This window comes from Grus americana, chromosome 11, assembly GCF_028858705.1.
Source record: "Grus americana isolate bGruAme1 chromosome 11, bGruAme1.mat, whole genome shotgun sequence".
NCBI lineage: Eukaryota > Metazoa > Chordata > Aves > Gruiformes > Gruidae > Grus > Grus americana.
The window spans coordinates 16,394,413-16,463,946 of NC_072862.1; the positions used below are offsets into that span (position 1 = coordinate 16,394,413).

General features: G+C 54.4%; 3 protein-coding genes across 3 annotated transcripts; all 3 read left to right on the forward strand.

Annotated features, from left to right (window-relative positions):
* The first annotated feature begins 10,685 nt into the window (after positions 1–10,685).
* On the forward strand, positions 10,686–35,778 carry LOC129211499 (uncharacterized). Its single transcript, XM_054838695.1, has 9 exons — positions 10,686–10,927; positions 17,549–17,614; positions 29,060–29,131; positions 29,330–29,407; positions 29,500–29,601; positions 30,123–30,230; positions 30,365–30,427; positions 35,011–35,029; positions 35,478–35,778. Exons 1-9 carry the CDS (start codon positions 10,831–10,833, stop codon positions 35,776–35,778), a joined length of 906 nt encoding a protein of 301 aa, XP_054694670.1. The 5' UTR covers positions 10,686–10,830.
* Positions 35,404–46,256, forward strand: LOC129211146 (uncharacterized). The gene is made up of 12 exons (XM_054837680.1): positions 35,404–36,067; positions 36,449–36,514; positions 36,678–36,749; positions 36,948–37,025; positions 37,118–37,219; positions 43,238–43,303; positions 43,467–43,538; positions 43,737–43,814; positions 43,907–44,008; positions 44,530–44,637; positions 44,772–45,140; positions 45,401–46,256. The coding sequence occupies exons 1-11, from the start codon at positions 35,971–35,973 to the stop codon at positions 44,861–44,863; spliced, it is 933 nt and encodes a 310-aa protein (XP_054693655.1). The 5' UTR covers positions 35,404–35,970; the 3' UTR covers positions 44,864–45,140; positions 45,401–46,256.
* LOC129211148 (uncharacterized) lies at positions 38,131–39,460 on the forward strand. Its single transcript, XM_054837683.1, has 2 exons — positions 38,131–38,351; positions 38,613–39,460. Exons 1-2 carry the CDS (start codon positions 38,260–38,262, stop codon positions 39,034–39,036), a joined length of 516 nt encoding a protein of 171 aa, XP_054693658.1. The 5' UTR covers positions 38,131–38,259; the 3' UTR covers positions 39,037–39,460.
* Positions 46,257–69,534: the final 23,278 nt, after the last annotated feature.

Consider the following 69,534-nt stretch of genomic DNA (forward strand, 5'->3'; position numbering starts at 1 on the left):
AGGCCCCCCCCGGCCCTCCAGACAGCGCTGAAGGTGGCCCCGCCAGGGTCGGCATTGCGGCACGCTCACAGACCCCTGACCGACAGCTTCTGGGACCAGTCGGCCGTTTGTCTGTGGATAAAGATGTTGCACAAGTGTCCGAGTGGTACCAACAGCAAACCCCGCGAGGCACCAGCCCGGTGCAGCCGTGGTGCAGGCAGGGGCCGGGCACACTGGCTCCTCCAACCAGTGGCGGGGCCACGATGCGCTGGGGGAGCCCACGGCCACGGCCAGCGACACCAACCTGAGCGCCGCACGGTACGGGAGCCCCACCTGGCCAGTGGCACGGACTGGTTTATTGCAGCAGGGTCATCTGGCCATGGACCTGCTCAAATGGCATAGCCAGGAAAAGAGGGAAGGCATCTAGAACAGCTCCAGGGACACAAGCCTGGCAAACAAGCCTGCTGGGGGCAAAGCAAAGGTCCTTGCTTAGTAATGGGCCCTAATTGATGGGCCATCACCAAGTGGGGGTGCTGTCAAGTATCTCCGCATCTGGGTGCTGAGCCTCCTGGTCAGAGCCTCCCTGAGCAAGGCTTTTGCTGCCTTGGGAGTAACAAAGTGGTGGCCCCCACACCCCCGCTTGAACAGCCTGTGGAAAGGCTGGCTGAAGCATTGGCACCAGCTCAGCTGTGCTGATAAGGCTGTGGCCTCCGGACACGGAAGCAAAACACACATTAACAATCAAGGCTGTTCAAGTGTTGAGGAGGACAGGGTTTTAAGGCTTCTGCCTGGGAAGTGTGGATGATGTTTTTTTCTCTCCATTGCTTTAGCGAGGGTTTCAACACAAAGTTGGTCAGAGGGCTGGAGCACCTCTCCTATGAGAACAGGCTGAGAGAGTTGGGGTTGTTCAGCCTGGAGAAGAGAAGGCTCCGGGGAGACCTAATTGCGGCCTGCCAGTACCTGAAGGGGCCTACAGGAAAGCTGGAGAGGGACTGTTAATCAGGGAGTGTAGTGACAGGACAAGGGGGAATGGGTTTAAACTGACAGAGGGTAGATTTAGATTCGATGTTAGAAAGAAATTCTTCCCTGTGAGGGTGGTGAGGCACTGGCACAGGTTGCCCAGAGAAGTTGTGGAGGCCCCATCCCTGGAAGCGTTCAAGGCCAGGTTGGATGAGGCTTTGGGCAACCTGGGCTAGTGGAGGGTTGGAACTAGATGGTCTTTGAGGTCCCTTCCAACCAACCCAAACCATTCTACGATGATTCTATGATCCCTCTGTGTGCGTGAGAGCTCTCTCTCCCGGTAAGAAAGGCCCGAGGGGCTGTATGTTGGTCCATGCTGGCAGCCTTCGTTGCTTCATTAGGCACGTGGAACTGCACTTCTCTCGTGACGGCATGTCCCTGAGGCTACAGCTGCCAAATCAGACCGCTGAAGCGTTTCCCCACTTGACAAGTAGGAGAGTGTTATCAAAACGAGTGGCTTGGCAGCGGCAAGCCTCCAGATCCAGGCTCATCCGAACGCATGGCAAGGCAGCTGGCTGGTGCTGGTGCTGAGCTGAGCTTTGGCTCAGCTACAAGAGCTACTCCGATAAAAATGAAAAGATTGATTTAGGTGCCGTGTTAGTGGTGCTGTTCTCCCCACTGCACAGTTAAGGTAGTAGGAGAAGACAATGTGCTCTGCGTCCTCAGCAAGCTGTTTTGAAGGTGCCAGGATGGAGCAGTTTCACGAGAGCCTGAGCCACATCTGTAGCTCGAGAAAGGCTTGCACTCCCAGATGGTAACGGGCGGGCTTTTAGCGCTCGCTGCCTGCTGGACAGGCAGCCAGGCCCCACGGCGTGATGGGAGCAATCCTGCCGGCCTCATTGGAGTGAAGAGTTGCGAGCTTTGGGAATGAGAGGTAGTACTGAATTTTGACCTCGGGCGGGAGCGAAGGCGATACTGTGTTGGCTCACCGTTCTTCAGGTGTCAACAGAAGAGGGAGATAGAGCTTGCACTCATGGGCTTTGCTTACCCCATGGAGGTTGTAGCGTCTGATCCAAAGCACGTGTTTTCAGGTGAATGGATTGGAGCAGCCTTCTCCAATAATTCCAGCTTGTAGTAAATCACCTTTGGGCTCTCTAGGTGGCTACTGCTAGCAGAGCCTTGATTTTCAGAAACAGCTTTCAAGTCAAATGTCCCTTCATCCCCTCCACGTTGCAGGTGATCGAGCCTGGTAAATAATTCAGTGACCGGAGATGATCTCAAGAGATGAATGTGTTAGGACACAGCTGAGGTGTTGAGGGAGAGCTGTGCTTTGTCCCCAGTAGCTTTGCAAAGCTGGGCTTTATTCTTTAAAGACCCCAGAAGATGGTGTCCGCTTGCATTCTGGGGCCAAGGCCCTGCCAGCAGCAGAAGTCAGCTCCGGTAGTTGTCTCTCAAAGAGAAGACCGGCCCTGCCACAAAAGTCCTCCCCAAAAGGTGAGGATTGAATAGTGACATCCTTTGCGATGCCTGTGTGCTCAGGAAAGGGGCCCTATCGAGGGAGGATCAGCTGGAGCAGGGAATGGTCTCTCGGGCTCTCCCTGTGCTTCCTGGGGAGCGTTGCGCTCTGCTTTGCCTCCGCAGGCGCTTCCAGCCCCACTGCGAGGCCAGAAGAATGGAGGCGGGAAGAGACCCCAGGGAAGGGGGAGGATGAGGAAGAAAAGCGCTCATTTTGAGCGGGTTTGGTTGCAGGTTGCTCCTGGAAGACTGGTCAGGGCAGTAGATGGGGAGCGTGCCCCCAGACCCCGCATTGATCCCACGTGCTTGCTGCAGGATTCGTGGGCTCGGCCAGGTGAGCGGCTGGGCGTAGCTCACTGCTCTCCATTTCTCAGGCAGCCAGCAGCCCCTTGCTCGCATCCCTGGCCCCGCAAGCCTTCCCCTTCCTCCTTCACAGCCATCTGGGAGCAGGGCAAATGTTTTTGGATTAATAACAAGGGAATTGCACAAAGGAGCTGAAAAGGGATGTGATGGAATGGACAATCTTCAAAATGACTCGCCCTTTAGCCTCATGAGCTGCTGGTAACAGCACCCAAGGAGGTCAGTAATTCTCCCGAGAGCAATACGTCCCGGCGTACACCTTGGATTTATTCAGCCTGCTCAAACAGAAGAATCATGCGGAACCAAGGGAATGCGCCAGGCCTCTGTCCCTCCCAGCCCCGGCCAGTCCCTTGTTTTTTCATTAACTGCCAAGGAAAGTGACTCTCAGGTCGCTGACTGCGCGCTAACTCGTGCACGGACAGGCTGAGGCCGGACGCGTCACGCCAAGGCAGCTGCAATAAGGGAGAGTTCCTTCGGTCTCGAGTGGCCGGGCTGCTGCTTCTCGCTGGGCCCGAAATCCCTCGTCTGCGGTTCCCTGTTGTTCTGGGGCCTGCGAGCTCCTCGTACCCCGGTGACAGCGCCCGGAAAACGGCAGAGCTGTGGGCTCAGCCCGGTGGGACTGTGTCCCAGCCCTTGGACGGAGCTGCCCAGCGGGACGTGCTCCCCTCCCCACAAGGACAGCTCCCCCAGCTGTGCTCCAGCAGCTCTCCGCCAGCACCCTGAGAGCCCTCCCCACGCAGCCTTGGCCCAGCCATGAGGTCACTGGGGCTGTGAGGTCACAGAGCCCAGCAGCGCCGCTTCAGCCATATAAACTGAGTGCTCAGCCTCTGGCCCCGACTACTGCAGCAGCAGCAGCAGCAGCAGCAGCAGCAGCAGCAGCAGCATTACTGTGCGAGTGCGGGGGAGCATGGCCCCCACCCACCGCCTTCTCCTCGTCTTCCTCCTCCTGGTGGCCCTGCATGCCAGGGCTGCCTGGGCTGCTCCGTGGCGAGCACAGGGAGCAGGTAAGCAGGCGGCGCTGGTGCAGCCTTTCACAGGCCGGCGGGCTCCTCTCCCCGAGACGTGTGGTGCTGGTTTGTTTCCTCCAGTGCTTTAGCGAGGGTTTCCGCTGTGTGCGAGAGAGCTCTCCCAGAAAGCAAGCCCCCCAGGGGCCGCATGTTGGTCCATCCGCTCCTCAAGGGTGTTGCAGATGGCCTGGCAAGAGTGTTGGGAGAGCTGCCAGGAGCCAGCCAAGAGGCCACCAGGCCCCTCTGCAGCTTTGCCAAGCTGGACCTTCTTCTGGCTCCCACCCACGCCCTGCATGCGCGTGCCCTCTCCTCGCGTGATCCCCTCACCGCTTCCGCCGTTCGGGTCTGCCGATGCAGCTGGCAATCCATGACGGAAGCTCCTCTGCCTGTTCAGTTACAGATGTGCCCGTGGGAAGGGCTTTTCCGGCTCCTCAGCTGGATGCTGTGCCACAGGCCGGTTGGCACCGCAGGGGTGAGTCAGTCTGTCTCTGCTGACCTCACAGGCTAAGCACTGGTTTTCCATAATTTAGTCCTGTGAAATTGAACCAAATACTTTCTGTGAAGGTCCTCCAAGAGCGCAGTACCACCAACCTGAAGGAGGAAAAAAGCGCCCAGAGCCATCTCCACTCCTGAGGGAGATGCTGGACGAACTGGAGAGACGACACAGTGAGTATTTTTCACTGTGCCTTAGCTGTGAGACTCGGCAGCCGGAGGTTTTAGATACACGTCTGGAGATGCTGTGGCCTGCGCTCGATTTCCCGTCTGCAGATCGAGAGCTGGGATGGGACGAATGTGACTGTTGCTGGTGCTCACAGGGAAGGGCGTGAGGGCCTTTCTCAGAAGGGCTGTTTCCCCGGCTGGCCTGGCTGCAGCTTCTTCCCGTCCTCTTTGAAGGAGGAAGGCGTTTAGCATCATCCCCTTGCCGTTCGCCCAAAGCGCACTATGTGCAAGGCAAGCCAGAAGATCACACGCCATTTCCTGGTCTGCCGGCAGGTCAGGTGTGACTGTGGTTTGGAGTAGTGACCAGGTGCAGCCCCAAAAGCCCAGGCCTTGTTGCTAAACCTTACTGGTGTCTTTGAGAAGTCTTGCCTCCTGATGCTGCCATCTCCCTGATGGGGAACAGTTCCATCTAATCCAGCTGTCCTGCTTGCTTTCTCAAGAGACGGACCGAGAGGCTGTGAAGAAGCTCTTGTTTCCAGACGGAAGCAGCGGCTCCCTGCCAGTCCCTCCCGACGAAGCGCAGGCAACGCAAGGCGCCGGCACGCCAGGTACTTGCTGTCCCGCGGTCAGCCGGTGTCAGCCCTCAGGATGGCTGTGTCTCAGCAGGCTCTTCCCCCAGCACCCGCTCTTGCACGTCACGTCAGCACCTCAGGCTTTACCTGTCGTCTCTGCTTTTTGGCAGTGCTGTCAGAGTCCGGAGAAGACCACCAGGCCAGCAGATATGATTTTTTCCAAGCGGACTCAGGTACTGAGCAGTCTTGCTGGGGTCCCTAAGTGGGAGACATGTCCCGAAAGCTGGCCATATCAAAGAGAAGTGCTGCAAGCTCACCAGTGGTGCACAGGACGGACTAACATCCTGAATTGCTCCTCCAGATGCGGTCGGAAAGAGAATCGCAAGTGCTGACCGTCCCCAGAGGACCGCAGGTGTTTTATGCCCCCAAGATGTGCGAAGGCGCTGTATGATAGGCACAGCAGCAGGCGTGATTTCCGTGCCAGTTATCATAGTGGTCTGCTGCATCGTGATCCATTGGCGGCGGCAGAAGAAAAAAGAGTGAGTCGTTGATTTAGTTCTCCACACACGCGCGCGCGCACACACACACACACACACGCTGCTTGCTTAGGTGGCTGCTCATAGCCACGAAGCTTTTCTCGCCAGGCTGCTGCGGAGCGGCGAATTAGTGGTTGGCGAAAAAACTCTGCCGAGGCTTCTGCTGCTGCTGTCGGATGCTTCAACTTAATTCCTGGGCGGCCTTCTCAGGATCTTGCTCTGACTGGAGTTCAGGGCCGCAGCAGCCTCCTCTCTCCACAGGCGCGCCATGGCAGGTTCCGGAGACTGGCTGGAAGCCGGTGGCCGCCCCTCGCGCCCAGACAGCCGCACCAGCCGGAGCAGCATTGCCAGCCGCCCCGGCAGCCCTGAGAGCTGGACCGAAAACCAGCAGCCAGGGCTCCTGCCTGGCAAACCGGCGCGCTCAGCACCCCCACGGCCCCCGCGCCCAGCCTCCACACAGCCATCAATCCCGGACAGCACCATCAGCCAGAGCAGCATCGCCAGCTGGACCAGCTGCCCCAGCAGCCCTGAGAGCGGGACCGAAAGCCAGCAGCCAGCGCTCCTGCCTGGCAAACCGGCGCGCTCGGCCTCCCCACGGTTCCCACAGTCCTCGCACCCGGCGTCCACACGGCCCTCGCACCTGGCCTCCACACAGCCCTCATAGCAGGCAGCCACACGGCCCTCACACCCGGCCTCTACACGGCCATCGCACCAGGCGTCCGCACGGCCCTCGCACCAGGCGGCCACACGGCCCTCACAGCAGGCGGCCACACGGCCCTCGCATGCGGCGTCCACACGGTCCTCGCACCCGGCATCCACACGGCCCTCGCACCAGGCATCCACACGGCCCTCGCACCAGGTGGCCACACGGCCCTCGCACCCGGCCTCTGCACGGCCCTCACACCAGGCGGCCGCACGGCCCTCACACCTGGCCTCCACACAGCCCTCCCAGCAGGCAGCCACACGGCCCTCATACCCGGCCTCTACATGGCCATCGCACCAGGCGGCCTCTGCACGGCCCTCGCACCCGGCATCCACACGGCCCTCGCACCAGGCGGCCACACGGCCCTCGCACCCGGCCTCCACACAGCCCTCGCACCAGGCCTCCACACAGCCCTCACAGCAGGCAGCCACACGGCCCTCGCACCCGGCCTCTACACGGCAATCGCGCCAGGCGGCCGCACGGCCCTCGCACCCGGCATCCACACGGCCCTCGCACCAGGCGGCCACACGGCCCTCGCACCCGGCGTCCACACGGCCCTCGCACCAGGCGGCCACACGGCCCTCGCACCCGGCGGCCACACTGCCCTCGCACCAGGCGGCCACACGGCCCCTCACACCCAGCCTCCACACGGTGCCCACGGCACCCGCAACCCCACAGCCTGACCCCAACCACTCTGCAGCTGCAGGATCAGCCTGGCGCTCTCCAGCCTCAACCCAAAAGGCCCCCCCCGGCCCTCCGGACAGCGCTGAAGGTGGCCCCGCCAGGGTCGGCATTGCGGCACGCTCACAGACCCCTGACCGACAGCTTCTGGGACCAGTCGGCCGTTTGTCTGTGGATAAAGATGTTGCACAAGTGTCCGAGTGGTACCAACAGCAAACCCCGCGAGGCACCAGCCCGGTGCAGCCGTGGTGCAGGCAGGGGCCGGGCACACTGGCTCCTCCAACCAGTGGCGGGGCCACGATGCGCTGGGGGAGCCCACGGCCACGGCCAGCGACACCAACCTGAGCGCCGCACGGTACGGGAGCCCCACCTGGCCAGTGGCACGGACTGGTTTATTGCAGCAGGGTCATCTGGCCATGGACCTGCTCAAATGGCATAGCCAGGAAAAGAGGGAAGGCATCTAGAACAGCTCCAGGGACACAAGCCTGGCAAACAAGCCTGCTGGGGGCAAAGCAAAGGTCCTTGCTTAGTAATGGGCCCTAATTGATGGGCCATCACCAAGTGGGGGTGCTGTCAAGTATCTCCGCATCTGGGTGCTGAGCCTCCTGGTCAGAGCCTCCCTGAGCAAGGCTTTTGCTGCCTTGGGAGTAACAAAGTGGTGGCCCCCACACCCCCGCTTGAACAGCCTGTGGAAAGGCTGGCTGAAGCATTGGCACCAGCTCAGCTGTGCTGATAAGGCTGTGGCCTCCGGACACGGAAGCAAAACACACATTAACAATCAAGGCTGTTCAAGTGTTGAGGAGGACAGGGTTTTAAGGCTTCTGCCTGGGAAGTGTGGATGATGTTTTTTTCTCTCCATTGCTTTAGCGAGGGTTTCAACACAAAGTTGGTCAGAGGGCTGGAGCACCTCTCCTATGAGAACAGGCTGAGAGAGTTGGGGTTGTTCAGCCTGGAGAAGAGAAGGCTCCGGGGAGACCTAATTGCGGCCTGCCAGTACCTGAAGGGGCCTACAGGAAAGCTGGAGAGGGACTGTTAATCAGGGAGTGTAGTGACAGGACAAGGGGGAATGGGTTTAAACTGACAGAGGGTAGATTTAGATTCGATGTTAGAAAGAAATTCTTCCCTGTGAGGGTGGTGAGGCACTGGCACAGGTTGCCCAGAGAAGTTGTGGAGGCCCCATCCCTGGAAGCGTTCAAGGCCAGGTTGGATGAGGCTTTGGGCAACCTGGGCTAGTGGAGGGTTGGAACTAGATGGTCTTTGAGGTCCCTTCCAACCAACCCAAACCATTCTACGATGATTCTATGATCCCTCTGTGTGCGTGAGAGCTCTCTCTCCCGGTAAGAAAGGCCCGAGGGGCTGTATGTTGGTCCATGCTGGCAGCCTTCGTTGCTTCATTAGGCACGTGGAACTGCACTTCTCTCGTGACGGCATGTCCCTGAGGCTACAGCTGCCAAATCAGACCTCTGAAGCGTTTCCCCACTTGACAAGTAGGAGAGTGTTATCAAAACGAGTGGCTTGGCAGCGGCAAGCCTCCAGATCCAGGCTCATCTGAACGCATGGCAAGGCAGCTGGCTGGTGCTGGTGCCCCGCTGCCTGGTCGTGCAGTGGAGCATGGCTCGGGTTTCCTGAGCTCCCCTCTTTTCTTTGAGCTGAGCTTTGGCTCAGCTACAAGAGCTACTCCGATAAAAATGAAAAGATTGATCTAGGTGCCGTGTTAGTGGTGCTGTTCTCCCCACTGCACAGTTAAGGTAGTAGGAGAAGACAATGTGCTCTGCGTCCTCAGCAAGCTGTTTTGAAGGTGCCAGGATGGAGCAGTTTCACGAGAGCCTGAGCCACATCTGTAGCTCGAGAAAGGCTTGCACTCCCAGATGGTAACGGGCGGGCTTTTAGCGCTCGCTGCCTGCTGGACAGGCAGCCAGGCCCCACGGCGTGATGGGAGCAATCCTGCCGGCCTCATTGGAGTGAAGAGTTGCGAGCTTTGGGAATGAGAGGTAGTACTGAATTTTGACCTCGGGCGGGAGCGAAGGCGATACTGTGTTGGCTCACCGTTCTTCAGGTGTCAACAGAAGAGGGAGATAGAGCTTGCACTCATGGGCTTTGCTTACCCCATGGAGGTTGTAGCGTCTGATCCAAAGCACGTGTTTTCAGGTGAATGGATTGGAGCAGCCTTCTCCAATAATTCCAGCTTGTAGTAAATCACCTTTGGGCTCTCTAGGTGGCTACTGCTAGCAGAGCCTTGATTTTCAGAAACAGCTTTCAAGTCAAATGTCCCTTCATCCCCTCCACGTTGCAGGTGATCGAGCCTGGTAAATAATTCAGTGACCGGAGATGATCTCAAGAGATGAATGTGTTAGGACACAGCTGAGGTGTTGAGGGAGAGCTGTGCTTTGTCCCCAGTAGCTTTGCAAAGCTGGGCTTTATTCTTTAAAGACCCCAGAAGATGGTGTCCGCTTGCATTCTGGGGCCAAGGCCCTGCCAGCAGCAGAAGTCAGCTCCGGTAGTTGTCTCTCAAAGAGAAGACCGGCCCTGCCACAAAAGTCCTCCCCAAAAGGTGAGGATTGAATACTGACATCCTTTGCGATGCCTGTGTGTTCAGGAAAGGGGCCCTATCGAGGGAGGATCAGCTGGAGCAGGGAATGGTCTCTCGGGCTCTCCCTGTGCTTCCTGGGCAGCGTTGCGCTCTGCTTTGCCTCCGCAGGCGCTTCCAGCCCCACTGCGAGGCCAGAAGAATGGAGGCGGGAAGAGACCCCAGGGAAGGGGGAGGATGAGGAAGAAAAGCGCTCATTTTGAGCGGGTTTGGTTGCAGGTTGCTCCTGGAAGACTGGTCAGGGCAGTAGATGGGGAGCGTGCCCCCAGACCCCGCATTGATCCCACGTGCTTGCTGCAGGATTCGTGGGCTCGGCCAGGTGAGCGGCTGGGCGTAGCTCACTGCTCTCCATTTCTCAGGCAGCCAGCAGCCCCTTGCTCGCATCCCTGGCCCCGCAAGCCTTCCCCTTCCTCCTTCACAGCCATCTGGGAGCAGGGCAAATGTTTTTGGATTAATAACAAGGGAATTGCACAAAGGAGCTGAAAAGGGATGTGATGGAATGGACAATCTTCAAAATGACTCGCCCTTTAGCCTCATGAGCTGCTGGTAACAGCACCCAAGGAGGTCAGTAATTCTCCCGAGAGCAATACGTCCCGGCGTACACCTTGGATTTATTCAGCCTGCTCAAACAGAAGAATCATGCGGAACCAAGGGAATGCGCCAGGCCTCTGTCCCTCCCAGCCCCGGCCAGTCCCTTGTTTTTTCATTAACTGCCAAGGAAAGTGACTCTCAGGTCGCTGACTGCGCGCTAACTCGTGCACGGACAGGCTGAGGCCGGACGCGTCACGCCAAGGCAGCTGCAATAAGGGAGAGCTCCTTCGGTCTCGAGTGGCCGGGCTGCTGCTTCTCGCTGGGCCCGAAATCCCTCGTCTGCGGTTCCCTGTTGTTCTGGGGCCTGCGAGCTCCTCGTACCCCGGTGACAGCGCCCGGAAAACGGCAGAGCTGTGGGCTCAGCCCGGTGGGACTGTGTCCCAGCCCTTGGACGGAGCTGCCCAGCGGGACGTGCTCCCCTCCCCACAAGGACAGCTCCCCCAGCTGTGCTCCAGCAGCTCTCCGCCAGCACCCTGAGAGCCCTCCCCACGCAGCCTTGGCCCAGCCATGAGGTCACTGGGGCTGTGAGGTCACAGAGCCCAGCAGCGCCGCTTCAGCCATATAAACTGAGTGCTCAGCCTCTGGCCCCGACTACTGCAGCAGCAGCAGCAGCAGCAGCAGCAGCAGCAGCAGCAGCAGCAGCAGCAGCAGCAGCGTTACTGTGCGAGTGTGGGGGAGCATGGCCCCCACCCACCGCCTTCTCCTCGTCTTCCTCCTCCTGGTGGCCCTGCATGCCAGGGCTGCCTGGGCTGCTCCGTGGCGAGCACAGGGAGCAGGTAAGCAGGCGGCGCTGGTGCAGCCTTTCACAGGCCGGCGGGCTCCTCTCCCCGAGACGTGTGGTGCTGGTTTGTTTCCTCCAGTGCTTTAACGAGGGTTTCCGCTGTGTGCGAGAGAGCTCTCCCAGAAAGCAAGCCCCCAGGGGCCGCATGTTGGTCCATCCGCTCCTCAAGGGTGTTGCAGATGGCCTGGCAAGAGTGTTGGGAGAGCTGCCAGGAGCCAGCCAAGAGGCCACCAGGCCCCTCTGCAGCTTTGCCAAGCTGGACCTTCTTCTGGCTCCCACCCACGCCCTGCATGCGTGTGCCCTCTCCTCGCGTGATCCCCTCACCGCTTCCGCCGTTCGGGTCTGCCGATGCAGCTGGCAATCCATGACGGAAGCTTCTCTGCCTGTTCAGTTACAGATGTGCCCGTGGGAAGGGCTTTTCCGGCTCCTCAGCTGGATGCTGTGCCACAGGCCGGTTGGCACCGCAGGGGTGAGTCAGTCTGTCTCTGCTGACCTCACAGGCTAAGCACTGGTTTTCCATAATTTAGTCCTGTGAAATTGAACCAAATACTTTCTGTGAAGGTCCTCCAAGAGCGCAGTACCACCAACCTGAAGGAGGAAAAAAGCGCCCAGAGCCATCTCCACTCCTGAGGGAGATGCTGGACGAACTGGAGAGACGACACAGTGGGTATTTTTCACTGTGCCTTAGCTGTGAGACTCGGCAGCCGGAGGTTTTAGATACACGTCTGGAGACGCTGTGGCCTGCGCTCGATTTCCCGTCTGCAGATCGAGAGCTGGGATGGGACGAATGTGACTGTTGCTGGTGCTCACAGGGAAGGGCGTGAGGGCCCTTCTCAGAAGGGCTGTTTCCCCGGCTGGCCTGGCTGCAGCTTCTTCCCGTCCTCTTTGAAGGAGGAAGGCGTTTAGCATCATCCCCTTGCCGTTCGCCCAAAGCGCACTATGTGCCAGGCAAGCCAGAAGATCACACGCCATTTCCTGGTCTGCCGGCAGGTCAGGTGTGACTGTGGTTTGGAGTAGTGACCAGGTGCAGCCCCAAAAGCCCAGGCCTTGTTGCTAAACCTTACTGGTGTCTTTGAGAAGTCTTGCCTCCTGATGCTGCCATCTCCCTGATGGGGAACAGTTCCATCTAATCCAGCTGTCCTGCTTGCTTTCTCAAGAGACGGACCGAGAGGCTGTGAAGAAGCTCTTGTTTCCAGACGGAAGCAGCGGCTCCCTGCCAGTCCCTCCCGACGAAGCGCAGGCAACGCAAGGCGCCGGCACGCCAGGTACTTGCTGTCCCGCGGTCAGCCGGTGTCAGCCCTCAGGATGGCTGTGTCTCAGCAGGCTCTTCCCCCAGCACCCGCTCTTGCACGTCACGTCAGCACCTCAGGCTTTACCTGTCGTCTCTGCTTTTTGGCAGTGCTGTCAGAGTCCGGAGAAGACCACCAGGCCAGCAGATATGATTTTTTCCAAGCGGACTCAGGTACTGAGCAGTCTTGCTGGGGTCCCTAAGTGGGAGACATGTCCCGAAAGCTGGCCATATCAAAGAGAAGTGCTGCAAGCTCACCAGTGGTGCGCAGGACGGACTAACATCCTGAATTGCTCCTCCAGATGCGGTCGGAAAGAGAATCGCAAGTGCTGACCGTCCCCAGAGGACCGCAGGTGTTTTATGCCCCCAAGATGTGCGAAGGCGCTGTATGATAGGCACAGCAGCAGGCGTGATTTCCGTGCCAGTTATCATAGTGGTCTGCTGCATCGTGATCCATTGGCGGCGGCAGAAGAAAAAAGAGTGAGTCGTTGATTTAGTTCTCCACACACGCGCGCGCGCACACACACACACACACGCTGCTTGCTTAGGTGGCTGCTCATAGCCACGAAGCTTTTCTCGCCAGGCTGCTGCGGAGCGGCGAATTAGTGGTTGGCGAAAAAACTCTGCCGAGGCTTCTGCTGCTGCTGTCGGATGCTTCAACTTAATTCCTGGGCGGCCTTCTCAGGATCTTGCTCTGACTGGAGTTCAGGGCCGCAGCAGCCTCCTCTCTCCACAGGCGCGCCATGGCAGGTTCCGGAGACTGGCTGGAAGCCGGTGGCCGCCCCTCGCGCCCAGACAGCCGCACCAGCCGGAGCAGCATTGCCAGCCGCCCCGGCAGCCCTGAGAGCTGGACCGAAAACCAGCAGCCAGGGCTCCTGCCTGGCAAACCGGCGCGCTCAGCGCCCCCACGGCCCCCGCGCCCGGCCTCCACACAGCCATCAATCCCGGACAGCACCATCAGCCAGAGCAGCATCGCCAGCTGGACCAGCTGCCCCAGCAGCCCTGAGAGCGGGACCGAAAGCCAGCAGCCAGCGCTCCTGCCTGGCAAACCGGCGTGCTCGGCCTCCCCACGACCCCCACAGTCCTCGCACCCAGCGTCCCCACGGCCCTCACACCCGGCGTCCACACGGCCCTCGCACTCAGCGTCCGCACGGCCCTCGCACCCGGCGGCCACACGGCCCTCGCACCAGGTGGCCACACGGCCCTCGCACCCGGCCTCCACACGGCCCTCGCACCCGGCCTCCACACGGCCCTCGCACCAGGCGGACACACGGCCCTCGCACCAGGCGGCTACACGGCCCTCGCACCCGGCGTCCACACAGCCCTCGCACCAGGCCTCCACACGGCCCTCACACCCGGCCTCCACACGGTCCCCACGGCGCCCGCACCCCCACAGGCTGACCCCAACCACTCTGCAGCTGCAGGATCAGCCTGGCGCTCTCCAGCCTCAACCCAAAAGGCCCCCCCGGCCCTCCGGACAGCGCTGAAGGTGGCCCCGCCAGGGTCGGCATTGCGGCACGCTCACAGACCCCTGACCGACAGCTTCTGGGACCAGTCGGCCGTTTGTGAATAAAGATGGACGGAGCTGTTGCACAAGTGTCCGAGTGGTACCAACAGCAAACCCCGCGAGGCACCAGCCCGGTGCAGCCGTGGATGCCCACGGTGGCGGCAGGCAGGGGCCGGGCACAAGGCTCCTCCAACCAGTGGCGGGGCCACGATGCACTGGGGGAGCCCACGGCCACGGCCAGCGACACCAACCTGAGCGCCGCACGGTACGGGAGCCCCACCTGGCCAGTGGCACGGACTGGTTTATTGCAGCAGGGTCATCTGGCCATGGACCTGCTCAAATGGCATAGCCAGGAAAAGAGGGAAGGCATCTAGAACAGCTCCAGGGACACAAGCCTGGCAAACAAGCCTGCTGGGGGCAAAGCAAAGGTCCTTGCTTAGTAATGGGCCCTAATTGATGGGCCATCACCAAGTGGGGGTGCTGTCAAGTATCTCCGCATCTGGGTGCTGAGCCTCCTGGTCAGAGCCTCCCTGAGCAAGGCTTTTGCTGCCTTGGGAGTAACAAAGTGGTGGCCCCCACACCCCCGCTTGAACAGCCTGTGGAAAGGCTGGCTGAAGCATTGGCACCAGCTCAGCTGTGCTGATAAGGCTGTGGCCTCCGGACACGGAAGCAAAACACACATTTAGAAGCAAAACACACATTAACAATCAAGGCTGTTCAAGTGTTGAGGACGAGAGGGTTTTAAGGCTTCTGCCCGGGAAGTGTGGATGATGTTTTTTTCTCTCCATTGCTTTAGCGAGGGTTTCAACACAAAGTTGGTCAGAGGGCTGGAGCACCTCTCCTATGAGAACAGGCTGAGAGAGTTGGGGTTGTTCAGCCTGGAGAAGAGAAGGCTCCGGGGAGACCTAATTGCGGCCTGCCAGTACCTGAAGGGGCCTACAGGAAAGCTGGAGAGGGACTGTTAATCAGGGAGTGTAGTGACAGGACAAGGGGGAATGGGTTTAAACTGACAGAGGGTAGATTTAGATTCGATGTTAGAAAGAAATTCTTCCCTGTGAGGGTGGTGAGGCACTGGCACAGGTTGCCCAGAGAAGTTGTGGAGGCCCCATCCCTGGAAGCATTCAAGGCCAGGTTGGATGAGGCTTTGGGCAACCTGGGCTAGTGGAGGGTACCCCTGCCCATGGCAGGGGGGTTGGAACTAGATGGTCTTTGAGGTCCCTTCCAACCAACCCAAACCATTCTACGATGATTCTATGATCCCTCTGTGTGCGTGAGAGCTCTCTCTCCCGGTAAGAAAGGCCCGAGGGGCTGTATGTTGGTCCATGCTGGCAGCCTTCATTGCTTCATTAGGCACGTGGAACTGCACTTCTCTCGTGACGGCATGTCCCTGAGGCTACAGCTGCCAAATCAGACCGCTGAAGCGTTTCCCCACTTGACAAGTAGGAGAGTGTTATCAAAACGAGTGGCTTGGCAGTGGCAAGCCTCCAGATCCAGGCTCATCCAAATGCATGGCAAGGCAGCTGGCTGGTGCTGGTGCCCCGCTGCCTGGTCGTGCACTGGAGCATGGCTCGGGTTTCCTGAGCTCCCCTCTTTTCTTTGAGCTGAGCTTTGGCTCAGCTACAAGAGCTACTCCGATAAAAATGAAAAGATTGATCTAGGTGCCGTGTTAGTGGTGCTGTTCTCCCCACTGCACAGTTAAGGTAGTAGGAGAAGACAATGTGCTCTGCGTCCTCAGCAAGCTGTTTTGAAGGTGCCAGGATGGAGCAGTTTCACGAGAGCCTGAGCCACATCTGTAGCTCGAGAAAAGTTTGCACTCCCAGATGGTAACAGGCGGGCTTTTAGCGCTCGCTGCCTGCTGGACAGGCAGCCAGGCCCCACGGCGTGATGGGAGCAATCCTGCCGGCCTCATTGGAGTGAAGAGTTGCGAGCTTTGGGAATGAGAGGTAGTACTGAATTTTGACCTTGGGCGGGAGCGAAGGCGATACTGTGTTGGCTCACCGTTCTTCAGGTGTCAACAGAAGAGGGAGATAGAGCTTGCACTCATGGGCTTTGCTTACCCCATGGAGGTTGTAGTATCTGATCCAAAGCACGTGTTTTCAGGTGAATGGATTGGAGCAGCCTTCTCCAATAATTCCAGCTTGTAGTAAATCACCTTTGGGCTCTCTAGGTGGCTACTGCTAGCAGAGCCTTGATTTTCAGAAACAGCTTTCAAGTCAAATGTCCCTTCATCCCCTCCACGTTGCAGGTGATTGAGCCTGGTAAATAATTCAGTGACCGGAGATGATCTCAAGAGATGAATGTGTTAGGACACAGCTGAGGTGTTGAGGGAGAGCTGTGCTTTGTCCCCAGTAGCTTTGCAAAGCTGGGCTTTATTCTTTAAAGACCCCAGAAGATGGTGTCCGCTTGCATTCTGGGGCCAAGGCCCTGCCAGCAGCAGAAGTCAGCTCCGGTAGTTGTCTCTCAAAGAGAAGACTGGCCATGCCTGCCTGCAATTGCCCGCTGATCACGCCAGGTCAGTGAGCTGGGAAAGTCACAGTGTATGGAAGGTCTCCAGATTCCCTGAGGCTCTCGTGTCCAGTGTCGAAAAACTGCTAGCGGCATTGCTCTGAAGTCTGCGAAGCCCTGAGGGCCTGGGACTTTGTCCTACTGCACCTAAAAGCTCTAGGGTGGAGACACCACCGTCAGCTTACCTTTCCCCTCACTGTCCCTCTCTCCCTTGCAGCCTGACACGTACCTGTGTGTTTTCCCTTGATAGCACAGAAACGTGAGGCCACCAGTTGGCAGAGTCTCCTTTTTGGGGACAGGAGGATTCTCCTCATCGGGTGCATCTGATACCTGTGAATATTGAAATATTAAGATCAATTCAAGCAATTAGAGCCATTGCTCAACAGATGTAACCAAACAAAAGGGAAACCGTCGTAACTTAGAAAATAATTAGTTGTAAGATAAGAAGCTCTGGAACAATCTCATTTTAAACAGCTCGGCCTTGGAAAAACAGATGCGCAAAGATAAGAAAGTTACAAGGTGATCACAAAACCAGCCTTGAGGGATAAGGTATATGTGATACCAGGACTGAGTGCGAAGACCCCCGAGGACCACCTGGAGGTGCCAACAAGCATGCACGAAAGACATTAGCATATGCTAAGGAGTTCCCGGAAGATCCTTGAATGTGATAAGCACTACTCGGAAAGATACTGAATATGTATATTAGCACAGTATAAATACTTGCTAGTTTTGTCTTTTGGGTGTGCACGTTAGGTGGAGTTATCCCCCGTGCACCCAGCGCTGCAATAAAGAATGCCTGCTTTCTAAAACTTCAAAATAAGTCCTAGAGAGTGAATTCACGAAGGACGTGAAAATGGATGTGATGGAATGGACAATCTTCAAAATCAATCACGCTTTAGCCTCATGAGCTGCTGGTAACAGCACCGGAGGAGGTCAGTAATTCTCCTGAGAGGAATACGTCCCAGAGCTCAGCTGGCTCTTCTCCCCAAGACGTGTGGTGCTGGTTTGTTTCCTCCAGTGCTTTAGCGAGGGTTTCCGCTGTGTACGAGAGAGCTCTCCCAGAAAGCAAGCCCCCCAGGGGCCGCATGTTGGTCCATCCGCTCCTCAAGGGTGTTGCAGATGGCCTGGCAAGAGTGTTGGGAGAGCTGCCAGGAGCCAGCCAAGAGGCCACCAGGCCCCTCTGCAGCTTTGCCAAGCTGGACCTTCTTCTGGCTCCCACCTTGTTACCTGAGCCCCTTCCAGAGCCTGGAATTCACTGAGGCAGCAGTGGATCCCAAAGTGCAATGGAAACCTTTCTCATCTGTGCTTGCTTCTAGACGAGGATGCCGACAATGGTGCTTCTTGGCTGGATGTTGATTTGGAGCCCCTGGAGCACCCTGGAGGTAAGTTCTCAGTGTCCCTTTCCTTGAGCCTGAGAGCAATCCCCCAGAGACAAGTGCCGTGGAGTGACCCCCTCTTTGCATTGCACTCCCCTGCACAACTCTGATGGGAAGTATCTGAAGCTGTGTTATGGTGTGGCAGATGCACCCGCCCCGACAAAGCCTGCGGGCAAACATTCCTGCCGCAGTTTGAATCATGCCCGCAGGGCACCGGCAGTTTCAGTTGATGGGAGACAAAGCTGAGGTCTTTGGCCAATAGGGACCTACGTGATCATATATGACCACAGGTCAGAGTCGAATTGGGTATAAACGGAGTCCTGCGAGGGGGCCATCTTGAGTCAGTCTCCCTCAGAGTAGCGGGTTTGCGGTCAGGGGCTCTCCCCGTGTGTTGGAACGCCACCTGCGGTTCATCTTCTGTACAGATTGAGAGACCTCATCTTACACGGGTGAGTGATCTTGCACATTTTGGGTCATCACCCATAAACCTTAGGAGCTCTTCAGTCAGCGCTGTAGTGTTAATATCCCAACCGACATCATGAACCTGTGGATTGTTAATGTGTGTTGGACCCAGAGTGGTTTCGCCTAGAACAAAACTTAGTTTTTCCCCTTCCATCTTGTAAAATAAGTAGTTTTGATTGTTTGTTAACTGGACTTGTAACCGTGGGACAGGGGCCATGAAACAGAAACTATAGCATCAGGTTGAGATAATTAGTTTGTAACCAAGGGAATAGGTAATGAAGCTAACTGACCATGGCAAGGTATAATGCTGCTATGTTCCATGTACAGTCCCTACCAAAGTGAACAACAGGTTTGGAGATATTAATCTTATGAAGTAAGTTGTTATGGACAGGTGCATCCACAGCAAGGATACTGCGCATGCCTGCAAGAAGAGGGTCACGCAGCGGACACGGGTGCGAGACCGCTGACGACCACCAGAGACCCTTGAGGACCACCGACTCAAATCACTGAGCATGCGTGACGGGGAGGAGAATATGGAAATGGATTCTAAGAAATGATTATCATAGGACTGCCCTTTCTGAGACAAACGATGAATATGTATGTTTTGCTCCTACATAACCTGTGTGTTGGTGATCACCTGGCATGCACGTTGGGTGGAGCTATCCCCCGTGCATCCAGCGCTGCAATAAAGAATGCCTGCCTTTTAACACTACATCGGTGTTACGAGGTTTATTCCCGGATTTCGGTGACAGGTTTTGGCGACCCAAATGGGACACTGCTTTTGAACCTCAACGGATCCGTGGGATCGCAGGACCTCCAGCCGGCACCGGGTAATTCTCGGGGAGAGCCTCCGATCCCCGGACCAAAGAGCTCTGAGCAAGACCCCTGGGAGAGGTAAAGGCATTCTTTTTTGATTTGAATATTTGCTCTTTTGAATATTTGCTCTTACCACCGTGGCGGGACAGGCCCGCACCGAGAGAAATCCCTGAGGGAGCTCTAACACGGGTTGGGGTCCCTCTGACTAGTGCTTGTGATAGTGTACAATCACAACCACTAAGTCCCTGGGAGATGGGTACTTTTCCGAGTAAGAAACCAATCCCACAAAAAACACCACTGGGATGTATTTTGGAACGTTGGAAAGATCTGGGAAGAATTGATCCTTTGACTCGGAAACAATTGATTGAATATTGTAATCATTGGTGGCCACTGTATGCTTTAGAGAGTGGGGAAAAGTGGCCGGAAAATGGGACATTGCAATATAACACAATTTTGCAATTGATGCTATTTTGTAAGAGGGAAGGTAAATGGAATGAAACGGCATGTGTAGATTTGTTTGTCCACACTGCGAAACCATCCGGAATGGCAAAAGCAATGTGAATTGGTTTCACCTAGTTCTGTGGTAATGGCATTAAAGGGGCAGGAACCTGATAAAAATTTGGAAAAGGTTGCTCAGCTTATGATACTGGTAAGCGGTGGTTTAAATGTGAATTTGAAGAAGATGACGTGGAATTATTGGTTGCACCTCGCAGAAGGCTAGGAAATGATCAGGGGGATCAAAATCTGGAGGCTAACAACGCTTCCGCCCCTCCTGTGGAAGGAGAGGCAGAAGGATTCAGCCCGGTTGCTGGGAGGACAAGGGGAAGAGGGGGAGGAGACGGATTAACTCCCCTCCAGGCCCCTCTTCGACAGGCAGTTGGTAATGAGGGTCCGGTAATGGTAGAAGTTCCCTTCTCAACTGATTTAAGAGCATGGAAAGAAACTGCAGGCACTTATTGGGATGATCCCGAAAGAGTTGCCAAAGTAGTTGAAACAATAATCAGAACCCAAAACCCCAATTGGGAGGATTTGCAAGTAATATTGGATACTTTGTTGGAAGATACTGAAAAGAAAATGGTATTGAATATGGCCAGAAAACAAGTAGAAGGAGCTCATGCCAATGGGATTATACAAGGGACAGTGGACCAGAATTTTCCATCCACAAACCCTGAGTGGGACCCTAATCATCCGGGACCCAGAGGGATGCTGACTAGATCTCAGAAGTGGATTTTGTTTGGTGATAGACATGCAATGCCAAAAGCAATTCATTGGTCTAAACTTTATGAAGTGAGACAAGAATTACATGAGTCCCCTTCAGCCTTTATGGAAAGACTGAAGGTGACTGCTAGAAAATACACTAATTTGGACCCAGAGTAAACCAAAACCAAAACCAAAACCAAACCAAAAAACACCACGGAAGAAGCTATACAATTGGCCTCTATATTTATGGGATAATCAGCCCTAGAAAAAAACTCCAGAAAGTGGGAGGGGCTGAGTCCAGAGACTTAGGTAAAACGCTTGAAGTAGCCTGGACTGCGTATAACAACAGAGAAAAAGCAAAAGAAGTCAGACAAATGCAAAGGGATGGAAAAATTCTGGCAATCTTGACTGAGAATAATAAACGTGTAAAGCGACACTCAGCCATAAATCAGCAGAGGGTGTTGGTGCGACGGGGCAAAAAGAGAACTAGCCTTTCTTGAAACTGTTAAAATTTAAGCTGGGAAAACAGCGGGTAACACATCAATTTTTGTACATGCCCAAATGTCCGTTGCCCTTATTGGGACAAGATTTATTAAGCAAATTAGATGCACAAATAATTTTTAAAGATGGAGAAATCAGATTACTAATACCAGAATCAAAAGCCATAGAGGCGAGAGTGTTTATGTTACAGGATTCCTCCAAGGAGGAACAGATTCCAGAAGTGGTGGACAATGCAGTAACCCCTTTGGTATGGGCAAGTGAAGTTCCAGGATGATCCAAACTGGCAGAACCAGTAAAGGTGACTTTAAAACCTGGAGCCAAGCCGGTAAGGCAAAAACAGTATCCTATTAAGTGGGAGGCTCGAAAGGGATTAGAGGAATTACTTACAAAATTTTTAGAATATGGGCTGTTAGTAGAATGTGAATCAGAATATAATACCCCTATATTACCAGTAAGGAAATCAGGAGGCAAGGGATACTACCGATTGGTTCAGGATCTGAGGGCCGTAAATCAAATAGTTCAAGATATACACCCAGTAGTGGCCAAGCCATACACTTTACTGACATCTTTGAAGGAGGAACATAAATGGTTTACTGTACTGGATTTAAAGGATGCCTTCTTTTGCATACTTCTGGATACAAAAAGTCAAAGCATATTTGCTTTTGAATGGGAAAGTCCTGCTACAGGACGAAAAATGCAACTAACATGGACTGTACTTCCGCAAGGATTTAAGAATAGCCCCACACTATTTGGAAATCAATTGGCAAAAGAGTTAGAAATGTGGAAGAAACAGAATCAAGGAGAAGGTATGTTATTACAGTATGTGGATGACATCCTGATAGCAGCAGAAAGCAAAGAAACATGTTTTGAAATGACCATCAGTTTCTTGAATTTCCTGGGCCAAGGAGGATATAGAGTTTCCAGAAACAAGGCCCAGATAGGGAAAGAAGCAGTGATTTATTTGGGATTTGAGATATCTGAAGGACAGAGACAACTGGGAAACGAAAGAAAGAAAGAAGCCATTTGTCAGATCCCCGAACCTAACAGTCCAAAGGAACTGAGAGCCTTTCTGGGAATGATTGGGTGGTGTCGACTCTGGATTCTAAATTATGGACTGCATGTGAAACCCCTATATGAAGCCCTGAAGGAATCCAAAAACCAATATTTGATTTGGACACCTGAAGGCCACAAATCATTTCAAGAACTCAAAAAGGCATTAATGATGGCCCCTGCATTGGGTTTACCTGATCTAACCAAACCTTTTGAGCTGTTTGTGCACGAAAGTCAACATCTGGCCCTTGGAGCGCTGGCGCAACGGCCGGGGTCTTGGAAGCGGCCGGTGGGGTACTTCTCCAAACAACTTGACACCGTGAGTAAAGGATGGCCAGGATGTTTGCGTGCCGTGGCAGCAACGGTGCTGCTGATTCAGGAAGCTTGAAAATTGACTATGGGCCGAAAGATAGCGGTATACGTACCACATATGGTAATAACTGTCTTAGAACGAAAGGGGGGTCACTGGCTATCCCCCAGCAGAATGTCGAAATACCAGGTTGTCCTATTGGAACAAGATGATGTGGAATTAAAAACAACAGCAATTGTAAATCCAGCAACGTTCCTGCCAACAAAAAAATCCTACCGAGAAATTGGAACAGGATTGCCTGCTAACCATTGAACAAGTTTATTCCAGCAGGCCGGACCTGACAGACAAACCTTTGAAGGATCCTGATCTGGAACTGTTTACGGACGGAAGCAGTTTCGTGCAAGAAGGAAGGCGAATGGCCGGATATGCTGTTGTTACCACCGACAAGGTATTGGAGTCAGGGACGCTACCTGCAAATACATCGGCGCAGAAAGCAGAATTGGTGGCGTTAAAGCAGGCTTTACGGATGGCAGAAGGGAAAAGGGTAAACATACAGACGGATTCCAAATATGCATTTGGTGTGATCCATGCTCATGGAGCCATCTGGAAAGAAAGAGGGCTGTTATCAGCCCAAGGATCACCGATAAGGCATAAGGAGGAAGTTCTTCAACTCCTACAAGATGTGCAGAAACTGAAGGAAGTGGCTGTAATGCATTGCAAGGCTCATCAGTTTGGTCAGACGGTAATCGATTGGCAGATAAAGCTGCAAAGGAGGCTGCAGGACAAGGTATCCTTGCACTAGTACCAGTAAAACCGATGAAAATTCCAAATTGAAAAGCAAGATACAGCAAACTAGATGAACAATTGGCAGAGCACTTCAAAGCATCTCAGAATACGGAAGGATGGTGGGTAACACCAGAAAAATCAGGTAATAGTAACTCCACAAGTTATGTTAGAACTTGCAAAAGAGAAACGTGAGCAGACACACTGGGGTGTAGATGCTACGCTTACAAGTTTAAGAACATCTGTAATGTGTCTAGGATAGGACAATATGAGTGGAAGTATTGAAAAGTTATTATTTCAAAACTTCCAAAGGGGGGAAATGTAACCGTGGGATAGGGGCCGTGAAACAGAAACTATAGAATCAGGTTGAGCTAATTAGTTTGTAACCAAGGGAACAGGTAATGAAGCTAACTGACCATGGCAAGGTACAGTGCTGCTATGTTCCATGTACAGTCCCTACCAAAGTGAACAACAGGTTTGGAGATATTAATCTTATGAAGTAAGTTGTTATGGACAGGTGCATCCACAGCAAGGATACTGCGCATGCCTGCAAGAAGAGGGTCACGCAGCGGACACGGGTGCGAGACCGCTGACGACCACCAGAGACCCTTGAGGACCACCGACTCAAATCACTGAGCATGCGTGACGGGGAGGAGAATATGGAAATGGATTCTAAGAAATGATTATCGTAGGACTGCCCTTTCTGAGACAAACGATGAATATGTATGTTTTGCTCCTACATAACCTGTGTGTTGGTGATCACCTGGCATGCACGTTGGGTGGAGCTATCCCCCGTGCATCCAGCGCTGCAATAAAGAATGCCTGCCTTTTAACACTACATCGGTGTTAGGAGGTTTATTCCCGGATTTCGGTGACAGACTGGCCTAGTTTGTGTGGTTCTGTGACATTTTAAATTGGAGTAGTCGGCAGGATGTCTACTGAGGAGTTGTTATGGAAGCACAGCTGAAATCTTTCTGCAGGTTTTGATTGGGCAAAGGAGAAATGATCTGACCCAGTAGTGGTCATGGAGGGGACAGAACAATGCCATGGAAATAGTCGAAATGGCTAAAGGAACTGTGTGTGCCATCCTAGGTGCCTGCTTGATTCAAGCATAGAAACAAAATAATGATTGTGAAAGATTAGCCACGGACAATTTAAAGAAACAGCTAGAAATAGATTGTTTGAAAGGAGAATCTCAAAGAGAAAGAGCAGACACATCTGTTGCAACAAAAAATTGAACTAATGCTAGCACAAGCAGAGAAAAATCCCAGTATCTTCCAAATCGAAAATTAATTTTGGGTGCAGACCCCGAGGATTGGGATGGGGATATCTGGGGAGACCCTGATGAAAACAGCTCCGAGGAAACGGAGGAACTGAAGGAAAGGGACGTGCGACCTCTTATTAAAGCAGAGAGGCACACGGGTCCGCAAGGCAGGAACCCATGAACCACAGTCCGCACCATTCCCTGGTCAGGACCCGAGCTCAGTGAATTGCAAGCAAAGTTCTCGTGAAAACCTGGAGAGACGGAAACGGAGTATTTGTGGGGAGTCTAACGGGGCTCATTGGATACCGTCGAGTGATGAAGAAGCGAGAGGGTTTTGGGGTCTGGGAACGTTTCTGATTGACGGACCGCAGGGCAACCAGCCATGAACACCCTGAGTGGCTTATTGGGCTGAGGGTGTGGACCCCAAAGAGCAGGGGGGAACCTATTACCATTAAAATAAAGGGATTGTCAGAGCTAGCCGAAGGAGTGCAAAAAGCCGCTTGTATTCAAGCAGTGTATGAAAGAGGGCAGCAAGTGATACCGGTGGCTGCACCAGTAGACCCCAACCACCTGAGACCTCTTATTAGGGGATTGCCGGACGCTTTGAAAATACATGTTCAGTCCCTGAGAGAAAGGGTTCAGAGAGCCATTGAGCAAAATCGGCAACACCTTCAGACCACCCCCCCCCCGCCCACGTTTTGACTTGGGCGGAGACGTTACACAACATAGTGACTTACGGGCGCGAGATGGGACGGACTGCTCCCGGGGGTGGCGCCGAGGGGAACACGAGGGTCGGACAAGCGGATCGCAAACCCCACCCTGAGCGGCCTCCACGCCGGGAGCAGGGGCCTTTTCCGGGGCGGGTCGGACCGGACTTAGGATTCAGAAAGAAATAGCCTTTGGTGAAAGGTATTAGCACTAGGAACACCTGGAGCAATGCTGCATGGGCAATCTACGGCTCAGGTCCGGAAACTGGTGGAATTGCTAGAGGGGGAGATTAAAGAACAACAGGAAGTGCCGGCAACCGCGCCCGCCCGGGAGAGGAACCTTAACCCTTTCGGGCCTCTGCGAGAGGAGCTGCAAGAGTTACAGAGCTGGAAGCCGCGGTTTGGTGGTCGGGCCGCCCACTCAGCATGGTGAATTCCTGCTAATGAACCCTGTGGGTCTAAGACGGCTAAGTTTAGACTTTTTAATTGATACAGGAGCCCAAATTAGCGTTTTGAATAAGCAACACGCTGAGAAATTGGGAATTAAACCCTCAAGAAAAGCTATAAATATAATAGGTGTAACAGGTACAGCAGAAAAATGTCCTTTAGCTCAGATTCAACTTTGGCTACCTGGGGAGACAAGAATGACAGCTGTGTAAGTGGCCCTAAGCCTTCATAAGGAAAATATATTGGGATTTGATGTATTAGCAGGCAGGCGGTGCTGTGTACCTAATGGCAAGATGGAGTTTTCGAAGTCAGTGGGCAAAAGCTGCCCATGTTAGAACCCTGCAGCTTGCACCTGCGCTACCACAATCTAAAGTAACCTGTGTTTCTCAATACTCTTTGCCAACTGCAGCAAAACAGGGCATTACAGATGTAATTAACAATCTTGAAAAAAAGCAGATCATAAGTTGGACCCACTCACCATACAATTTTCCAGTTTGGCCAGTCCGTAAGCCTGATGGATGGTGGTGTCTAACAATTGATTATAGAAAATTGAATAGTAATACTCCACCCTTAAGTGCTGCTATCCTGAGTATAACATCGGTGGTGATGGCAATCCAGGCAGCCGCTCACGCATGGATGGCCACTTTAGATGTTAAAGACATGTTCTTTGATACCCCTGAGAGAAGAGGATAAACCCCAATTTGCTTTCACTTGGGAAGGAGTGCAGTACACCTTTAACCGACTGCCTCAAGGATATAAACACTCTACTACCATTGCCCACAATGCCAAATCAGGCTCAGGGCCAGCCACCCAAATCAAGCCCCTGCCCAGCATATCAAACGAGATAAAGCTCTTTGGAGCACCTGGCAAATTATGTCGCGCCCTTGAGACCTTCACATGGAAAAAGACAAATTTTGATAGGAGTAGAGGTGATAGCAGGATTAACCATGGCCACAGCTGTTGGCACAGCCACAGGAGATCAGACAGTCCAAGTGCCGCAAAGAATGGTTTGGTATTTTGCCCATTCCTGAATGTATTCAGAGTGACAATGGGTCGCATTTCACAGCCACAGTGGTACAAGACTGGGCGTGGATAGAAGGTATCAAATGGGCATTTCACACACCATATTATCCCCAGGCCAATGGGATAGTTGAGCGAACCAATGGTTTGGTTAAAAGACATGCTGATGTCTTGCGCCATAACTGGGACATATGATTGCCACAAGCAGTCTTCACTGTTAATAACTGATGGGGAAATTATGGAAGCCCAATGACATGAGCATTTTGTCCCACGGGACCATTGATGGGTGATGCCCCCATACCTGATGTCCTCAGTGGGAACTGATCCTTTTGATCATGTATAGGCCGACCTGTCATGGAGAAACTACCTTCCATTGGCATTGTACCCATGACCCTGGCAAAACCAAGAGGCTTATATGCCTGGGAAGCCCTAGACAGGAGCGGAAAGACCCACTATATAAGTACTTGGTGGATAATCCCTGACTGAGGGGAACACTGAAACCTGGTTCAAAGGACCGAGGGTTGATTTTTTTTTGTTTGTTTTTGGTGCTTTCTTACAGGACAATGAAGAGGAGGGCTGTCCTGCTGCGGCTCCTACTAGCAGTAGTAATGCTGGCTGATGCGGACAGCAAAGACCTGGATGATAACATGGTAGTGAAAACGACAATAGGGTTTGCCCAAATGATGAATCTAACCTCAGTGACGGTTTGTCCACCTACCCCCATGTCAGCAGAAGACCCCTTAACAATTTTTGTGCAAGACATTAACATAGCACGTGTTGTTGAGCTCACACGGAAGCGGTATAACAATTATAGCTGGTATTTCAAAAGGCCTGAAGGCAAGGGTTACACTTACGTTGTCTATAGTTGGTCACCAGGTGCCTTAAATGCGAGCTTGGTATGGGGTGCAAGATGCAATTATATTCTCCAACCCCCTATTGATACCACGAGGTGGAGTGTGAATGGCACTGTACCATGAAATCATGGGGAGCTACTGAATGTAATACTTGGAGTGCTGACAATCAGTCTCAACAGTATACAAAACTGTTAAATGCCTCATGGTGTATTAAACGCCATGAAAGGCATAGTAATGAGTGTCCCAGCACATGTAATTGAAACTCATTTGACTGTCCTCTGAACTACATGTGAGCTACGCATACCTATATGCCCAGTTGGGATGGGAACAAGGATAAGACACCCCCAGTGAGGAAATCTGCTCTCTGGAACTGCCAAGTAGAAATTGGATGCAAAGACATTGACAAGATGCCATTACTATGGCTATACCCTCCCATTAAGAGACCTATAACACAGAGCTGCTTGTGCAGTAATACCGGTTACTCATGACCCTCTGTCTTAGATGGTAGTAAGAAAGGCTATTGTCCTTCTGTTACTACTATACCAGGTCCATGCCAAACATCCACTGTCCTTGCACCCCCTAACTTAGTATGGGCATGCTCTGATGGTCACCTATACTCCCGACTACATTCAACTGTTCCTGGGCTAGCCTGTACACTGGCTGTGCTCTCCCTCTGTCCCATTTATCGGGAAGGGCCAATCCCACACCAGTGGTGGGACTGTAGACCAAGGGATTTACGGAAAGGATGGCAAGAAGCCCTAACACGAATTGGGTGGTGGATGGAATCATTATTTGGAGCAAGAATTGCCCCAGTACAAAACCGACAAGCTGTTTTGGATCTAGGCCTACAACTATCGGCTTTAGCCAACACATCTGACAATCTGAAGTTTTTAGATGATCAGTTACAACATACCAGTAAAATGACCATTCAAAACCGAGCTGTTTCAGACCTCATGCTGTTAAAGGAGGAAGGCGTATGTGGAGTTCTGAACCTGTCAGTGGATGACTGTTGTGTCCACATCCCAAATGTATCAATACCACTTTAAGACCAAATCAACAAGATGAAGAAAGTAGCCAAAGATTGAGAAGCGATTGTCGCTGGACTAGGAACGAACTGGCTGGGGAAAGTTTTTGACATGTTTGGATTTTCTCTTGCTGGATGGCTAACCAGTCTCCTTCAGTCTTTGATAATGACTGTAGTTATAATACAGATTACAAGAATTATTAGAAGTTGTATTAAGTGCACATTCGTAAGATCTGTGTCAGTTGTAACATACACTCCCTTAGAACCTGTTCATGTAAATGATATACTAATATAGCCATAGAACAATTGAGAAACAATGATCCACAATGAGAATTCAGACTCACCAAGACTGTGCTCCCTTTTAACTGTGGAGGCAGGAGGTGACTGTACCACTACTCCAAGGAAACCAGTCGAATCATGACTGCTGTCACGGGGTGGATTATGTGGCAGATGCACCCGCCCCGACAAAGCCTGCGGGCAAACATTCCTGCCGCAGTTTGAATCATGCCCGCAGGGCACCGGCAGTTTCAGTTGATGGGAGACAAAGCTGAGGTCTTTGGCCAATAGGGACCTACGTGATATGACCACATATATGACCACAGGTCAGAGTCGAATTGGGTATAAACGGAGTCCTGCGAGGGGGCCATCTTGAGTCAGTCTCCCTCAGAGTAGCCGGGTTTGTGGTCAGGGGCTCTCCCCGTGTGTTGGAACGCCACCTGCGGTTCATCTTCTGTACAGATTGAGAGACCTCATCTTACACGGGTGAGTGATTTTGCGCAACCATAAACCTTAGGAGCTCTTCAGTCAGCGCTGTAGTATTAATATCCCAACCGACATCATGAACCTGTGGATTCTTAAAGAAGCCAGAGTGGTTTCACCTAGAACAAAACTTGGTTTTTCCCATTCTCTCTTGTAAAATAAGTATTTTTGATTGTTTGTTTCTTAACTGGACTGGCCAAGTTTGTGTGGTTCCGTGACACAGGGGAGCTGTTCTGTCCTGCGCTTGTTTGCAGCTGTGCCTGCGGGCGAAGGCGATCCCACTTCCCGGCTGGGTTCCAGGAGCGAGGCTCCGGCAGATCGCGTGGGTACGTCGTGGCTTTTCCCTCCCTCTGGGAGCTGCCAGTCCAAAGCCCAAAGGTCAGCCAGCCGGGCGCCTCTGCAGCTGTGAGGATGCAGCCCTGCGCGCGTGTGCCCTCTCCTCGCGTGATCCCCTCACCGCTTCTGCCGTTCGGGTCTGCCGATGCAGCTGGCAATCCATGACGGAAGCTTCTCTGCCTGTTCAGTTACAGATGTGCCCGTGGGAAGGGCTTTTCCGGCTCCTCAGCTGGATGCTGTGCCACAGGCCGGTTGGCACCGCAGGGGTGAGTCAGTCTGTCTCTGCTGACCTCACAGGCTAAGCACTGGTTTTCCATAATTTAGTCCTGTGAAATTGAACCAAATACTTTCTGTGAAGGTCCTCCAAGAGCGCAGTACCACCAAGCTGAGGGAGGAAAAAAGCGCCCGGAGCCATCTCCACTCCTGAGGAAAATGCTGGACGAACTGGAGAGACGACACAGTGGGTATTTTTCACTGTGCCTTAGCTGTGAGACTCGGCAGCCGGAGGTTTTAGATACACGTCTGGAGACGCTGTGGCCTGCGCTGATTCAGCAGGCTTTTTGGGCTGCGCTCGATTTCCCGTCTGCAGATCGAGAGCTGGGATGGGACGAATGTGACTGTTGCTGGTGCTCACAGGGAAGGGCGTGAGGGCCCTTCTCAGAAGGGCTGTTTCCCCGGCTGGCCTGGCTGCAGCTTCTTCCCGTCCTCTTTGAAGGAGGAAGGCGTTTAGCATCATCCCCTTGCCGTTCGCCCAAAGCGCACTATGTGCCAGGCAAGCCAGAAGATCACACGCCATTTCCTGGTCTGCCGGCAGGTCAGGTGTGACTATGGTTTGGAGTAGTGACCAGGTGCAGCCCCAAAAGCCCAGGCCTTGTTGCTAAACCTTACTGGTGTCTTTGAGAAGTCTTGCCTCCTGATGCTGCCATCTCCCTGATGGGGAACAGTTCCATCTAATCCAGCTGTCCTGCTTGCTTTCTCAAGAGACGGACCGAGAGGCTGTGAAGAAGCTCTTGTTTCCAGACGGAAGCAGCGGCTCCCTGCCAGTCCCTCCCGACGAAGCGCAGGCAACGCAAGGCGCCGGCACGCCAGGTACTTGCTCTCCCGCGGTCAGCCGGTGTCAGCCCTCAGGATGGCTGTGTCTCAGCAGGCTCTTCCCCCAGCACCCGCTCTTGCACGTCACGTCAGCACCTCAGGCTTTACCTGTCGTCTCTGCTTTTTGGCAGTGCTGTCAGAGTCCGGAGAAGACCACCAGGCCAGCAGATGTGATTTTTTCCAAGCGGACTCAGGTACTGAGCAGTCTTGCTGGGGTCCCTAAGTGGGAGACATGTCCCGAAAGCTGGCCATATCAAAGAGAAGTGCTGCAAGCTCACCAGTGGTGCACAGGACGGACTAACATCCTGAATTGCTCCTCCAGATGCGGTCGGAAAGAGAATTGCAAGTGCTGACCGTCCCCAGAGGACCGCAGCTGTTTTATGCCCCCAAGATGTGCGAAGGCGCTGTATGATAGGCACAGCAGCAGGCGTGATTTCCGTGCCAGTTATCATAGTGGTCTGCTGCATCGTGATCCATTGGCGGCGGCAGAAGAAAAAAGAGTGAGTCGTTGATTTAGTTCTCCACACACACGCGCGCGCACACACACACACACACGCTGCTTGCTTAGGTGGCTGCTCATAGCCACGAAGCTTTTCTCGCCAGGCTGCTGCGGAGCGGCGAATTAGTGGTTGGCGAAAAAACTCTGCCGAGGCTTCTGCTGCTGCTGTCGGATGCTTCAACTTAATTCCTGGGCGGCCTTCTCAGGATCTTGCTCTGACTGGAGTTCAGGGCCGCAGCAGCCTCCTCTCTCCACAGGCGCGCCATGGCAGGTTCCGGAGACTGGCTGGAAGCCGGTGGCCGCCCCTCGCGCCCAGACAGCCGCACCAGCCGGAGCAGCATTGCCAGCCGCCCCGGCAGCCCTGAGAGCTGGACCGAAAACCAGCAGCCAGGGCTCCTGCCTGGCAAACCGGCGCGCTCAGCGCCCCCACGGCCCCCGCGCCCAGCCTCCACACAGCCATCAAGCCCGGACAGCACCATCAGCCAGAGCAGCATCGCCAGCTGGACCAGCTACCCCAGCAGCCCTGAGAGCTGGACTGAAATCCAGCAGCCAGGGCTCCTGCCTGGCAAACCGGCGCGCTCGGCCTCCCCACGGTTCCCACAGTCCTCGCACCAGGCGTCCGCACGGCCCTCGCACCAGGCGGCCACACGGCCCTCACAGCAGGCGGCCACACGGCCCTCGCATGCGGCGTCCACACGGTCCTCGCACCCGGCATCCACACGGCCCTCGCACCAGGCATCCACACGGCCCTCGCACCAGGTGGCCACACGGCCCTCGCACCCGGCCTCTGTACGGCCCTCACACCAGGCGGCCGCACGGCCCTCGCACCTGGCCTCCACACAGCCCTCCCAGCAGGCAGCCAAACGGCCCTCATACCCAGCCTCTACACGGCCATCGCACCAGGCGGCCTCTGCACGGCCCTCGCACCGGCATCCACACAGCCCTCGCACCCGGCGTCCACACGGCCCTCGCACCCGGCGGCCCACACGGCCCTTGCACCAGGCAGCCACACGGCCCTCGCACACAGCCTCTGCACGTCCCTCACACCTGGCCTCCACAGAGCCCTCACAGCAGGCAGCCACACGGCCCTCATACCCGGCCTCCACACAGCCCTCGCACCTGGCCTCCACACAGCCCTCACAGCAGGCAGCCACACGGCCCTCGCACCCGGCCTCTACACGGCAATCGCACCAGGCGGCCGCACGGCCCTCGCAGCCGGCATCCACACGGCCCTCGCACCAGGCGGCACACGGCCCTCGCACCCGGCGTCCACACGGCCCTCGCACCAGGCGGCTACACGGCCCTCGCACCCGGCATCCACACGGCCCTCGCACCAGGCGGCCACACGGCCCTCGCACCCGGCGGCCACACGGCCCTCGCACCAGGTGGCCACACGGCCCTCACACCCGGCCTCCACATGGTCCCCACGGCACCCGCAACCCCACAGCCTGACCCCAACCACTCTGCAGCTGCAGGATCAGCCTGGTGCTCTCCAGCCTCAACCCAAAAGGCCCCCCCCGGCCCTCCGGACAGCGCTGAAGGTGGCCCCGCCAGGGTCGGCATTGCAGCACGCTCACAGACCCCTGACCGACAGCTTCTGGGACCAGTCGGCCGTTTGTCTGTGGATAAAGATGTTGCACAAGTGTCCGAGTGGTACCAACAGCAAACCCCGCGAGGCACCAGCCCGGTGCAGCCGTGGTGCAGGCAGGGGCCGGGCACACTGGCTCCTCCAACCAGTGGCGGGGCCACGATGCGCTGGGGGAGCCCACGGCCACAGCCAGCGACACCAACCTGAGCGCCGCACGGTACGGGAGCCCCACCTGGCCAGTGGCACGGACTGGTTTATTGCAGCAGGGTCATCTGGCCATGGACCTGCTCAAATGGCATAGCCAGGAAAAGAGGGAAGGCATCTAGAACAGCTCCAGGGACACAAGCCTGGCAAACAAGCCTGCTGGGGGCAAAGCAAAGGTCCTTGCTTAGTAATGGGCCCTAATTGATGGGCCATCACCAAGTGGGGGTGCTGTCAAGTATCTCCGCATCTGGGTGCTGAGCCTCCTGGTCAGAGCCTCCCTGAGCAAGGCTTTTGCTGCCTTGGGAGTAACAAAGTGGTGGCCCCCACACCCCCGCTTGAACAGCCTGTGGAAAGGCTGGCTGAAGCATTGGCACCAGCTCAGCTGTGCTGATAAGGCTGTGGCCTCCGGACACGGAAGCAAAACACACATTAACAATCAAGGCTGTTCAAGTGTTGAGGAGGACAGGGTTTTAAGGCTTCTGCCTGGGAAGTGTGGATGATGTTTTTTTCTCTCCATTGCTTTAGCGAGGGTTTCAACACAAAGTTGGTCAGAGGGCTGGAGCACCTCTCCTATGAGAACAGGCTGAGAGAGTTGGGGTTGTTCAGCCTGGAGAAGAGAAGGCTCCGGGGAGACCTAATTGCGGCCTGCCAGTACCTGAAGGGGCCTACAGGAAAGCTGGAGAGGGACTGTTAATCAGGGAGTGTAGTGACAGGACAAGGGGGGAATGGGTTTAAACTGACAGAGGGTAGATTTAGATTCGATGTTAGAAAGAAATTCTTCCCTGTGAGGGTGGTGAGGCACTGGCACAGGTTGCCCAGAGAAGTTGTGGAGGCCCCATCCCTGGAAGCGTTCAAGGCCAGGTTGGATGAGGCTTTGGGCAACCTGGGCTAGTGGAGGGTTGGAACTAGATGGTCTTTGAGGTCCCTTCCAACCAACCCAAACCATTCTACGATGATTCTATGATCCCTCTGTGTGCGTGAGAGCTCTCTCTCCCGGTAAGAAAGGCCCGAGGGGCTGTATGTTGGTCCATGCTGGCAGCCTTCGTTGCTTCATTAGGCACGTGGAACTGCACTTCTCTCGTGACGGCATGTCCCTGAGGCTACAGCTGCCAAATCAGACCTCTGAAGCGTTTCCCCACTTGACAAGTAGGAGAGTGTTATCAAAACGAGTGGCTTGGCAGCGGCAAGCCTCCAGATCCAGGCTCATCCGAACGCATGGCAAGGCAGCTGGCTGGTGCTGGTGCTGAGCTGAGCTTTGGCTCAGCTACAAGAGCTACTCCGATAAAAATGAAAAGATTGATTTAGGTGCCGTGTTAGTGGTGCTGTTCTCCCCACTGCACAGTTAAGGTAGTAGGAGAAGACAATGTGCTCTGCGTCCTCAGCAAGCTGTTTTGAAGGTGCCAGGATGGAGCAGTTTCACGAGAGCCTGAGCCACATCTGTAGCTCGAGAAAGGCTTGCACTCCCAGATGGTAACGGGCGGGCTTTTAGCGCTCGCTGCCTGCTGGACAGGCAGCCAGGCCCCACGGCGTGATGGGAGCAATCCTGCCGGCCTCATTGGAGTGAAGAGTTGCGAGCTTTGGGAATGAGCGGTAGTACTGAATTTTGACCTCGGGCGGGAGCGAAGGCGATACTGTGTTGGCTCACCGTTCTTCAGGTGTCAACAGAAGAGGGAGATAGAGCTTGCACTCATGGGCTTTGCTTACCCCATGGAGGTTGTAGCGTCTGATCCAAAGCACGTGTTTTCAGGTGAATGGATTGGAGCAGCCTTCTCCAATAATTCCAGCTTGTAGTAAATCACCTTTGGGCTCTCTAGGTGGCTACTGCTAGCAGAGCCTTGATTTTCAGAAACAGCTTTCAAGTCAAATGTCCCTTCATCCCCTCCACGTTGCAGGTGATCGAGCCTGGTAAATAATTCAGTGACCGGAGATGATCTCAAGAGATGAATGTGTTAGGACACAGCTGAGGTGTTGAGGGAGAGCTGTGCTTTGTCCCCAGTAGCTTTGCAAAGCTGGGCTTTATTCTTTAAAGACCCCAGAAGATGGTGTCCGCTTGCATTCTGGGGCCAAGGCCCTGCCAGCAGCGGAAGTCAGCTCCGGTAGTTGTCTCTCAAAGAGAAGACCGGCCCTGCCACAAAAGTCCTCCCCAAAAGGTGAGGATTGAATAGTGACATCCTTTGCGATGCCTGTGTGCTCAGGAAAGGGGCCCTATCGAGGGAGGATCAGCTGGAGCAGGGAATGGTCTCTCGGGCTCTCCCTGTGCTTCCTGGGGAGCGTTGCGCTCTGCTTTGCCTCCGCAGGCGCTTCCAGCCCCACTGCGAGGCCAGAAGAATGGAGGCGGGAAGAGACCCCAGGGAAGGGGGAGGATGAGGAAGAAAAGCGCTCATTTTGAGCGGGTTTGGTTGCAGGTTGCTCCTGGAAGACTGGTCAGGGCGGTAGAAGGGGAGCGTGCCCCCAGACCCCGCATTGATCCCACGTGCTTGCTGCAGGATTCGTGGGCTCGGCCAGGTGAGCGGCTGGGCGTAGCTCACTGCTCTCCATTTCTCAGGCAGCCAGCAGCCCCTTGCTCGCATCCCTGGCCCCACAAGCCTTCCCCTTCCTCCTTCACAGCCATCTGGGAGCAGGGCAAATGTTTTTGGATTAATAACAAGGGAATTGCACAAAGGAGCTGAAAAGGGATGTGATGGAATGGACAATCTTCAAAATGACTCGCCCTTTAGCCTCATGAGCTGCTGGTAACAGCACCCAAGGAGGTCAGTAATTCTCCCGAGAGCAATACGTCCCGGCGTACACCTTGGATTTATTCAGCCTGCTCAAACAGAAGAATCATGCGGAACCAAGGGAATGCGCCAGGCCTCTGTCCCTCCCAGTCCCAGCCAGTCCCTTGTTTTTTCATTAACTGCCAAGGAAAGTGACGCTCAGGTCGCTGACTGCGCGCTAACTCGTGCACGGACAGGCTGAGGCCGGACGCGTCACGCCAAGGCAGCTGCAATAAGGGAGAGCTCCTTCGGTCTCGAGTGGCCGGGCTGCTGCTTCTCGCTGGGCCCGAAATCCCTCGTCTGCGGTTCCCTGTTGTTCTGGGGCCTGCGAGCTCCTCGTACCCCGGTGACAGCGCCCGGAAAACGGCAGAGCTGTGGGCTCAGCCCGGTGGGACTGTGTCCCAGCCCTTGGACGGAGCTGCCCAGCGGGACGTGCTCCCCTCCCCACAAGGACAGCTCACCCGGCTGTGCTCCAGCAGCTCTCCGCCAGCACCCTGAGAGCCCTCCCCACGCAGCCTTGGCCCAGCCATGAGGTCACAGTGGGGCTGTGAGGTCACAGAGCCCAGCAGCGCCGCATCAGCCATATAAACTGAGCGCTCAGCCTCTGGCCCCGACTACTGCAGCAGCAGCAGCAGCAGCAGCAGCAGCAGCAGCAGCAGCAGCAGCGTTACTGTGCAAGTGCGGTGGAGCATGGCCCCCACCCACCGCCTTCTCCTCGTCTTCCTCCTCCTGGTGGCCCTGCATGCCAGGGCTGCCTGGGCTGCTCCGTGGCGAGCACAGGGAGCAGGTAAGCAGGCGGTGCTGGTGCAGCCTTTCACAGGCCGGCGGGCTCCTCTCCCCGAGACGTGTGGTGCTGGTTTGTTTCCTCCAGTGCTTTAGCGAGGGTTTCCGCTGTGTACGAGAGCGCTCTCCCAGAAAGCAAGCCCCCAGGGGCCGCATGTTGGTCCATCCGCTCCTCAAGGGTGTTGCAGATGGCCTGGCAAGAGTGTTGGGAGAGCTGCCAGGAGCCAGCCAAGAGGCCACCAGGCCCCTCTGCAGCTTTGCCAAGCTGGACCTTCTTCTGGCTCCCACCTTGTTACCTGAGCCCCTTCCAGAGCCTGGAATTCACTGAGGCAGCAGTGGATCCCAAAGTGCAATGGAAACCTTTCTCATCTGTGCTTGCTTCTAGACGAGGATGCCGACAATGGTGCTTCTTGGCTGGATGTTGATTTGGAGCCCCTGGAGCACCCTGGAGGTAAGTTCTCAGTGTCCCTTTCCTTGAGCCTGAGAGCAATCCCCCAGAGACAAGTGCCGTGGAGTGACCCCCTCTTTGCATTGCACTCCCCTGCACAACTCTGATGGGAAGTATCATCTTAAACTGTGTCACGGGAGCTGTTCTGTCCTGCGCTTGTTTGCAGCTGTGCCTGCGGGTGAAGGCGATCCCACTTCCCAGCTGGGTTCCAGGAGCGAGGCTCCGGCAGATTGCGTGGGTATGTCATGGCTTTCCCCTCCCTCTGGGAGCTGCCAGCCCAAAGCCCAAAGGTCAGCCAGCCGGGCGCCTCTGCAGCTGTGAGGATGCAGCCCTGCGCGCGTGTGCCCTCTCCTCGCGTGATCCTCTCACCGCTTCTGCCGTTCGGGTCTGCCGATGCAGCTGGCAATCCATGACGGAAGCTTCTCTGCCTGTTCAGTTACAGATGTGCCCGTGGGAAGGGCTTTTCCGGCTCCTCAGCTGGATGCTGTGCCACAGGCCGGCTGGCACCGCAGGGGTGAGTCAGTCTGTCTCTGCTGACCTCACAGGCTAAGCACTGGTTTTCCATAATTTAGTCCTGTGAAACTGAACCAAATACTTTCTGTGAAGGTCCTCCAAGAGCGCAGTACCACCAACCTGAAGGAGGAAAAAAGCGCCCGGAGCCATCTCCACTCCTGAGGGAGATGCTGGACGAACTGGAGAGACGACACGGTGGGTATTTTTCACTGTGCCTTAGCTGTGAGACTCGGCAGCCGGAGGTTTTAGATACATGTCTGGAGACGCTGTGGCCTGCGCTGATTCAGCAGGCTTTTTGGGCTGCGCTCGATTTCCCGTCTGCAGATCGAGAGCTGGGATGGGACGAATGTGACTGTTGCTGGTGCTCACAGGGAAGGGCGTGAGGGCCCTTCTCAGAAGGGCTGTTTCCCCGGCTGGCCTGGCTGCAGCTTCTTCCCGTCCTCTTTGAAGGAGGAAGGCGTTTAGCATCATCCCCTTGCCGTTCGCCCAAAGCGCACTATGTGCAAGGCAAGCCAGAAGATCACACGCCATTTCCTGGTCTGCCAGCAGGTCAGGTGTGACTATGGTTTGGAGTAGTGACCAGGTGCAGCCCCAAAAGCCCAGGCCTTATTGCTAAACCTTACTGGTGTCTTTGAGAAGTCTTGCCTCCTGATGCTGCCATCTCCCTGATGGGGAACAGTTCCATCTAATCCAGCTGTCCTGCTTGCTTTCTCAAGAGACGGACCGAGAGGCTGTGAAGAAGCTCTTGTTTCCAGACGGAAGCAGCGGCTCCCTGCCAGTCCCTCCCGACGAAGCGCAGGCAACGCAAGGCGCCGGCACGCCAGGTACTTGCTCTCCCGCGGTCAGCCGGTGTCAGCCCTCAGGATGGCTGTGTCTCAGCAGGCTCTTCCCCCAGCACCCGCTCTTGCACGTCACGTCAGCACCTCAGGCTTTACCTGTCGTCTCTGCTTTTTGGCAGTGCTGTCAGAGTCCGGAGAAGACCACCAGGCCAGCAGATATGATTTTTTCCAAGCGGACTCAGGTACTGAGCAGTCTTGCTGGGGTCCCTAAGTGGGAGACGTGTCCCGAAAGCTGGCCATATCAAAGAGAAGTGCTGCAAGCTCACCAGTGGTGCACAGGACGGACTAACATCCTGAATTGCTCCTCCAGATGCGGTCGGAAAGAGAATCGCAAGTGCTGACCGTCCCCAGAGGACCGCAGCTGTTTTATGCCCCCAAGATGTGCGAAGGCGCTGTATGATAGGCACAGCAGCAGGCGTGATTTCCGTGCCAGTTATCATAGTGGTCTGCTGCATCGTGATCCATCGGCGGCGGCAGAAGAAAAAAGAGTGAGTCGTTGATTTAGTTCTCCACACATGCGCGCGCGCACACACACACACACACACACGCTGCTTGCTTAGGTGGCTGCTCATAGCCACGAAGCTTTTCTCGCCAGGCTGCTGTGGAGCGGCGAATTAGTGGTTGGCGAAAAAAACTCTGCCGAGGCTTCTGCTGCTGCTGTCGGATGCTTCAACTTAATTCCTGGGCGGCCTTCTCAGGATCTTGCTCTGACTGGAGTTCAGGGCCTCAGCAGCCTCCTCTCTCCACAGGCGCGCCATGGCAGGTTCTGGAGACTGGTTGGAAGCCGGTGGCCGCCCCTCGCGCCCGGACAGCCGCACCAGCCGGAGCAGCATCGCCAGCTGGACCAACCGCCCTGGCAGCCCTGAGACCTGGACCGAAAACCAGCAGCCAGGGCTCCTGCCTGGCAAACCGGCGCACTCGGACTCCCCGCGGCCGCCACGGCCCCCACGGCCACCACGACCACCGCGCCCGGCCTCAACACGGCCCTCACACCAGGCCACCACACAGCCCTCGCACCCGGCCTCAACATGGCCCTCACACCCAGCCTCCACACGGTCCCCACAGAGCCTGCAACCCCACAGCCTGACTCCAACCACCCTACAACTGCAGGATCAGTCTGGCGCCCTCCAGCCTCAACCAAAACGGCCCAACCGGCCCTTCAGCCACTACTGAAGGTGACCCCGCCAGGGTCGGCGTTGCAGCACGCTCACAGACCCCTGACCGACAGCTTCTGGGACCAGTCGGCCGTTTGTCTGTGAATAAAGATGGACAAAGCTGTTGCACAAGTGTCCGAGTGGTACCAACAGCAAACCCCGCGAGGCACCAGCCCGGTGCAGCCGTGGTGCAGGCAGGGGCCGGGCACACTGGCTCCTCCAACCAGTGGCGGGGCCACGATGCGCTGGGGGAGCCCACGGCCACGGCCAGCGACACCAACCTGAGCGCCGCACGGTACGGGAGCCCCACCTGGCCAGTGGCACGGACTGGTTTATTGCAGCAGGGTCATCTGGCCATGGACCTGCTCAAATGGCATAGCCAGGAAAAGAGGGAAGGCATCTAGAACAGCTCCAGGGACACAAGCCTGGCAAACAAGCCTGCTGGGGGCAAAGCAAAGGTCCTTGCTTAGTAATGGGCCCTAATTGATGGGCCATCACCAAGTGGGGGTGCTGTCAAGTATCTCCGCATCTGGGTGCTGAGCCTCCTGGTCAGAGCCTCCCTGAGCAAGGCTTTTGCTGCCTTGGGAGTAACAAAGTGGTGGCCCCCACACCCCCGCTTGAACAGCCTGTGGAAAGGCTGGCTGAAGCATTGGCACCAGCTCAGCTGTGCTGATAAGGCTGTGGCCTCCGGACACGGAAGCAAAACACACATTAACAATCAAGGCTGTTCAAGTGTTGAGGAGGACAGGGTTTTAAGGCTTCTGCCTGGGAAGTGTGGATGATGTTTTTTTCTCTCCATTGCTTTAGCGAGGGTTTCAACACAAAGTTGGTCAGAGGGCTGGAGCACCTCTCCTATGAGAACAGGCTGAGAGAGTTGGGGTTGTTCAGCCTGGAGAAGAGAAGGCTCCGGGGAGACCTAATTGCGGCCTGCCAGTACCTGAAGGGGCCTACAGGAAAGCTGGAGAGGGACTGTTAATCAGGGAGTGTAGTGACAGGACAAGGGGGAATGGGTTTAAACTGACAGAGGGTAGATTTAGATTCGATGTTAGAAAGAAATTCTTCCCTGTGAGGGTGGTGAGGCACTGGCACAGGTTGCCCAGAGAAGTTGTGGAGGCCCCATCCCTGGAAGCGTTCAAGGCCAGGTTGGATGAGGCTTTGGGCAACCTGGGCTAGTGGAGGGTTGGAACTAGATGGTCTTTGAGGTCCCTTCCAACCAACCCAAACCATTCTACGATGATTCTATGATCCCTCTGTGTGCGTGAGAGCTCTCTCTCCCGGTAAGAAAGGCCCGAGGGGCTGTATGTTGGTCCATGCTGGCAGCCTTCGTTGCTTCATTAGGCACGTGGAACTGCACTTCTCTCGTGACGGCATGTCCCTGAGGCTACAGCTGCCAAATCAGACCTCTGAAGCGTTTCCCCACTTGACAAGTAGGAGAGTGTTATCAAAACGAGTGGCTTGGCAGCGGCAAGCCTCCAGATCCAGGCTCATCCGAACGCATGGCAAGGCAGCTGGCTGGTGCTGGTGCTGAGCTGAGCTTTGGCTCAGCTACAAGAGCTACTCCGATAAAAATGAAAAGATTGATTTAGGTGCCGTGTTAGTGGTGCTGTTCTCCCCACTGCACAGTTAAGGTAGTAGGAGAAGACAATGTGCTCTGCGTCCTCAGCAAGCTGTTTTGAAGGTGCCAGGATGGAGCAGTTTCACGAGAGCCTGAGCCACATCTGTAGCTCGAGAAAGGCTTGCACTCCCAGATGGTAACGGGCGGGCTTTTAGCGCTCGCTGCCTGCTGGACAGGCAGCCAGGCCCCACGGCGTGATGGGAGCAATCCTGCCGGCCTCATTGGAGTGAAGAGTTGCGAGCTTTGGGAATGAGCGGTAGTACTGAATTTTGACCTCGGGCGGGAGCGAAGGCGATACTGTGTTGGCTCACCGTTCTTCAGGTGTCAACAGAAGAGGGAGATAGAGCTTGCACTCATGGGCTTTGCTTACCCCATGGAGGTTGTAGCGTCTGATCCAAAGCACGTGTTTTCAGGTGAATGGATTGGAGCAGCCTTCTCCAATAATTCCAGCTTGTAGTAAATCACCTTTGGGCTCTCTAGGTGGCTACTGCTAGCAGAGCCTTGATTTTCAGAAACAGCTTTCAAGTCAAATGTCCCTTCATCCCCTCCACGTTGCAGGTGATCGAGCCTGGTAAATAATTCAGTGACCGGAGATGATCTCAAGAGATGAATGTGTTAGGACACAGCTGAGGTGTTGAGGGAGAGCTGTGCTTTGTCCCCAGTAGCTTTGCAAAGCTGGGCTTTATTCTTTAAAGACCCCAGAAGATGGTGTCCGCTTGCATTCTGGGGCCAAGGCCCTGCCAGCAGCGGAAGTCAGCTCCGGTAGTTGTCTCTCAAAGAGAAGACCGGCCCTGCCACAAAAGTCCTCCCCAAAAGGTGAGGATTGAATACTGACATCCTTTGCGATGCCTGTGTGCTCAGGAAAGGGGCCCTATCGAGGGAGGATCAGCTGGAGCAGGGAATGGTCTCTCGGGCTCTCCCTGTGCTTCCTGGGGAGCGTTGTGCTCTGCTTTGCCTCCGCAGGCGCTTCCAGCCCCACTGCGAGGCCAGAAGAATGGAGGCGGGAAGAGACCCCAGGGAAGGGGGAGGATGAGGAAGAAAAGCGCTCATTTTGAGCGGGTTTGGTTGCAGGTTGCTCCTGGAAGACTGGTCAGGGCGGTAGATGGGGAGCGTGCCCCCAGACCCCGCATTGATCCCACGTGCTTGCTGCAGGATTCGTGGGCTCGGCCAGGTGAGCGGCTGGGCGTAGCTCACTGCTCTCCATTTCTCAGGCAGCCAGCAGCCCCTTGCTCGCATCCCTGGCCCCACAAGCCTTCCCCTTCCTCCTTCACAGCCATCTGGGAGCAGGGCAAATGTTTTTGGATTAATAACAAGGGAATTGCACAAAGGAGCTGAAAAGGGATGTGATGGAATGGACAATCTTCAAAATGACGCGCCCTTTAGCCTCATGAGCTGCTGGTAACAGCACCCAAGGAGGTCAGTAATTCTCCCGAGAGCAATACGTCCCGGCGTACACCTTGGATTTATTCAGCCTGCTCAAACAGAAGAATCATGCGGAACCAAGGGAATGCGCCAGGCCTCTGTCCCTCCCAGCCCCGGCCAGTCCCTTGTTTTTTCATTAACTGCCAAGGAAAGTGACGCTCAGGTCGCTGACTGCGCGCTAACTCGTGCACGGACAGGCTGAGGCCGGACGCGTCACGCCAAGGCAGCTGCAATAAGGGAGAGCTCCTTCGGTCTCGAGTGGCCGGGCTGCTGCTTCTCGCTGGGCCCGAAATCCCTCGTCTGCGGTTCCCTGTTGTTCTGGGGCCTGCGAGCTCCTCGTACCCCGGTGACAGCGCCCGGAAAACGGCAGAGCTGTGGGCTCAGCCCGGTGGGACTGTGTCCCAGCCCTTGGACGGAGCTGCCCAGCGGGACGTGCTCCCCTCCCCACAAGGACAGCTCACCCGGCTGTGCTCCAGCAGCTCTCCGCCAGCACCCTGAGAGCCCTCCCCACGCAGCCTTGGCCCAGCCATGAGGTCACAGTGGGGCTGTGAGGTCACAGAGCCCAGCAGCGCCGCATCAGCCATATAAACTGAGCGCTCAGCCTCTGGCCCCGACTACTGCAGCAGCAGCAGCAGCAGCAGCAGCAGCAGCAGCAGCAGCAGCAGCAGCAGCAGCAGCAGTGTTACTGTGCAAGTGCGGTGGAGCATGGCCCCCACCCACCGCCTTCTCCTCGTCTTCCTCCTCCTGGTGGCCCTGCATGCCAGGGCTGCCTGGGCTGCTCCGTGGCGAGCACAGGGAGCAGGTAAGCAGGCGGCGCTGGTGCAGCCTTTCACAGGCCGGCGGGCTCCTCTCCCCGAGACGTGTGGTGCTGGTTTGTTTCCTCCAGTGCTTTAGCGAGGGTTTCCGCTGTGTACGAGAGCGCTCTCCCAGAAAGCAAGCCCCCAGGGGCCGCATGTTGGTCCATCCGCTCCTCAAGGGTGTTGCAGATGGCCTGGCAAGAGTGTTGGGAGAGCTGCCAGGAGCCAGCCAAGAGGCCACCAGGCCCCTCTGCAGCTTTGCCAAGCTGGACCTTCTTCTGGCTCCCACCTTGTTACCTGAGCCCCTTCCAGAGCCTGGAATTCACTGAGGCAGCAGTGGATCCCAAAGTGCAATGGAAACCTTTCTCATCTGTGCTTGCTTCTAGACGAGGATGCCGACAATGGTGCTTCTTGGCTGGATGTTGATTTGGAGCCCCTGGAGCACCCTGGAGGTAAGTTCTCAGTGTCCCTTTCCTTGAGCCTGAGAGCAATCCCCCAGAGACAAGTGCTGTGGAGTGACCCCCTCTTTGCATTGCACTCCCCTGCACAACTCTGATGGGAAGTATCATCTTAAACTGTGTCACGGGAGCTGTTCTGTCCTGCGCTTGTTTGCAGCTGTGCCTGCGGGTGAAGGCGATCCCACTTCCCAGCTGGGTTCCAGGAGCGAGGCTCCGGCAGATCGCGTGGGTATGTCATGGCTTTCCCCTCCCTCTGGGAGCTGCCAGCCCAAAGCCCAAAGGTCAGCCAGCCGGGCGCCTCTGCAGCTGTGAGGATGCAGCCCTGCGCGCGTGTGCCCTCTCCTCGCGTGATCCCCTCACCGCTTCTGCCGTTCGGGTCTGCCGATGCAGCTGGCAATCCATGACGGAAGCTTCTCTGCCTGTTCAGTTACAGATGTGCCCGTGGGAAGGGCTTTTCCGGCTCCTCAGCTGGATGCTGTGCCACAGGCCGGCTGGCACCGCAGGGGTGAGTCAGTCTGTCTCTGCTGACCTCACAGGCTAAGCACTGGTTTTCCATAATTTAGTCCTGTGAAACTGAACCAAATACTTTCTGTGAAGGTCCTCCAAGAGCGCAGTACCACCAACCTGAAGGAGGAAAAAAGCGCCCAGAGCCATCTCCACTCCTGAGGGAGATGCTGGACGAACTGGAGAGACGACACAGTGGGTATTTTTCACTGTGCCTTAGCTGTGAGACTCGGCAGCCGGAGGTTTTAGATACATGTCTGGAGACGCTGTGGCCTGCGCTGATTCAGCAGGCTTTTTGGGCTGCGCTCGATTTCCCGTCTGCAGATCGAGAGCTGGGATGGGACGAATGTGACTGTTGCTGGTGCTCACAGGGAAGGGCGTGAGGGCCCTTCTCAGAAGGGCTGTTTCCCCGGCTGGCCTGGCTGCAGCTTCTTCCCGTCCTCTTTGAAGGAGGAAGGCGTTTAGCATCATCCCCTTGCCGTTCGCCCAAAGCGCACTATGTGCAAGGCAAGCCAGAAGATCACACGCCATTTCCTGGTCTGCCGGCAGGTCAGGTGTGACTGTGGTTTGGAGTAGTGACCAGGTGCAGCCCCAAAAGCCCAGGCCTTATTGCTAAACCTTACTGGTGTCTTTGAGAAGTCTTGCCTCCTGATGCTGCCATCTCCCTGATGGGGAACAGTTCCATCTAATCCAGCTGTCCTGCTTGCTTTCTCAAGAGACGGACCGAGAGGCTGTGAAGAAGCTCTTGTTTCCAGACGGAAGCAGCGGCTCCCTGCCAGTCCCTCCCGACGAAGCGCAGGCAACGCAAGGCGCCGGCACGCCAGGTACTTGCTGTCCCGCGGTCAGCCGGTGTCAGCCCTCAGGATGGCTGTGTCTCAGCAGGCTCTTCCCCCAGCACCCGCTCTTGCACGTCACGTCAGCACCTCAGGCTTTACCTGTCGTCTCTGCTTTTTGGCAGTGCTGTCAGAGTCCGGAGAAGACCACCAGGCCAGCAGATATGATTTTTTCCAAGCGGACTCAGGTACTGAGCAGTCTTGCTGGGGTCCCTAAGTGGGAGACGTGTCCCGAAAGCTGGCCATATCAAAGAGAAGTGCTGCAAGCTCACCAGTGGTGCACAGGACGGACTAACATCCTGAATTGCTCCTCCAGATGCGGTCGGAAAGAGAATCGCAAGTGCTGACCGTCCCCAGAGGACCGCAGCTGTTTTATGCCCCCAAGATGTGCGAAGGCGCTGTATGATAGGCACAGCAGCAGGCGTGATTTCCGTGCCAGTTATCATAGTGGTCTGCTGCATCGTGATCCATCGGCGGCGGCAGAAGAAAAAAGAGTGAGTCGTTGATTTAGTTCTCCACACATGCGCGCGCGCACACACACACACACACACACGCTGCTTGCTTAGGTGGCTGCTCATAGCCACGAAGCTTTTCTCGCCAGGCTGCTGTGGAGCGGCGAATTAGTGGTTGGCGAAAAAACTCTGCCGAGGCTTCTGCTGCTGCTGTCGGATGCTTCAACTTAATTCCTGGGCGGCCTTCTCAGGATCTTGCTCTGACTGGAGTTCAGGGCCTCAGCAGCCTCCTCTCTCCACAGGCGCGCCATGGCAGGTTCTGGAGACTGGCTGGAAGCCGGTGGCCGCCCCTCGCGCCCGGACAGCCGCACCAGCCGGAGCAGCATCGCCAGCTGGACCAACCGCCCTGGCAGCCCTGAGACCTGGACCGAAAACCAGCAGCCAGGGCTCCTGCCTGGCAAACCGGCGCACTCGGACTCCCCGCGGCCGCCACGGCCCCCACGGCCACCACGACCCCCGCGCCCGGCCTCAACACGGCCCTCACACCAGGCCACCACACAGCCCTCGCACCCGGCCTCAACATGGCCCTCACACCCAGCCTCCACACGGTCCCCACAGAGCCTGCAACCCCACAGCCTGACCCCAACCACCCTACAACTGCAGGATCAGTCTGGCGCCCTCCAGCCTCAACCCAAAACGGCCCAACCGGCCCTTCAGCCACCACTGAAGGTGACCCCGCCAGGGTCGGCGTTGCAGCACGCTCACAGACCCCTGACCGACAGCTTCTGGGACCAGTCGGCCGTTTGTCTGTGAATAAAGATGGACAAAGCTGTTGCACAAGTGTCCGAGTGGTACCAACAGCAAACCCCGCGAGGCACCAGCCCGGTGCAGCCGTGGTGCAGGCAGGGGCCGGGCACACTGGCTCCTCCAACCAGTGGCGGGGCCACGATGCGCTGGGGGAGCCCACGGCCACGGCCAGCGACACCAACCTGAGCGCCGCACGGTACGGGAGCCCCACCTGGCCAGTGGCACGGACTGGTTTATTGCAGCAGGGTCATCTGGCCATGGACCTGCTCAAATGGCATAGCCAGGAAAAGAGGGAAGGCATCTAGAACAGCTCCAGGGACACAAGCCTGGCAAACAAGCCTGCTGGGGGCAAAGCAAATGTCCTTGCTTAGTAATGGGCCCTAATTGATGGGCCATCACCAAGTGGGGGTGCTGTCAAGTATCTCCGCATCTGGGTGCTGAGCCTCCTGGTCAGAGCCTCCCTGAGCAAGGCTTTTGCTGCCTTGGGAGTAACAAAGTGGTGGCCCCCACACCCCCGCTTGAACAGCCTGTGGAAAGGCTGGCTGAAGCATTGGCACCAGCTCAGCTGTGCTGATAAGGCTGTGGCCTCCGGACACGGAAGCAAAACACACATTAACAATCAAGGCTGTTCAAGTGTTGAGGACGAGAGGGTTTTAAGGCTTCTGCCTGGGAAGTGTGGATGATGTTTTTTTCTCTCCATTGCTTTAGCGAGGGTTTCAACACAAAGTTGGTCAGAGGGCTGGAGCACCTCTCCTATGAGAACAGGCTGAGAGAGTTGGGGTTGTTCAGCCTGGAGAAGAGAAGGCTCCGGGGAGACCTAATTGCGGCCTGCCAGTACCTGAAGGGGCCTACAGGAAAGCTGGAGAGGGACTGTTAATCAGGGAGTGTAGTGACAGGACAAGGGGGACTGGGTTTAAACTGACAGAGGGTAGATTTAGATTCGATGTTAGAAAGAAATTCTTCCCTGTGAGGGTGGTGAGGCACTGGCACAGGTTGCCCAGAGAAGTTGTGGAGGCCCCATCCCTGGAAGCGTTCAAGGCCAGGTTGGATGAGGCTTTGGGCAACCTGGGCTAGTGGAGGGTTGGAACTAGATGGTCTTTGAGGTCCCTTCCAACCAACCCAAACCATTCTACGATGATTCTATGATCCCTCTGTGTGCGTGAGAGCTCTCTCTCCCGGTAAGAAAGGCCCGAGGGGCTGTATGTTGGTCCATGCTGGCAGCCTTCGTTGCTTCATTAGGCACATGGAACTGCACTTCTCTCGTGACGGCATGTCCCTGAGGCTACAGCTGCCAAATCAGACCTCTGAAGCGTTTCCCCACTTGACAAGTAGGAGAGTGTTATCAAAACGAGTGGCTTGGCAGCGGCAAGCCTCCAGATCCAGGCTCATCCAAACGCATGGCAAGGCAGCTGGCTGGTGCTGGTGCTGAGCTGAGCTTTGGCTCAGCTACAAGAGCTACTCCGATAAAAATGAAAAGATTGATTTAGGTGCCGTGTTAGTGGTGCTGTTCTCCCCACTGCACAGTTAAGGTAGTAGGAGAAGACAATGTGCTCTGCGTCCTCAGCAAGCTGTTTTGAAGGTGCCAGGATGGAGCAGTTTCACGAGAGCCTGAGCCACATCTGTAGCTCGAGAAAGGTTTGCACTCCCAGATGGTAACGGGCGGGCTTTTAGCGCTCGCTGCCTGCTGGACAGGCAGCCAGGCCCCACGGCGTGATGGGAGCAATCCTGCCGGCCTCATTGGAGTGAAGAGTTGCGAGCTTTGGGAATGAGCGGTAGTACTGAATTTTGACCTCGGGCGGGAGCGAAGGCGATACTGTGTTGGCTCACCGTTCTTCAGGTGTCAACAGAAGAGGGAGATAGAGCTTGCACTCATGGGCTTTGCTTACCCCATGGAGGTTGTAGTATCTGATCCAAAGCACGTGTTTTCAGGTGAATGGATTGGAGCAGCCTTCTCCAATAATTCCAGCTTGTAGTAAATCACCTTTGGGCTCTCTAGGTGGCTACTGCTAGCAGAGCCTTGATTTTCAGAAACAGCTTTCAAGTCAAATGTCCCTTCATCCCCTCCACGTTGCAGGTGATTGAGCCTGGTAAATAATTCAGTGACCGGAGATGATCTCAAGAGATGAATGTGTTAGGACACAGCTGAGGTGTTGAGGGAGAGCTGTGCTTTGTCCCCAGTAGCTTTGCAAAGCTGGGCTTTATTCTTTAAAGACCCCAGAAGATGGTGTCCGCTTGCATTCTGGGGCCAAGGCCCTGCCAGCAGCAGAAGTCAGCTCCGGTAGTTGTCTCTCAAAGAGAAGACTGGCCATGCCTGCCTGCAATTGCCCGCTGATCACGCCAGGTCAGTGAGCTGGGAAAGTCACAGTGTATGGAAGGTCTCCAGATTCCCTGAGGCTCTCGTGTCCAGTGTCGAAAAACTGCTAGCGGCATTGCTCTGAAGTCTGCGAAGCCCTGAGGGCCTGGGACTTTGTCCTACTGCACCTAAAAGCTCTAGGGTGGAGACACCACCGTCAGCTTACCTTTCCCCTCACTGTCCCTCTCTCCCTTGCAGCCTGACACGTACCTGTGTGTTTTCCCTTGATAGCACAGAAACGTGAGGCCACCAGTTGGCAGAGTCTCCTTTTTGGGGACAGGAGGATTCTCCTCATCGGGTGCATCTGATACCTGTGAATATTGAAATATTAAGATCAATTCAAGCAATTAGAGCCATTGCTCAACAGATGTAACCAAACAAAAGGGAAACCATCGTAACTTAGAAAATAATTAGTTGTAAGATAAGAAGCTCTGGAACAATCTCATTTTAAACAGCTCGGCCTTGGAAAAACAGATGCGCAAAGATAAGAAAGTTACAAGGTGATCACAAAACCAGCCTTGAGGGATAAGGTATATGTGATACCAGGACTGAGTGCGAAGACCCCCGAGGACCACCTGGAGGTGCCAACAAGCATGCACGAAAGACATTAGCATATGCTAAGGAGTTCCCGGAAGATCCTTGAATGTGATAAGCACTACTCGGAAAGATACTGAATATGTATATTAGCACAGTATAAATACTTGCTAGTTTTGTCTTTTGGGTGTGCACGTTAGGTGGAGTTATCCCCCGTGCACCCAGCGCTGCAATAAAGAATGCCTGCTTTCTAAAACTTCAAAATAAGTCCTAGAGAGTGAATTCATGAAGGACGTGAAAATGGATGTGATGGAATGGACAATCTTCAAAATCAATCACGCTTTAGCCTCATGAGCTGCTGGTAACAGCACCGGAGGAGGTCAGTAATTCTCCTGAGAGGAATACGTCCCAGAGCTCAGCTGGCTCTTCTCCCCAAGACGTGTGGTGCTGGTTTGTTTCCTCCAGTGCTTTAGCGAGGGTTTCCGCTGTGTGCGAGAGAGCTCTCCCAGAAAGCAAGCCCCCCAGGGGCCGCATGTTGGTCCATCCGCTCCTCAAGGGTGTTGCAGATGGCCTGGCAAGAGTGTTGGGAGAGCTGCCAGGAGCCAGCCAAGAGGCCACCAGGCCCCTCTGCAGCTTTGCCAAGCTGGACCTTCTTCTGGCTCCCACCTTGTTACCTGAGCCCCTTCCAGAGCCTGGAATTCACTGAGGCAGCAGTGGATCCCAAAGTGCAATGGAAACCTTTCTCATCTGTGCTTGCTTCTAGACGAGGATGCCGACAATGGTGCTTCTTGGCTGGATGTTGATTTGGAGCCCCTGGAGCACCCTGGAGGTAAGTTCTCAGTGTCCCTTTCCTTGAGCCTGAGAGCAATCCCCCAGAGACAAGTGCCGTGGAGTGACCCCCTCTTTGCATTGCACTCCCCTGCACAACTCTGATGGGAAGTATCTGAAGCTGTGTTATGGTGTGGCAGATGCACCCGCCCCGACAAAGCCTGCGGGCAAACATTCCTGCCGCAGTTTGAATCATGCCCGCAGGGCACCGGCAGCTTCAGTTGATGGGAGACAAAGCTGAGGTCTTTGGCCAATAGGGACCTACGTGATCATATATGACCACAGGTCAGAGTCGAATTGGGTATAAACGGAGTCCTGCGAGGGGGCCATCTTGAGTCAGTCTCCCTCAGAGTAGCGGGTTTGCGGTCAGGGGCTCTCCCCGTGTGTTGGAACGCCACCTGCGGTTCATCTTCTGTACAGATTGAGAGACCTCATCTTACACGGGTGAGTGATCTTGCACATTTTGGGTCATCACCCATAAACCTTAGGAGCTCTTCAGTCAGCGCTGTAGTGTTAATATCCCAACCGACATCATGAACCTGTGGATTGTTAATGTGTGTTGGACCCAGAGTGGTTTCGCCTAGAACAAAACTTAGTTTTTCCCCTTCCATCTTGTAAAATAAGTAGTTTTGATTGTTTGTTAACTGGACTTGTAACCGTGGGATAGGGGCCGTGAAACAGAAACTATAGCATCAGGTTGAGATAATTAGTTTGTAACCAAGGGAATAGGTAATGAAGCTAACTGACCATGGCAAGGTATAATGCTGCTATGTTCCATGTACAGTCCCTACCAAAGTGAACAACAGGTTTGGAGATATTAATCTTATGAAGTAAGTTGTTATGGACAGGTGCATCCACAGCAAGGATACTGCGCATGCCTGCAAGAAGAGGGTCACGCAGCGGACACGGGTGCGAGACCGCTGACGACCACCAGAGACCCTTGAGGACCACCGACTCAAATCACTGAGCATGCGTGACGGGGAGGAGAATATGGAAATGGATTCTAAGAAATGATTATCATAGGACTGCCCTTTCTGAGACAAACGATGAATATGTATGTTTTGCTCCTACATAACCTGTGTGTTGGTGATCACCTGGCATGCACGTTGGGTGGAGCTATCCCCCGTGCATCCAGCGCTGCAATAAAGAATGCCTGCCTTTTAACACTACATCGGTGTTACGAGGTTTATTCCCGGATTTCGGTGACAGGTTTTGGCGACCCAAATGGGACACTGCTTTTGAACCTCAACGGATCCGTGGGATCGCAGGACCTCCAGCCGGCACCGGGTAATTCTCGGGGAGAGCCTCCGATCCCCGGACCGAAGAGCTCTGAGCAAGACCCCTGGGAGAGGTAAAGGCATTCTTTTTTGATTTGAATATTTGCTCTTTTGAATATTTGCTCTTACCACCGTGGCGGGACAGGCCCGCACCGAGAGAAATCCCTGAGGGAGCTCTAACACGGGTTGGGGGTCCCTCTGACTAGTGCTTGTGATAGTGTACAATCACAACCACTAAGTCCCTGGGAGATGGGTACTTTTCCGAGTAAGAAACCAATCCCACAAAAAACACCACTGGGATGTATTTTGGAACGTTGGAAAGATCTGGGAAGAATTGATCCTTTGACTCGGAAACAATTGATTGAATATTGTAATCATTGGTGGCCACTGTATGCTTTAGAGAGTGGGGAAAAGTGGCCGGAAAATGGGACATTGCAATATAACACAATTTTGCAATTGATGCTATTTTGTAAGAGGGAAGGTAAATGGAATGAAACGGCATGTGTAGATTTGTTTGTCCACACTGCGAAACCATCCGGAATGGCAAAAGCAATGTGAATTGGTTTCACCTAGTTCTGTGGTAATGGCATTAAAGGGGCAGGAACCTGATAAAAATTTGGAAAAGGTTGCTCAGCTTATGATACTGGTAAGCGGTGGTTTAAATGTGAATTTGAAGAAGATGACGTGGAATTATTGGTTGCACCTCGCAGAAGGCTAGGAAATGATCAGGGGGATCAAAATCTGGAGGCTAACAACGCTTCCGCCCCTCCTGTGGAAGGAGAGGCAGAAGGATTCAGCCCGGTTGCTGGGAGGACAAGGGGAAGAGGGGGAGGAGACGGATTAACTCCCCTCCAGGCCCCTCTTGGACAGGCAGTTGGTAATGAGGGTCCGGTAATGGTAGAAGTTCCCTTCTCAACTGATTTAAGAGCATGGAAAGAAACTGCAGGCACTTATTGGGATGATCCCGAAAGAGTTGCCAAAGTAGTTGAAACAATAATCAGAACCCAAAACCCCAATTGGGAGGATTTGCAAGTAATATTGGATACTTTGTTGGAAGATACTGAAAAGAAAATGGTATTGAATATGGCCAGAAAACAAGTAGAAGGAGCTCATGCCAATGGGATTATACAAGGGACAGTGGACCAGAATTTTCCATCCACAAACCCTGAGTGGGACCCTAATCATCCGGGACCCAGAGGGATGCTGACTAGATCTCAGAAGTGGATTTTGTTTGGTGATAGACATGCAATGCCAAAAGCAATTCATTGGTCTAAACTTTATGAAGTGAGACAAGAATTACATGAGTCCCCTTCAGCCTTTATGGAAAGACTGAAGGTGACTGCTAGAAAATACACTAATTTGGACCCAGAGTAAACCAAAACCAAAACCAAAACCAAACCAAAAAACACCACGGAAGAAGCTATACAATTGGCCTCTATATTTATGGGATAATCAGCCCTAGAAAAAAACTCCAGAAAGTGGGAGGGGCTGAGTCCAGAGACTTAGGTAAAACGCTTGAAGTAGCCTGGACTGCGTATAACAACAGAGAAAAAGCAAAAGAAGTCAGACAAATGCAAAGGGATGGAAAAATTCTGGCAATCTTGACTGAGAATAATAAACGTGTAAAGCGACACTCAGCCATAAATCAGCAGAGGGTGTTGGTGCGACGGGGCAAAAAGAGAACTAGCCTTTCTTGAAACTGTTAAAATTTAAGCTGGGAAAACAGCGGGTAACACATCAATTTTTGTACATGCCCAAATGTCCGTTGCCCTTATTGGGACAAGATTTATTAAGCAAATTAGATGCACAAATAATTTTTAAAGATGGAGAAATCAGATTACTAATACCAGAATCAAAAGCCATAGAGGCGAGAGTGTTTATGTTACAGGATTCCTCCAAGGAGGAACAGATTCCAGAAGTGGTGGACAATGCAGTAACCCCTTTGGTATGGGCAAGTGAAGTTCCAGGATGATCCAAACTGGCAGAACCAGTAAAGGTGACTTTAAAACCTGGAGCCAAGCCGGTAAGGCAAAAACAGTATCCTATTAAGTGGGAGGCTCGAAAGGGATTAGAGGAATTACTTACAAAATTTTTAGAATATGGGCTGTTAGTAGAATGTGAATCAGAATATAATACCCCTATATTACCAGTAAGGAAATCAGGAGGCAAGGAATACTACCGATTGGTTCAGGATCTGAGGGCCGTAAATCAAATAGTTCAAGATATACACCCAGTAGTGGCCAAGCCATACACTTTACTGACATCTTTGAAGGAGGAACATAAATGGTTTACTGTACTGGATTTAAAGGATGCCTTCTTTTGCATACTTCTGGATACAAAAAGTCAAAGCATATTTGCTTTTGAATGGGAAAGTCCTGCTACAGGACGAAAAATGCAACTAACATGGACTGTACTTCCGCAAGGATTTAAGAATAGCCCCACACTATTTGGAAATCAATTGGCAAAAGAGTTAGAAATGTGGAAGAAACAGAATCAAGGAGAAGGTATGTTATTACAGTATGTGGATGACATCCTGATAGCAGCAGAAAGCAAAGAAACATGTTTTGAAATGACCATCAGTTTCTTGAATTTCCTGGGCCAAGGAGGATATAGAGTTTCCAGAAACAAGGCCCAGATAGGGAAAGAAGCAGTGATTTATTTGGGATTTGAGATATCTGAAGGACAGAGACAACTGGGAAACGAAAGAAAGAAAGAAGCCATTTGTCAGATCCCCGAACCTAACAGTCCAAAGGAACTGAGAGCCTTTCTGGGAATGATTGGGTGGTGTCGACTCTGGATTCTAAATTATGGACTGCATGTGAAACCCCTATATGAAGCCCTGAAGGAATCCAAAAACCAATATTTGATTTGGACACCTGAAGGCCACAAATCATTTCAAGAACTCAAAAAGGCATTAATGATGGCCCCTGCATTGGGTTTACCTGATCTAACCAAACCTTTTGAGCTGTTTGTGCACGAAAGTCAACATCTGGCCCTTGGAGCGCTGGCGCAACGGCCGGGGTCTTGGAAGCGGCCGGTGGGGTACTTCTCCAAACAACTTGACACCGTGAGTAAAGGATGGCCAGGATGTTTGCGTGCCGTGGCAGCAACGGTGCTGCTGATTCAGGAAGCTTGAAAATTGACTATGGGCCGAAAGATAGCGGTATACGTACCACATATGGTAATAACTGTCTTAGAACGAAAGGGGGGTCACTGGCTATCCCCCAGCAGAATGTCGAAATACCAGGTTGTCCTATTGGAACAAGATGATGTGGAATTAAAAACAACAGCAATTGTAAATCCAGCAACGTTCCTGCCAACAAAAAAATCCTACCGAGAAATTGGAACAGGATTGCCTGCTAACCATTGAACAAGTTTATTCCAGCAGGCCGGACCTGACAGACAAACCTTTGAAGGATCCTGATCTGGAACTGTTTACGGACGGAAGCAGTTTCGTGCAAGAAGGAAGGCGAATGGCCGGATATGCTGTTGTTACCACCGACAAGGTATTGGAGTCAGGGACGCTACCTGCAAATACATCGGCGCAGAAAGCAGAATTGGTGGCGTTAAAGCAGGCTTTACGGATGGCAGAAGGGAAAAGGGTAAACATACAGACGGATTCCAAATATGCATTTGGTGTGATCCATGCTCATGGAGCCATCTGGAAAGAAAGAGGGCTGTTATCAGCCCAAGGATCACCGATAAGGCATAAGGAGGAAGTTCTTCAACTCCTACAAGATGTGCAGAAACTGAAGGAAGTGGCTGTAATGCATTGCAAGGCTCATCAGTTTGGTCAGACGGTAATCGATTGGCAGATAAAGCTGCAAAGGAGGCTGCAGGACAAGGTATCCTTGCACTAGTACCAGTAAAACCGATGAAAATTCCAAATTGAAAAGCAAGATACAGCAAACTAGATGAACAATTGGCAGAGCACTTCAAAGCATCTCAGAATACGGAAGGATGGTGGGTAACACCAGAAAAATCAGGTAATAGTAACTCCACAAGTTATGTTAGAACTTGCAAAAGAGAAACGTGAGCAGACACACTGGGGTGTAGATGCTACGCTTACAAGTTTAAGAACATCTGTAATGTGTCTAGGATAGGACAATATGAGTGGAAGTATTGAAAAGTTATTATTTCAAAACTTCCAAAGGGGGGAAATGTAACCGTGGGATAGGGGCCGTGAAACAGAAACTATAGAATCAGGTTGAGCTAATTAGTTTGTAACCAAGGGAAGAGGTAATGAAGCTAACTGACCATGGCAAGGTACAATGCTGCTATGTTCCATGTACAGTCCCTACCAAAGTGAACAACAGGTTTGGAGATATTAATCTTATGAAGTAAGTTGTTATGGACAGGTGCATCCACAGCAAGGATACTGCGCATGCCTGCAAGAAGAGGGTCACGCAGCGGACACGGGTGCGAGACCGCTGACGACCACCAGAGACCCTTGAGGACCACCGACTCAAATCACTGAGCATGCGTGACGGGGAGGAGAATATGGAAATGGATTCTAAGAAATGATTATCGTAGGACTGCCCTTTCTGAGACAAACGATGAATATGTATGTTTTGCTCCTACATAACCTGTGTGTTGGTGATCACCTGGCATGCACGTTGGGTGGAGCTATCCCCCGTGCATCCAGCGCTGCAATAAAGAATGCCTGCCTTTTAACACTACATCGGTGTTAGGAGGTTTATTCCCGGATTTCGGTGACAGACTGGCCTAGTTTGTGTGGTTCTGTGACATTTTAAATTGGAGTAGTCGGCAGGATGTCTACTGAGGAGTTGTTATGGAAGCACAGCTGAAATCTTTCTGCAGGTTTTGATTGGGCAAAGGAGAAATGATCTGACCCAGTAGTGGTCATGGAGGGGACAGAACAATGCCATGGAAATAGTCGAAATGGCTAAAGGAACTGTGTGTGCCATCCTAGGTGCCTGCTTGATTCAAGCATAGAAACAAAATAATGATTGTGAAAGATTAGCCACGGACAATTTAAAGAAACAGCTAGAAATAGATTGTTTGAAAGGAGAATCTCAAAGAGAAAGAGCAGACACATCTGTTGCAACAAAAAATTGAACTAATGCTAGCACAAGCAGAGAAAAATCCCAGTATCTTCCAAATCGAAAATTAATTTTGGGTGCAGACCCCGAGGATTGGGATGGGGATATCTGGGGAGACCCTGATGAAAACAGCTCCGAGGAAACGGAGGAACTGAAGGAAAGGGACGTGCGACCTCTTATTAAAGCAGAGAGGCACACGGGTCCGCAAGGCAGGAACCCATGAACCACAGTCCGCACCATTCCCTGGTCAGGACCCGAGCTCAGTGAATTGCAAGCAAAGTTCTCGTGAAAACCTGGAGAGACGGAAACGGAGTATTTGTGGGGAGTCTAACGGGGCTCATTGGATACCGTCGAGTGATGAAGAAGCGAGAGGGTTTTGGGGTCTGGGAACGTTTCTGATTGACGGACCGCAGGGCAACCAGCCATGAACACCCTGAGTGGCTTATTGGGCTGAGGGTGTGGACCCCAAAGAGCAGGGGGGAACCTATTACCATTAAAATAAAGGGATTGTCAGAGCTAGCCGAAGGAGTGCAAAAAGCCGCTTGTATTCAAGCAGTGTATGAAAGAGGGCAGCAAGTGATACCGGTGGCTGCACCAGTAGACCCCAACCACCTGAGACCTCTTATTAGGGGATTGCCGGACGCTTTGAAAATACATGTTCAGTCCCTGAGAGAAAGGGTTCAGAGAGCCATTGAGCAAAATCGGCAACACCTTCAGACCACCCCCCCCCCGCCCACGTTTTGACTTGGGCGGAGACGTTACACAACATAGTGACTTACGGGCGCGAGATGGGACGGACTGCTCCCGGGGGTGGCGCCGAGGGGAACACGAGGGTCGGACAAGCGGATCGCAAACCCCACCCTGAGCGGCCTCCACGCCGGGAGCAGGGGCCTTTTCCGGGGCGGGTCGGACCGGACTTAGGATTCAGAAAGAAATAGCCTTTGGTGAAAGGTATTAGCACTAGGAACACCTGGAGCAATGCTGCATGGGCAATCTACGGCTCAGGTCCGGAAACTGGTGGAATTGCTAGAGGGGGAGATTAAAGAACAACAGGAAGTGCCGGCAACCGCGCCCGCCCGGGAGAGGAACCTTAACCCTTTCGGGCCTCTGCGAGAGGAGCTGCAAGAGTTACAGAGCTGGAAGCCGCGGTTTGGTGGTCGGGCCGCCCACTCAGCATGGTGAATTCCTGCTAATGAACCCTGTGGGTCTAAGACGGCTAAGTTTAGACTTTTTAATTGATACAGGAGCCCAAATTAGCGTTTTGAATAAGCAACACGCTGAGAAATTGGGAATTAAACCCTCAAGAAAAGCTATAAATATAATAGGTGTAACAGGTACAGCAGAAAAATGTCCTTTAGCTCAGATTCAACTTTGGCTACCTGGGGAGAAAAGAATGACAGCTGTGTAAGTGGCCCTAAGCCTTCATAAGGAAAATATATTGGGATTTGATGTATTAGCAGGCAGGCGGTGCTGTGTACCTAATGGCAAGATGGAGTTTTCGAAGTCAGTGGGCAAAAGCTGCCCATGTTAGAACCCTGCAGCTTGCACCTGCGCTACCACAATCTAAAGTAACCTGTGTTTCTCAATACTCTTTGCCAACTGCAGCAAAACAGGGCATTACAGATGTAATTAACAATCTTGAAAAAAAGCAGATCATAAGTTGGACCCACTCACCATACAATTTTCCAGTTTGGCCAGTCCGTAAGCCTGATGGATGGTGGTGTCTAACAATTGATTATAGAAAATTGAATAGTAATACTCCACCCTTAAGTGCTGCTATCCTGAGTATAACATCGGTGGTGATGGCAATCCAGGCAGCCGCTCACGCATGGATGGCCACTTTAGATGTTAAAGACATGTTCTTTGATACCCCTGAGAGAAGAGGATAAACCCCAATTTGCTTTCACTTGGGAAGGAGTGCAGTACACCTTTAACCGACTGCCTCAAGGATATAAACACTCTACTACCATTGCCCACAATGCCAAATCAGGCTCAGGGCCAGCCACCCAAATCAAGCCCCTGCCCAGCATATCAAACGAGATAAAGCTCTTTGGAGCACCTGGCAAATTATGTCGCGCCCTTGAGACCTTCACATGGAAAAAGACAAATTTTGATAGGAGTAGAGGTGATAGCAGGATTAACCATGGCCACAGCTGTTGGCACAGCCACAGGAGATCAGACAGTCCAAGTGCCGCAAAGAATGGTTTGGTATTTTGCCCATTCCTGAATGTATTCAGAGTGACAATGGGTCGCATTTCACAGCCACAGTGGTACAAGACTGGGCGTGGATAGAAGGTATCAAATGGGCATTTCACACACCATATTATCCCCAGGCCAATGGGATAGTTGAGCGAACCAATGGTTTGGTTAAAAGACATGCTGATGTCTTGCGCCATAACTGGGACATATGATTGCCACAAGCAGTCTTCACTGTTAATAACTGATGGGGAAATTATGGAAGCCCAATGACATGAGCATTTTGTCCCACGGGACCATTGATGGGTGATGCCCCCATACCTGATGTCCTCAGTGGGAACTGATCCTTTTGATCATGTATAGGCCGACCTGTCATGGAGAAACTACCTTCCATTGGCATTGTACCCATGACCCTGGCAAAACCAAGAGGCTTATATGCCTGGGAAGCCCTAGACAGGAGCGGAAAGACCCACTATATAAGTACTTGGTGGATAATCCCTGACTGAGGGGAACACTGAAACCTGGTTCAAAGGACCGAGGGTTGATTTTTTTTTGTTTGTTTTTGGTGCTTTCTTACAGGACAATGAAGAGGAGGGCTGTCCTGCTGCGGCTCCTACTAGCAGTAGTAATGCTGGCTGATGCGGACAGCAAAGACCTGGATGATAACATGGTAGTGAAAACGACAATAGGGTTTGCCCAAATGATGAATCTAACCTCAGTGACGGTTTGTCCACCTACCCCCATGTCAGCAGAAGACCCCTTAACAATTTTTGTGCAAGACATTAACATAGCACGTGTTGTTGAGCTCACACGGAAGCGGTATAACAATTATAGCTGGTATTTCAAAAGGCCTGAAGGCAAGGGTTACACTTACGTTGTCTATAGTTGGTCACCAGGTGCCTTAAATGCGAGCTTGGTATGGGGTGCAAGATGCAATTATATTCTCCAACCCCCTATTGATACCACGAGGTGGAGTGTGAATGGCACTGTACCATGAAATCATGGGGAGCTACTGAATGTAATACTTGGAGTGCTGACAATCAGTCTCAACAGTATACAAAACTGTTAAATGCCTCATGGTGTATTAAACGCCATGAAAGGCATAGTAATGAGTGTCCCAGCACATGTAATTGAAACTCATTTGACTGTCCTCTGAACTACATGTGAGCTACGCATACCTATATGCCCAGTTGGGATGGGAACAAGGATAAGACACCCCCAGTGAGGAAATCTGCTCTCTGGAACTGCCAAGTAGAAATTGGATGCAAAGACATTGACAAGATGCCATTACTATGGCTATACCCTCCCATTAAGAGACCTATAACACAGAGCTGCTTGTGCAGTAATACCGGTTACTCATGACCCTCTGTCTTAGATGGTAGTAAGAAAGGCTATTGTCCTTCTGTTACTACTATACCAGGTCCATGCCAAACATCCACTGTCCTTGCACCCCCTAACTTAGTATGGGCATGCTCTGATGGTCACCTATACTCCCGACTACATTCAACTGTTCCTGGGCTAGCCTGTACACTGGCTGTGCTCTCCCTCTGTCCCATTTATCGGGAAGGGCCAATCCCACACCAGTGGTGGGACTGTAGACCAAGGGATTTACGGAAAGGATGGCAAGAAGCCCTAACACGAATTGGGTGGTGGATGGAATCATTATTTGGAGCAAGAATTGCCCCAGTACAAAACCGACAAGCTGTTTTGGATCTAGGCCTACAACTATCGGCTTTAGCCAACACATCTGACAATCTGAAGTTTTTAGATGATCAGTTACAACATACCAGTAAAATGACCATTCAAAACCGAGCTGTTTCAGACCTCATGCTGTTAAAGGAGGAAGGCGTATGTGGAGTTCTGAACCTGTCAGTGGATGACTGTTGTGTCCACATCCCAAATGTATCAATACCACTTTAAGACCAAATCAACAAGATGAAGAAAGTAGCCAAAGATTGAGAAGCGATTGTCGCTGGACTAGGAACGAACTGGCTGGGGAAAGTTTTTGACATGTTTGGATTTTCTCTTGCTGGATGGCTAACCAGTCTCCTTCAGTCTTTGATAATGACTGTAGTTATAATACAGATTACAAGAATTATTAGAAGTTGTATTAAGTGCACATTCGTAAGATCTGTGTCAGTTGTAACATACACTCCCTTAGAACCTGTTCATGTAAATGATATACTAATATAGCCATAGAACAATTGAGAAACAATGATCCACAATGAGAATTCAGACTCACCAAGACTGTGCTCCCTTTTAACTGTGGAGGCAGGAGGTGACTGTACCACTACTCCAAGGAAACCAGTCGAATCATGACTGCTGTCACGGGGTGGATTATGTGGCAGATGCACCCGCCCCGACAAAGCCTGCGGGCAAACATTCCTGCCGCAGTTTGAATCATGCCCGCAGGGCACCGGCAGTTTCAGTTGATGGGAGACAAAGCTGAGGTCTTTGGCCAATAGGGACCTACGTGATATGACCACATATATGACCACAGGTCAGAGTCGAATTGGGTATAAACGGAGTCCTGCGAGGGGGCCATCTTGAGTCAGTCTCCCTCAGAGTAGCCGGGTTTGTGGTCAGGGGCTCTCCCCGTGTGTTGGAACGCCACCTGCGGTTCATCTTCTGTACAGATTGAGAGACCTCATCTTACACGGGTGAGTGATTTTGCGCAACCATAAACCTTAGGAGCTCTTCAGTCAGCGCTGTAGTATTAATATCCCAACCGACATCATGAACCTGTGGATTCTTAAAGAAGCCAGAGTGGTTTCACCTAGAACAAAACTTGGTTTTTCCCATTCTCTCTTGTAAAATAAGTATTTTTGATAGTTTGTTTCTTAACTGGACTGGCCAAGTTTGTGTGGTTCCGTGACACAGGGGAGCTGTTCTGTCCTGCGCTTGTTTGCAGCTGTGCCTGCGGGCGAAGGCGATCCCACTTCCCGGCTGGGTTCCAGGAGCGAGGCTCCGGCAGATCGCGTGGGTACGTCGTGGCTTTTCCCTCCCTCTGGGAGCTGCCAGTCCAAAGCCCAAAGGTCAGCCAGCCGGGCGCCTCTGCAGCTGTGAGGATGCAGCCCTGCGCGCGTGTGCCCTCTCCTCGCGTGATCCCCTCACCGCTTCTGCCGTTCGGGTCTGCCGATGCAGCTGGCAATCCATGACGGAAGCTTCTCTGCCTGTTCAGTTACAGATGTGCCCGTGGGAAGGGCTTTTCCGGCTCCTCAGCTGGATGCTGTGCCACAGGCCGGTTGGCACCGCAGGGGTGAGTCAGTCTGTCTCTGCTGACCTCACAGGCTAAGCACTGGTTTTCCATAATTTAGTCCTGTGAAATTGAACCAAATACTTTCTGTGAAGGTCCTCCAAGAGCGCAGTACCACCAAGCTGAGGGAGGAAAAAAGCGCCCGGAGCCATCTCCACTCCTGAGGAAAATGCTGGACGAACTGGAGAGACGACACAGTGGGTATTTTTCACTGTGCCTTAGCTGTGAGACTCGGCAGCCGGAGGTTTTAGATACACGTCTGGAGACGCTGTGGCCTGCGCTGATTCAGCAGGCTTTTTGGGCTGCGCTCGATTTCCCGTCTGCAGATCGAGAGCTGGGATGGGACGAATGTGACTGTTGCTGGTGCTCACAGGGAAGGGCGTGAGGGCCCTTCTCAGAAGGGCTGTTTCCCCGGCTGGCCTGGCTGCAGCTTCTTCCCGTCCTCTTTGAAGGAGGAAGGCGTTTAGCATCATCCCCTTGCCGTTCGCCCAAAGCGCACTATGTGCCAGGCAAGCCAGAAGATCACACGCCATTTCCTGGTCTGCCGGCAGGTCAGGTGTGACTATGGTTTGGAGTAGTGACCAGGCGCAGCCCCAAAAGCCCAGGCCTTATTGCTAAACCTTACTGGTGTCTTTGAGAAGTCTTGCCTCCTGATGCTGCCATCTCCCTGATGGGGAACAGTTCCATCTAATCCAGCTGTCCTGCTTGCTTTCTCAAGAGACGGACCGAGAGGCTGTGAAGAAGCTCTTGTTTCCAGACGGAAGCAGCGGCTCCCTGCCAGTCCCTCCCGACGAAGCGCAGGCAACGCAAGGCGCCGGCACGCCAGGTACTTGCTGTCCCGCGGTCAGCCGGTGTCAGCCCTCAGGATGGCTGTGTCTCAGCAGGCTCTTCCCCCAGCACCCGCTCTTGCACGTCACGTCAGCACCTCAGGCTTTACCTGTCGTCTCTGCTTTTTGGCAGTGCTGTCAGAGTCCGGAGAAGACCACCAGGCCAGCAGATTTTTTCCAAGCGGACTCAGGTACTGAGCAGTCTTGCTGGGGTCCCTAAGTGGGAGACATGTCCCGAAAGCTGGCCATATCAAAGAGAAGTGCTGCAAGCTCACCAGTGGTGCACAGGACGGACTAACATCCTGAATTGCTCCTCCAGATGCGGTCGGAAAGAGAATCGCAAGTGCTGACCGTCCCCAGAGGACCGCAGCTGTTTTATGCCCCCAAGATGTGCGAAGGCGCTGTATGATAGGCACAGCAGCAGGCGTGATTTCCGTGCCAGTTATCATAGTGGTCTGCTGCATCGTGATCCATTGGCGGCGGCAGAAGAAAAAAGAGTGAGTCGTTGATTTAGTTCTCCACACACACGCGCGCACACACACACACACACGCTGCTTGCTTAGGTGGCTGCTCATAGCCACGAAGCTTTTCTCGCCAGGCTGCTGCGGAGCGGCGAATTAGTGGTTGGCGAAAAAACTCTGCCGAGGCTTCTGCTGCTGCTGTCGGATGCTTCAACTTAATTCCTGGGTGGCCTTCTCAGGATCTTGCTCTGACTGGAGTTCAGGGCCGCAGCAGCCTCCTCTCTCCACAGGCGCGCCATGGCAGGTTCCGGAGACTGGCTGGAAGCCGGTGGCCGCCCCTCGCGCCCAGACAGCCGCACCAGCCGGAGCAGCATTGCCAGCCGCCCCGGCAGCCCTGAGAGCTGGACCGAAAACCAGCAGCCAGGGCTCCTGCCTGGCAAACCGGTGCGCTCAGCGCCCCCACGGCCCCCGCGCCCAGCCTCCACACAGCCATCAAGCCCGGACAGCACCATCAGCCAGAGCAGCATCGCCAGCTGGACCAGCTACCCCAGCAGCCCTGAGAGCGGGACTGAAAGCCAGCAGCCAGCGCTCCTGCCTGGCAAACCGGCGCGCTCGGCCTCCCCACGGTTCCCACAGTCCTCGCACCAGGCGTCCGCACGGCCCTCGCACCAGGCGGCCACACGGCCCTCACAGCAGGCGGCCACACGGCCCTCGCATGCGGCGTCCACACGGTCCTCGCACCCGGCATCCACACGGCCCTCGCACCAGGCATCCACACGGCCCTCGCACCAGGTGGCCACACGGCCCTCGCACCCGGCCTCTGTACGGCCCTCACACCAGGCGGCCGCACGGCCCTCGCACCTGGCCTCCACACAGCCCTCCCAGCAGGCAGCCAAACGGCCCTCATACCCAGCCTCTACACGGCCATCGCACCAGGCGGCCTCTGCACGGCCCTCGCACCCGGCATCCACACAGCCCTCGCACCCGGCGTCCACACGGCCCTCGCACCCGGCGGCCACACGGCCCTTGCACCAGGCAGCCACACGGCCCTCGCACACAGCCTCTGCACGTCCCTCACACCTGGCCTCCACAGAGCCCTCACAGCAGGCAGCCACACGGCCCTCATACCCGGCCTCCACACAGCCCTCGCACCTGGCCTCCACACAGCCCTCACAGCAGGCAGCCACACGGCCCTCGCACCCGGCCTCTACACGGCAATCGCACCAGGCGGCCGCACGGCCCTCGCAGCCGGCATCCACACGGCCCTCGCACCAGGCGGCCACACGGCCCTCGCACCCGGCGTCCACACGGCCCTCGCACCAGGCGGCTACACGGCCCTCGCACCCGGCATCCACACGGCCCTCGCACCAGGCGGCCACACGGCCCTCGCACCCGGCGGCCACACGGCCCTCGCACCAGGTGGCCACACGGCCCTCACACCCGGCCTCCACATGGTCCCCACGGCACCCGCAACCCCACAGCCTGACCCCAACCACTCTGCAGCTGCAGGATCAGCCTGGTGCTCTCCAGCCTCAACCCAAAAGGCCCCCCCCGGCCCTCCGGACAGCGCTGAAGGTGGCCCCGCCAGGGTCGGCATTGCAGCACGCTCACAGACCCCTGACCGACAGCTTCTGGGACCAGTCGGCCGTTTGTCTGTGGATAAAGATGTTGCACAAGTGTCCGAGTGGTACCAACAGCAAACCCCGCGAGGCACCAGCCCGGTGCAGCCGTGGTGCAGGCAGGGGCCGGGCACACTGGCTCCTCCAACCAGTGGCGGGGCCACGATGCGCTGGGGGAGCCCACGGCCACGGCCAGCGACACCAACCTGAGCGCCGCACGGTACGGGAGCCCCACCTGGCCAGTGGCACGGACTGGTTTATTGCAGCAGGGTCATCTGGCCATGGACCTGCTCAAATGGCATAGCCAGGAAAAGAGGGAAGCCATCTAGAACAGCTCCAGGGACACAAGCCTGGCAAACAAGCCTGCTGGGGGCAAAGCAAAGGTCCTTGCTTAGTAATGGGCCCTAATTGATGGGCCATCACCAAGTGGGGGTGCTGTCAAGTATCTCCGCATCTGGGTGCTGAGCCTCCTGGTCAGAGCCTCCCTGAGCAAGGCTTTTGCTGCCTTGGGAGTAACAAAGTGGTGGCCCCCACACCCCCGCTTGAACAGCCTGTGGAAAGGCTGGCTGAAGCATTGGCACCAGCTCAGCTGTGCTGATAAGGCTGTGGCCTCCGGACACGGAAGCAAAACACACATTAACAATCAAGGCTGTTCAAGTGTTGAGGAGGACAGGGTTTTAAGGCTTCTGCCTGGGAAGTGTGGATGATGTTTTTTTTCTCTCCATTGCTTTAGCGAGGGTTTCAACACAAAGTTGGTCAGAGGGCTGGAGCACCTCTCCTATGAGAACAGGCTGAGAGAGTTGGGGTTGTTCAGCCTGGAGAAGAGAAGGCTCCGGGGAGACCTAATTGCGGCCTGCCAGTACCTGAAGGGGCCTACAGGAAAGCTGGAGAGGGACTGTTAATCAGGGAGTGTAGTGACAGGACAAGGGGGAATGGGTTTAAACTGACAGAGGGTAGATTTAGATTCGATGTTAGAAAGAAATTCTTCCCTGTGAGGGTGGTGAGGCACTGGCACAGGTTGCCCAGAGAAGTTGTGGAGGCCCCATCCCTGGAAGCGTTCAAGGCCAGGTTGGATGAGGCTTTGGGCAACCTGGGCTAGTGGAGGGTTGGAACTAGATGGTCTTTGAGGTCCCTTCCAACCAACCCAAACCATTCTACGATGATTCTATGATCCCTCTGTGTGCGTGAGAGCTCTCTCTCCCGGTAAGAAAGGCCCGAGGGGCTGTATGTTGGTCCATGCTGGCAGCCTTCGTTGCTTCATTAGGCACGTGGAACTGCACTTCTCTCGTGACGGCATGTCCCTGAGGCTACAGCTGCCAAATCAGACCGCTGAAGCGTTTCCCCACTTGACAAGTAGGAGAGTGTTATCAAAACGAGTGGCTTGGCAGCGGCAAGCCTCCAGATCCAGGCTCATCCGAACGCATGGCAAGGCAGCTGGCTGGTGCTGGTGCTGAGCTGAGCTTTGGCTCAGCTACAAGAGCTACTCCGATAAAAATGAAAAGATTGATTTAGGTGCCGTGTTAGTGGTGCTGTTCTCCCCACTGCACAGTTAAGGTAGTAGGAGAAGACAATGTGCTCTGCGTCCTCAGCAAGCTGTTTTGAAGGTGCCAGGATGGAGCAGTTTCACGAGAGCCTGAGCCACATCTGTAGCTCGAGAAAGGTTTGCACTCCCAGATGGTAACGGGCGGGCTTTTAGCGCTCGCTGCCTGCTGGACAGGCAGCCAGGCCCCACGGCGTGATGGGAGCAATCCTGCCGGCCTCATTGGAGTGAAGAGTTGCGAGCTTTGGGAATGAGAGGTAGTACTGAATTTTGACCTCGGGCGGGAGCGAAGGCGATACTGTGTTGGCTCACCGTTCTTCAGGTGTCAACAGAAGAGGGAGATAGAGCTTGCACTCATGGGCTTTGCTTACCCCATGGAGGTTGTAGCGTCTGATCCAAAGCACGTGTTTTCAGGTGAATGGATTGGAGCAGCCTTCTCCAATAATTCCAGCTTGTAGTAAATCACCTTTGGGCTCTCTAGGTGGCTACTGCTAGCAGAGCCTTGATTTTCAGAAACAGCTTTCAAGTCAAATGTCCCTTCATCCCCTCCACGTTGCAGGTGATCGAGCCTGGTAAATAATTCAGTGACCGGAGATGATCTCAAGAGATGAATGTGTTAGGACACAGCTGAGGTGTTGAGGGAGAGCTGTGCTTTGTCCCCAGTAGCTTTGCAAAGCTGGGCTTTATTCTTTAAAGACCCCAGAAGATGGTGTCCGCTTGCATTCTGGGGCCAAGGCCCTGCCAGCAGCAGAAGTCAGCTCCGGTAGTTGTCTCTCAAAGAGAAGACCGGCCCTGCCGCAAAAGTCCTCCCCAAAAGGTGAGGATTGAATAGTGACATCCTTTGCGATGCCTGTGTGCTCAGGAAAGGGGCCCTATCGAGGGAGGATCAGCTGGAGCAGGGAATGGTCTCTCGGGCTCTCCCTGTGCTTCCTGGGGAGCGTTGCGCTCTGCTTTGCCTCCGCAGGCGCTTCCAGCCCCACTGCGAGGCCAGAAGAATGGAGGCGGGAAGAGACCCCAGGGAAGGGGGAGGATGAGGAAGAAAAGCGCTCATTTTGAGCGGGTTTGGTTGCAGGTTGCTCCTGGAAGACTGGTCAGGGCGGTAGAAGGGGAGCGTGCCCCCAGACCCCGCATTGATCCCACGTGCTTGCTGCAGGATTCGTGGGCTCGGCCAGGTGAGCGGCTGGGCGTAGCTCACTGCTCTCCATTTCTCAGGCAGCCAGCAGCCCCTTGCTCGCATCCCTGGCCCCGCAAGCCTTCCCCTTCCTCCTTCACAGCCATCTGGGAGCAGGGCAAATGTTTTTGGATTAATAACAAGGGAATTGCACAAAGGAGCTGAAAATGGATGTGATGGAATGGACAATCTTCAAAATGACTCGCCCTTTAGCCTCATGAGCTGCTGGTAACAGCACCCAAGGAGGTCAGTAATTCTCCCGAGAGCAATACGTCCCGGCGTACACCTTGGATTTATTCAGCCTGCTCAAACAGAAGAATCATGCGGAACCAAGGGAATGCGCCAGGCCTCTGTCCCTCCCAGTCCCAGCCAGTCCCTTGTTTTTTCATTAACTGCCAAGGAAAGTGACTCTCAGGTCGCTGACTGCGCGCTAACTCGTGCACGGACAGGCTGAGGCCGGACGCGTCACGCCAAGGCAGCTGCAATAAGGGAGAGCTCCTTCGGTCTCGAGTGGCCGGGCTGCTGCTTCTCGCTGGGCCCAAAATCCCTCGTCTGCGGTTCCCTGTTGTTCTGGGGCCTGCGAGCTCCTCGTACCCCGGTGACAGCGCCCGGAAAACGGCAGAGCTGTGGGCTCAGCCCGGTGGGACTGTGTCCCAGCCCTTGGACGGAGCTGCCCAGCGGGACGTGCTCCCCTCCCCACAAGGACAGCTCCCCCAGCTGTGCTCCAGCAGCTCTCCGCCAGCACCCTGAGAGCCCTCCCCACGCAGCCTTGGCCCAGCCATGAGGTCACAGTGGAGCTGTGAGGTCACAGAGCCCAGCAGCGCCGCTTCAGCCATATAAACTGAGTGCTCAGCCTCTGGCCCCGACTACTGCAGCAGCAGCAGCAGCAGCAGCAGCAGCAGCAGCAGCATTACTGTGCGAGTGCGGGGGAGCATGGCCCCCACCCACCGCCTTCTCCTCGTCTTCCTCCTCCTGGTGGCCCTGCATGCCAGGGCTGCCTGGGCTGCTCCGTGGCGAGCACAGGGAGCAGGTAAGCAGGCGGCGCTGGTGCAGCCTTTCACAGGCCGGCGGGCTCCTCTCCCCGAGACGTGTGGTGCTGGTTTGTTTCCTCCAGTGCTTTAGCGAGGGTTTCCACTGTGTGCGAGAGAGCTCTCCCAGAAAGCAAGCCCCCCAGGGGCCGCATGTTGGTCCATCCGCTCCTCAAGGGTGTTGCAGATGGCCTGGCAAGAGTGTTGGGAGAGCTGCCAGGAGCCAGCCAAGAGGCCACCAGGCCCCTCTGCAGCTTTGCCAAGCTGGACCTTCTTCTGGCTCCCACCCACGCCCTGCATGCGTGTGCCCTCTCCTCGCGTGATCCCCTCACCGCTTCCGCCGTTCGGGTCTGCCGATGCAGCTGGCAATCCATGACGGAAGCTCCTCTGCCTGTTCAGTTACAGATGTGCCCGTGGGAAGGGCTTTTCCGGCTCCTCAGCTGGATGCTGTGCCACAGGCCGGTTGGCACCGCAGGGGTGAGTCAGTCTGTCTCTGCTGACCTCACAGGCTAAGCACTGGTTTTCCATAATTTAGTCCTGTGAAATTGAACCAAATACTTTCTGTGAAGGTCCTCCAAGAGCGCAGTACCACCAAGCTGAGGGAGGAAAAAAGCGCCCGGAGCCATCTCCACTCCTGAGGAAAATGCTGGACGAACTGGAGAGACGACACAGTGGGTATTTTTCACTGTGCCTTAGCTGTGAGACTCGGCAGCCGGAGGTTTTAGATACACGTCTGGAGACGCTGTGGCCTGCGCTGATTCAGCAGGCTTTTTGGGCTGCGCTCGATTTCCCGTCTGCAGATCGAGAGCTGGGATGGGACGAATGTGACTGTTGCTGGTGCTCACAGGGAAGGGCGTGAGGGCCCTTCTCAGAAGGGCTGTTTCCCCGGCTGGCCTGGCTGCAGCTTCTTCCCGTCCTCTTTGAAGGAGGAAGGCGTTTAGCATCATCCCCTTGCCGTTCGCCCAAAGCGCACTATGTGCCAGGCAAGCCAGAAGATCACACGCCATTTCCTGGTCTGCCGGCAGGTCAGGTGTGACTATGGTTTGGAGTAGTGACCAGGTGCAGCCCCAAAAGCCCAGGCCTTGTTGCTAAACCTTACTGGTGTCTTTGAGAAGTCTTGCCTCCTGATGCTGCCATCTCCCTGATGGGGAACAGTTCCATCTAATCCAGCTGTCCTGCTTGCTTTCTCAAGAGACGGACCGAGAGGCTGTGAAGAAGCTCTTGTTTCCAGACGGAAGCAGCGGCTCCCTGCCAGTCCCTCCCGACGAAGCGCAGGCAACGCAAGGCGCCGGCACGCCAGGTACTTGCTCTCCCGCGGTCAGCCGGTGTCAGCCCTCAGGATGGCTGTGTCTCAGCAGGCTCTTCCCCCAGCACCCGCTCTTGCACGTCACGTCAGCACCTCAGGCTTTACCTGTCGTCTCTGCTTTTTGGCAGTGCTGTCAGAGTCCGGAGAAGACCACCAGGCCAGCAGATACG

Coding starts and splice junctions, on each gene's coding strand:
- LOC129211146 (XM_054837680.1), top strand. CDS start 35,971: ATGGCCCCCACCCACCGCCTTCTCCTCGTCTTCCTCCTCCTGGTGGCC. Junction 36,750..36,947: donor GGCTCCGGCAGATTGCGTGG/GTATGTCATGGC, acceptor CTGCCTGTTCAG/TTACAGATGTGCCCGTGGGA. Junction 43,815..43,906: donor GGCCGGCTGGCACCGCAGGG/GTGAGTCAGTCT, acceptor CTTTCTGTGAAG/GTCCTCCAAGAGCGCAGTAC.
- LOC129211148 (XM_054837683.1), top strand. CDS start 38,260: ATGATAGGCACAGCAGCAGGCGTGATTTCCGTGCCAGTTATCATAGTG. Junction 38,352..38,612: donor CGGCGGCAGAAGAAAAAAGA/GTGAGTCGTTGA, acceptor CTCTCTCCACAG/GCGCGCCATGGCAGGTTCTG.
- LOC129211499 (XM_054838695.1), top strand. CDS start 10,831: ATGGCCCCCACCCACCGCCTTCTCCTCGTCTTCCTCCTCCTGGTGGCC. Junction 29,408..29,499: donor GGCCGGTTGGCACCGCAGGG/GTGAGTCAGTCT, acceptor CTTTCTGTGAAG/GTCCTCCAAGAGCGCAGTAC. Junction 29,602..30,122: donor CGAACTGGAGAGACGACACA/GTGGGTATTTTT, acceptor TGCTTTCTCAAG/AGACGGACCGAGAGGCTGTG.